Source organism: Oryza glaberrima, chromosome 10 (assembly GCF_000147395.1).
Source record: "Oryza glaberrima chromosome 10, OglaRS2, whole genome shotgun sequence".
Classification (NCBI taxonomy): domain Eukaryota; kingdom Viridiplantae; phylum Streptophyta; class Magnoliopsida; order Poales; family Poaceae; genus Oryza; species Oryza glaberrima.
Window position 1 is genome coordinate 15,647,671 of NC_068335.1, and position 71,549 is coordinate 15,719,219.

The window sequence follows — 71,549 nt, forward strand, 5'->3', positions numbered from 1 at the left end:
ATTAATGGTCAAAATATAACGTTGGAAACCACGTCAAACATGCTTTGTGGTTTGAACCAGGTGATAAATTCTGCTGGAATATTACGTCAAAAGTCTGGACGTCGCGCGGATTATTAAATCCGGCTCGCGTGTCGCGTAAACGCTGCGTCCGTCCTCACTCCTCGCCCCGCGCGCGCGGCGAAGCTAGCTCCGGTGGCCGGCCTCTCTCCGCTCGTCCTCGTCGATCCGCAGCAGCCGATCACTCTCTCGCGCACTGCGACTCAGAGTGAGGAATATTGAAGGGGATCAATCAATCAATCGGGGCGACTTGTTTCTTCTTTTTTTTTTTCTTCTTTTTTTTTTGTTCCTGTTTATGGTTGCCTTCGCTTTGGCTTGTGGTTTCCACTTGTGGAAACCTATGCAATGATTCGGTTGTTCTTGTGCTTTCTTGTTGATGGATGGATGTCGCCGTTGTTATCCATCGGGGTGTGTGTAAAGACTTTGTTCTCTTTTTTTTTCTTTCTTTTTTTCTGCATTTGCAGGGACCGGCCGGAGCTGTTAGCTCTTCACACCGCGGCGGCGGCGGCGGCATTGTTCTTGCCGGCGGCTATGGAGGAGCAGGCGGCTTCTGGGTGGAGGTGGGGTGTGGTGGGAGAGCCGGAGTGGGCGGCGGCGGCGGCGGACGGCGGCAGCAGCAGCAGCCAGGCAAGAGGCCATCGCTCTCTCCTTTGATGATTTTTTTTTTTGTGTCTGCATTTTTACTGCAGTAGTAGAACATGGAGATGGAGGTTACCTGAGACTTCAGCGAGATGCACTTTCGGTCTGAAATTCGTGGCAAGCGCAGAACAAAAATTTTAAGCAAGGGTGGTATTGAAACAAAACTAGTCGGAGTTGCTAGAAATATGGTGCCTCTTTTTCTGTAAAAAATAGTCGATTTTACACCCTTAGATATGTCTCGATACTCGTGCTAGTGCCCTCCAAGAGAAATGAAGGCGTGGTGGTGGGGAGTCGATCGTGTGATCGATGAGTTACGTCAACAGGCTTTTGACCAACTGAGCACAAAGATGGTACTCGATATTACCTCAAAGTAATTATAATTAATAAAAGTAACAATTTATACAATTACATGCCACTTACATACTAATTACATATGTAATTTTGGAACCTACATATGTAATTTTGAAACTTACATTGAAAATACACTAAAATTACATATGTAAATTTTAGGGACTTATAATATAAATACATGTTGATAAAAAAATATGGTGGCAAATATGTAGATAGTCCCATAAGAAAAGTTACGGTGAGAAATTAGTGTTTAATACTAAAACAACACTGCACTTACACCTCACTTACATTGTAATTATACTGTACTTACATCGTACTTACATTAAAATTATTACACTGCACTTACACTATAATTACAGTGTAACTTTTAAATTATTTGAGTGTAAATTTTGTGATCGTTAGTTTTCTATCTTTAATTTAATTTATATTGTGTATTATAATCAAGTTACTTTGTTTGCTATATTGTCACGACTCATTAATGGTCAACTTTGTGTTCGAAATGGCGGTAATCGGTGTGAAGTCCAATCCCGACTGTTTTAGACTAAATTTTGTGGCACCATATATATAGATGGACCCATCGGGCTATTTACATGCTGCCGGCCGGGTGCCCGATTCTGCTTAATTACCAACGTTGAACTTGGGACAGTGGCGGAGGTAGATAGATTTTTGAGCCTGAAAATACTTTAATATAACAAGTATTTGCTACATAAATTTCATATCAATTCATTTAAGAACATAAAAATTTAATGGAGTTTTCGCGAGTGGCCGGTGATGGCTCCACCCCTGAACTGGGTGGCTACGAAGTTTCCTAATAAGTGTGCTTCCTGATATTGTATTTGAAACAAGTTTTTGCTAATGGAAAAAAGGGAGAGGGTGTTGATTCTAGGTGTTGCTCTTATTTTGCCCGAGCGATTTAAATTAGCGTTATCTGACCATATTTCTCCTTACTATCAGTGGCTTATTATTAGGTTGCTGGGCTTTTCATGGGGCCATGAGTCCCTAGTCCCACAAATCACATCATGATGTGTCTTCAAAATTGATCAAGTAATAGATTGTACTAGTGGTACATGAACTTGTGAGAAATAGATGTAAACTTATGCAATCGTGCAATATGTTTGTTCTGCTACATGAACTTGTATATTATTGTGCGGAGTACCACGGCTAAATTGACACATGTTACTTATTGATGATCTCATAATTTGTTAGGACGTCATGTATACATGTGTGGTAAGTATTTTACTTAAAGAGAGAATCCATTATATGCCACTGACTTTGTCACACGTCGACGATTTGCCACTGACTTTGTCACGTTCTACAATATGCCATCGACTTTTGTTTAACTTCTACGATTTACCATCGCCGTCCGGTTAGTCTCTGTTAGTACTGTACAAATTTGTCGAAATGACCAAAATACCCCTGAGACAAAAACTTTCAAAATTTGGATACAAATTCTAAAATATCAGATTTTAAATTTTTGGCCAAATTTTGGATGTTTACAATATTATATTTATAATATGATATTTTGTTAATTATCCAATTTTTGGAAGTTTTTGTCCTAGGGGTATTTTGGTCATTTGGACAAAATTGTACAGTGCTAACGGAGGCTAACCGGACGGTGATGGTAAATCGCAAAAGTTAAGCAAAAGTCGATGGCATATTATAGAACATGACAAAGCCAGTGGTAAATCGTAGAGGTGTGACAAAGTCAGTGGCATATAATGGATTCTCTCTTAATTAAAACATCATGTTCGTGCTTTCTTAATGTTACGATTTTTATTGGAATACTTTATGCCATCTAAGATATGCAAAATACTATTTTCATTGGTAGTTTTTAAAGCACAGTTTGTCTGGGATCAACCAATTTTGTTTTTCTTTATTGCATCTATTGTGGACTATACTATTTTGATGCTTCCATTTGATTATATACTCTCGAACAAATAAATATACAATTTTATATTAATATTTTGTTTTCTTATTGTAGATGGATGATATGTTATATCTAGCCTGCGAAGGCGAAATTCAACAATTATTACAAGGGCCAAGAGATGAAACAGACATCTACAAATGTTTGGCAGGTACAAAATTTAGTAAGTGTTTTCTGTTTTCAATCTCTACATGACAATCAGCCATGCTCATGAAACTCTTCTGGTAGGTGAATCTTATTTGCTTACTACAAAGGAGACCGTGACAATCCAAACACCTCCAAATCCCATACTAGATCTTCTAGGTATGAATAATTAATGAGGTATTTGCTAATACAAATTAGTATATTTATTCACTAACTTATCTAGACATACTTATGCTTTAGATTTCATACCTAAGTATGGTAGTAGATGTGGCCGGCGATGTGGCGGCAAGAGAACCATTTTCGTTGGTAAGTAAGAAATTTCATTCCTATATTCTTTTAGTTACAAATTATCTAAATAGATTAAACTAATTATAATATTGTCAATGTTTCATATTTTGGCTTTCAAGTAAAGGCCGGACCTCTGGCCTTTCCTCTAAAAAAATATTTCATATGTAATAATCCTAATTTTTTCCTATTTTAGATAGGTACAAGTCGATATTACACCCTCAACTATCGTCTTTGTGTAAAAATATATACCTGAACTATCAAAATGAATATTCTACACCCCCTCAACCATCAAAACTAGCTAACTGTAATAAACTCAGTTTTAATAATGGTTTTCATTATATTCTTAATACAAATATACATATTCTTTTACGTACATTTATCTACCTTTTACATCAGCTACTAACTAAGTGTTGTACAAGTTTTTAAAATGTACTGTTTGGATTTTTTATATCATTATAACCAGGTTATATTACACGTGGATCAAGAGGGTACTTTATTCAGTTTTGATACAGTTAGGGCTTAGGAGCCAAGGGCTATTTCTTTACAAACCCAATAGTTGAGAGCAGTAATATGAACTTCTCTTTTAGATATAACATTTTATTTAGCTCACAACGAGCTCTATTTGCATAGTCTTATATTTTCCATTATGCTATCTTTCAGTTCAATATTTTTTTAGATAATGGATTTTCATTAATCCGGCCTCTATATCCACGAAGAATATACACAGCCAAAAGGATATAAGAGTACTTAGACTCATATCTCAACAAGGAGAAGAACACAACCAAAAAAGAAAAGAAAACCAAACGACTTCAGCACATCCTACTTCTCTGCCTCCCGCCATAATCTAAACAGCTAGATTTGACGAGTGGAAGTCTACTAGTCGCTGCCGCCCCTAGTGCGCCGTTGATGCAAACCTCCATTTCAGTTTAGTATTTAGATTTTCAATCCGTTATATCTTTATATATTAATGGAGATTCTTGTAACAATTTTTGTTATCTTCACAGAAACCACTTCGGTTAGAAACCACTACAATTAGAAGACATCATCTTAGAAAAAACAATGAACATTGGACACTCAAAGAAATAACTGAATTAGTAAAAGGTGTTTCTAAGCATGGGGTTGGATCGTGGACTAAGTTGAAGAGAGACTTCTTCTCAACGTCTATTCGAACTGCTGTTCATCTGAAGGTATAATGCCTTGCTTATTTATGATATATTCCACCAAAAATACATGCATTGTTACTTGTTAGATGGTATTGTAACACATTAGTCTCATGAAGTTCCGTTATCTAGGATAAATGGAGAAATTTATTGAAAGCTTGTGGAATCAAGTTCACCTCCAAAAGAAAGGTAGCTGTGCATGCACTACATTTGTAGAACCTATTCTTGAGGACTACATACTTCATTCTCACACATTTCTTTAACTTGTACCAGGTAAAAGTACAAAAAACAATGATGCTGTCCCTTGATATGGAATTGGTTGAACAGATCAAACATTTGGCAAGTAAACATCCTTACCCAAGACGAAAGAACTACTAATGAACTTATCAATGCAGGAGGGGCATACATAGAGTGTGATGAGTAGTAGAATCTAGTAGTTGACCATCAGGAGGGCAGTATATATAGTTCCTCTCCTCCCCCTTTACCCTTTGTTTTTTGGTCATTTTGGCTATCAGTTTCCTCTCTCCATCTTTGTAATTTTGTAATGATAGTCAAATTATTGGGCTCAAACAACATTAATTATCTTCATGTGTTCTCTTGACTCCTAGGTAAACCATGGCAGTCCTGCTGGAGTCATTGGTTCTCTAATATTGACAGTATGTTGACTAGCTGGCCGCAGTATTTTTTGTAATTAAGGTGCTGCAAAATTTATCCAAACGTAACCATTCCCTTTCAGAAGTAGGCATATGGCAATGGCAAATATATGTTCAGATCTATTCTTAATGAAAATGATTGATCTTGAATTATATCCAACCATAAGCTTAATTAAGGGCATTATCTCACAAGCATGCATGCATGCATATGTATAGTAGGGAGGAACTTCTCTCTCTCGAAACTTCGAGAAGTATTAGTTTCCTAAAATGGAAACAAAAAGAAGTTGGAAACAAGTCTAGTCCGATTAGTTCGAGATTTGGAAAACTTAAAATGGTTAAGTCTGCTTTTTTGTGATTAAAAAGGTAAACCAGTTGGGTAAAAAACAAGCCACACCACACGTCTAAAATAGAAGAGTAGAGCAACAAAAGGAAAGCACAACATCGCAACCACTCTCTATTCCATCCATGCCTTTGGGTTGGAGCAGGGACGGATTTAGCGTACAAGCAATGGGGGGCACAAGACCCCACTCAAAAATTAGACTCCTTAAGTATATCCCTAATAAAAAATCATGGGCCCCTAGTCCAATTGGAAAGAAGGACCCCACTCCCCCTAAGTGTCTCGCATGTGTGTCGTCGAACATCCATTCCCCTTCTTCTTGCCCCATCCTTTCACCTTCTCGATCACCCATCATCATCAGCGGCGCACTCCGTCCCGTAAAGCAGTCATGGCAGGTCAGGCACTGCTCTCTCCCTCCCTCCGTATGCATACTATGCAGTCATATCTTTCTCTCCTCCCTCTTGTGCAGTAAATAGTGGATGAATCCTGGAACTCCCTCCTATATGCTTTATCTAATCAGCCTTATCTTGATCTAGTAGGGGATAAAATGAACAATTTTTTATTAGAAATCCAGCTGCTATGAATACCATTAGAGAGAGTTCTAGTGCAAATGCATCTAGACCAATATTGGGAGAAAATTCTGCGGTGCCTCAACCAATTGATTTGGACAAGCTTCCTCGTGATCCAGGTTAAAGGAAGAGAGTAGCGGATTATCATCCCAATCAGCATGAAGACATAAGGAGAAAGTATTTAGTATGAGGACCATATCAATGGTATTTTCAGTATCCTTGTGGATTGATTGAGAATAAGAAGAGGTGGTTCAATCTATAAGGTTTCATAAGAATGCTAATTAACTAGAGTATAGTGAAAAGGCTGACAAAGCCTACTGTTTATGTTGCTATTTGTTTAGCGACAGCATGAAAGATAATCATCATGAGCATTTCCTATTGCCACTACAACTGTGGAGAAGTGTTTCTCGGCTAGAAGGATTGTGAAGAATGCTCTACGCAACATGATGGGAGACAAGTATCTAAGCCATAGCCTCATTTGCTTTGTAGAAAATGATATGTTGGACACAATTACTAATGATGTGATCATTGATCGTTTCCATAAGATGATGTATTGCTGTGAAAAGGATGTTAGGTATGTTTTAAACCTTATTTCCTATCTATATTTATATGACTTGTGCTAAGTTATGTCGTCTTTACAGGCAATAGTATTATTTGGAAGGTATATCTATATTTACTATTTAAGATAATGTGATATCTCAAAGTTCGTGTAAGCTGCAATGATGTAAGTTTCGTGGCTTTCAAACTTGTTGTATGAGTTTAGATGCATGCCCCCAGTCGTTTTTTATCTTGCGTCCGCCCCTGGGTTGGAGAGGAAGAGGGCGAGAAAGAGATGGATCCGTTTTCCCTCAGACACACCCGCCAACGTGGTCATCTTGTGAAAGTCATAAGCACCACCGCAAAGAGGACGATCATCTGGAGAAATATTAAAAGGAAATGGACCTTCAAACGACGCCTCCAGGAAGATCACAACGAGGACGCCGCTGCCGTCTATCCCAAGTAAACGGGACATGGTTTTCACCTGAAGGATCCACCAACGAGGGAAGAAAGCCACGATAGCGTCCCCAAGGAGGTTACGGCGCCCAAAAGCATTGCTATTGTGGTACCCTTTTGGCTAGGGTTTTGCCGAAAACTTCCTGCCCTTGCAATGTCATTGCTTCCTCGTCATTGCCTTCAGCCTCCATCGTCCGAACCACCTTCAGTATGCAGTAACCGTACTAGAGCCACAACACAGTCGGCCATCGGGGAGGAGAACCAGTCCTCCATATGCTGCCAAGTTCCAATGAAATGTGGCACGACGCCATCTCCCCACATGCAGCATAAGCAATGAGCACGTGAGCCTCGCCGTTATCTAGCACCACTGCCCTCCATCATCCCGCCGTCGCGGTCATCTTAAAAGAGAGACGCCGCATCGCATCGCCACAGCGCGTCGTATGTGCTATCACTATTGCACTATGTGTCGAAATTTTTAATTACACATCTGGCAAAGTTCTTATGTATTGTCAAACTCGAACAATCTGGAAAATCTTTTACCAATAGAGCGTCCCAGTATGACATAGGAGTAAAACTTTTACTCACCATGTATTTATATACTAGGTATATCTGCGGGTAAAATACTTACTCAGCGTGCGTGATATGTTATACCAACCAAGTGTGTTCTCTCCCCAATTTCTTCTAATGATCCAACTTTCTAAGACTATCCTAAAACATGTTCTAGCTAGTTATGTCATACATTGCACTTATTAGCAATAAAGATGGACGAACGTACGATGAGATAGATATGGACTCGCGAATCATGCGACAACGGACGACTTGAGCCGGCTAGGTGGGGGCTTCACAGTAGGCTCAGATGGGGCGATATCCCCTCACTCGCGGTCATGGAGGGGAGCGATGCTGACTTCGTGCAGGAACAAGACCAACACGAATACGTGATGATGAAAATAAAATGCAATCGGATGACGGACGCTAGACAGAGCGGGACGACGGACATAAACAGTTCGAGGGTGTTTAGATTAATGGGTGTAAAGTTTTGGCGTGTCACATCGGGTATATTATATAGGGTGTCGCGTGGAATGTTCGGACACTAATAAAAAGAACAATTGTAGAATCCGTCAGTAAACCGCGAGATGAATTTATTAAGCCTAATTAATCCGTCATTAGCAAATATTTACTGTAGTACCACATTATCAAATCATGGAGCAATTAGGTTTAAAAGATCTGTCTCGTAAATTAGTCGCAATATGTGCAATTAGTTATTTTTTAGCATATATTTATTACTTCATGCAGGTGTTCAAACGTTCGATGTGATAGGGTGTAAAATTTTAGGGTGGGATCTAAACACCCCCTTCGTATTTTTTATAAGTAGTAGAGATGAAAATGATTGATGTTGACTATATGATTTAATGACCATTATGCGGGACTTATATCCCACCATAAGCTTAATTAATGTCATTATCTCACAAGCAAGCATGCATATATAGTCACTCGTTACTGCAACATAAATGTAAATATATACTTGAAAACTGTCTAAAGAGAGAATGAATATACTTTATTTGGTTATAAATAGTTTATGTTTATGGTAGCATTAAATTGAACCTTTAAAACTTTGATCATTAATAATATCTCTCAAATGCTTAGTATTATAAAACACGTACAATCATTGACTAGGATAAGGGCATTCCCAACCCAATGACTAGGATGTTGTCCATAACATTAAATAAGCTGCCACTTAAGATGAAAAATGATGTGGCACGTGAATAGATGAGGAAAGAGAAGAAAAACATGTCTTGCATGAGACATGATTTCTACACAACATCCAAGATATTATGTGAGATAAATAGCATTAAATTTAAATATGGAATAGTAGTGTTTGCATTGGAAGAGTAGTGTCTAGTAATAGTTTCTTGATGATGTGGAGTTTATGGAAACTATGTCTAGTGTCTTGGATTGGGAATGCCCTAAGGGTTGATTCTAGGCTTGACTCGTGATCTAAACACACAAATAATAATGCAATAAGTGCCACTAAGAATAAGAATAAAGAGTGTGGTACATCACATCTAAGTTAATGACGGGTGAAGAGAATTGAGTAAATAAAAGATAATACAATAGTTGAGAGAAGATTTCAACATGGTATGATGATGTACAGTATTTATTCTTGATGTGATATACCACACTTTATCTCACAATAATTTTGATTTGACGCGCTACTTTTTTTCATACTATCTTCTCTTATTAACTTTGATGTGACAACACATTGTGTCATATCAAACTTAATAAGAGAACATAGAGAAAAAAAGATAAGAAGGAAAATGATGCCTCACATCATAATTAATACTAATTGATACCTTGCTTTTGTTGTGGAATATGTGGATGAATGTCTGTTATATATTGTAAAATGGTAGAGATATATGTTTAAATAATGTGAAAATGATGTGAAAATAATGATTTGATATTGCTTTAATAGAGTTATAAAATACAATAAAATTATAAATGATAAGTCATATTTTTATAATATTTAAAATACTCTAGATAATTGCTAGTGGGTGATGATGTAGCCGGCACACTTGCATATTGAGCATTAGCAGTTAGCGTGCATCAATCTTATAGTAAGATAAGATGATATACTATGCCCTCTATCTTAAAATATAGAATTTTCTTAGTTCTTTTAGTAGAGAAATTTAGGATGAACAGAGAGATAATATGAGGTTTCTTTTAATAACAAACATTAAACACTATAAATTAAATGAGGGATGAATAGTGGGAAAAATAGCACTTAAAAAAGCTATATTTTTATTAATTTTAAATGTTAAAAATATCTATAATTTTAGATAGAGGGAGTAGTACACCACTCTTTCGAAACAGCATGGAATCATGCATGCATTTGTATTTTGTACGGAGGGAGTATTTATCAAATTGTTTGTATGGAGGGAGTATTTATCAAATTATGTCATTTATTTCTACGATAAAGAAAGAAAATTACCTCGTTTTACGTATGTATGTTTTTAAAACTGTTAAACGTTGTAATTTTCTTAAGTTTTTTATAAGAATATTGCTTTAAAATATTATATTGATTTATTTTTTAAATTTAAAAATAATTAACACTTAATTAATCATACACTAATAACTCATATATATTCTAAATCTTATACTACTTTCCTTTCTCTCACGAGGAATTTTACAGTTTTTGAGAAAGTATCTTGAGATACTTAAACTTAACACTAAAATTTTCGGTACTTTAAGATACTTATATATCTAGAGATATCAAATTTTATAATATGGTACTTACCTCTATAAGGATGATAAAATTATCCTTCTCTTAAACATATCCTCGGGAGAGAAGAAGTTCTAGCGTCTCGTAAACCCGGCCGGGGATGTTTAATACTCAGCTATCACACATGAAACATAGAGCTAGCTAGTAGGCATATGCTTGTCAAGCCACACAAGAATACAAGATCATGTCTGAGAGCTTCCTGAGAACTTCTGCCCCCGTTCCAGTCAATTTCCTGCCGGTTGCATACTTTTGCATCATGCAGCCCAGCTGGGCTTTCCCAAAATGGCCAAAGCAAGAAATCGATGAAAGATTGGAAAAACTTTGGCAGATCGATGGAGATTGGAAAAAACTTGGCAGCTACAAAAACCGCCGGACAGAGGCCTATGACGTCTCCAATGGACAGGTACAAAGCTTTGGGGTGGACGGTGGACGACCCCGATGACTTTCAACAAATTAAACGTATGACTAAACTTATATTACAGGTACATATAATCGATATTTATTGGTACGTGTATCAATTTACTATGTTCTGGGTACTAAAAGATCCGTCAATGCGTTCGAGTCTTCAAACAGTTTATTTGATTTCTAAGGAATGTACACTGCCGTAGAAAATCTTATCCTGCCCAGTGCCCACCCATCATTCTCGGCTTGAATGTGAACCGATGACGTACAGTATCACTGTCGGTTTATTTTGATTTGATTCCTGATCTAAACCTAGTATCAGTGCCATTTGAAGCCATGAAACGGACAGTATAGTTTGTGGTTCTCAATTAAATCAAGGCGTCTCGTACCACCACCACCACCGCAGCATCGTCAAATGAGGAGGCCAAGACTATTGGGTCTGACTACGCGGCCTCGAATAATTAGGAGGGGTGAGGTTTTGAATTTAGGTTAACTAGCCCATCATTTTTATGGAGCTAGCCGGAAGATCTTGGACATTTCTCAGTCTCCACCAACGGATCTAGCTGGTCAATCAGAGTGCTTCAGTTTGAAAAAGAAGCAAAATGGCTTCAAAACAGGGGTAAGAAAATTATTATGCCCCATGTTTCATATTATAAATCGTTTTGATTTTTTATCTTAGTCAAATATTTTTAAGTTTGATCAGATTTATAGAAAAAAAACTAGCAACATTTATAACACCAAATCATTTTTATTAAGCATAACATTGAATATATTTTGATAATACATTTATTTGTTTGAAAATATTACTATATTTTTTTAAACTTGATCAAATTTGAAAATGTTTAACTAGGGAAAAAGTCTAAATGACTTATAATATAAAATGGAGGGAGTACCTAAAGAAATCGTCATTGTTCAACGGAATACAACAAGGGCACAATGGTAATATCTACTAACTAAAATGTTATTTTATTTTTCAAGGAAACCACCCTAAGTTTATATAAGCAGGGTTTTAAATATGTCCTTGTGATGTAGTAAATACATCTATACGAAGTAGTAAATGTAATGCATCTATTTACATCCCATGATGATGCTATCTAGAGTGAATTACAGTTTGTGCTATATATTACTGCCAACGAGGCATTTTTGAGTAGGTGCAAAACAATGTTTTCGCTTTGGATAGTATTCGGACATCGACTGTGTTTCAGTTTGAAGCGGTGGAGGCATTGAATCAAAGAAATAGCAGGCAAGAGGTCCAGGGCCATCTTAGGGGACTAGGCCAGTTGTACGACCGCTTAATATCCAAGCCAGTACGGGGCCATCACCACCAACCCAACCAGCAAGATATCGTTGCCCATCCTCACCTGTGCTCTCACGCGATCACATCTTATTTTAGCGTGACTAGGATTAGAGTGAGGTCTTGTAGTCTACTTATCTTCTCATTTGCATATATTTAGTTTAAAAATTAGGTTAGGATTTTGTTTTGTTCTCGTTGATTAATTTAAATTGTAATTTTAGGTATTTATAATGTTTATTTGCATTATTTTCGATGATATACAATTTATAAAATTACATATTACAAGTAAAAGTATATTTAGTCTTTAGGGCCTATATTACAAAGTTCACCGAGAACCCTCTAAATATAGAGCTAGCGCTGAAGAGGTCGAGCTTAAGCATGGGCCGACGCAAGAGGATACCATGCTTAGCAGCAGGTCATGTCTTCCAATGTGGCATTGTTAGGCCGTTCATAGTGCAGGGACGTGGCGCGTTCCTTCGCTGCGCCACCTCGGAAAAGACACCCACGTGTCGGTGCTCGGCGCGTCCCACCAGAGCGACTTGTCCTTACGCAGGGAAGCTCAAAACCTCGTCTCGGTGAGTCCACGCGCGGCACCGAAACTGCATCGCGCCTCTGCTGTGGGCACCGTTTGCTTCGCCGCCCCATGCCCTCGCGCCGAATCCGCCTGGAGAAAACCCCAAATCGCCCTCCACTTTCTCCGCAGCCACCCCAGCGGCATCCCCTCCCCTCCCCTCCGCTCGAGCTTTTCCCCTCCTCCTCCGCTGCCACATGAGACGCAACATGAAAAAGGAGGCGTGGCGAGGCGAGGTACGCGTGAGATGGAGGTGGAGGTGGAGGTGGAGAAGCCGTCCGCTACCGCCACCCCCACCGCTGCCGCCTGTCAGCATCGCGCCATCCGCTCCCACCACCGGCCGCCCGTCGGTGTCGTGCCGTCCACTCCCGCCTTCCTCGCCACTCTCGAGTCTACCGTCGTCAAGTCTGCACGGGGGCCAGGCTCCTCCTGCATCGACCACCACATCTGCCGCCACCACCAAGTCCAATGGGTGGATGGGAGAGTCCGCCACCACCAAGTCCAATGGGTGGATGGGAGAGTCGAGCGGATCGTATGAGCGGCGGCCAGAGCGGAGCGCCGCAGCGGACGGGAAGGAGGAGTGGTGGGTGCGGCGGAGCGGGAAGAGGCGAAGGGGTGATGGAATGGAGGGCGAGACGAAGCACTGGAAGGATAAGGTGAGGAATTTTTTTCCCTTCCGCTCTCCTGTGCCCTATTTGCTTGGGTCACCTGCGTTGTGGGCTTTGTATCCTTCACAGTACCTCCATCCAATTAGGCCACACAAATTGGTTACTCACACTGTGGGAATGGATGTCTTTGATTCAATCTTTTGGGCTAGGACCCCTATACCGGAGCTTGCACTGTGAGTGCCCTTATAATGCAGGTGATGACGTGGCACAATGATGTGGCTTCTTGTTCCTCCCCAGGCAAGAATAATCTGTATGACATGTGGAGCCAGTTTATGGATCGAACTCAACTGTAACTTTATAATAATCGAATGATGCTATTGTAGCAATTTAAAATTTTTCCTAATATTACAACAAATTGATAGTTTGGTCAACAAAATTATAGTTATTTAAATTTTACTCTATGTTTAAACAAACGACAGTAACATACCAGCAATCCTCAAGGTTGTATTCGATAGTTGCAGTTAGAGTTTAGTTTTTTTGACACGTAAAATGAGACAAATCATTAGTGCATAATTAATCTAGTATTAATTATTATATACTTAAAGAATAGAGATTGTTTTAATTTATAAAAGAACTAATGTGATAAAATTCTTTTGAAAAATTACCGTTTAGCAATTTAGGAAATGTGTTAACGAAAAATCAAAAGGTTGTACTCCTAATTTGAAGGGAGAATAAGAGAATAATAAACGATGAAGTTTACAATGATTTGACGTTTGGCTACATGTACCACCATTATTTGGCCTTGTTTAGTTTGCGAAAAGAAAATTTTTAGGTGTCACATCGAATGTTTGACCGGATGTCGGAAGGGTTTTCGGACACGAATAAAAAAACTAATTTCATAACTCGCCTGGAAACCGCAAGACGAATTTATTAAGACTAATTAACCTGTCTTTAGTACATGTGGGTTATTGTAACACTTATGGCTAATCATGGACTAATTAGACTCAAAAGATTTGTTTTGCGATTTCCATGCAAACTGTGCAATTAGTTTTTTATTTTATGTATATTTAATACTCCATGCATGTGTTCAAAGATTCGATGTGATGTTTTTGGCAAAAAAAAATTGAGAACTAGACAAGGCCTAAACAATGCGAGATTGCTAAGGGGCGATCGATCGCCCCTAGCAATAATATTCAGATCCCCCTCCCTCCACCTGGTTTACTTTTTTGGCACCACGTTACTTTTCTATTTTAGTAAAATTATGCACATAAAGTTTATACACATCAAGTTTACACATCAAAAGTTTAGAGACCCAAAGTTTATAAATCAAAATTTTATATATCCGATTCAAATTTGAATTTGAATTCAAATATTTTTTATATATAGTATTTCTATACACCTAAAATTTATAGTCCCAAAGTTTATAAGTCAAAAGTTTATATACCCGATTCAAATTTGAATTTGAATTATATCCGATTCAAATTTGAATTTGAATTCAAATTTTTTTTATATATAGTATTTCTATACATCTAAAGTTTATACACCTAAAGTTAAGTTTATAGACCCAAAGTTTATAAGTCAAAAGTTTACATACCCGATTCAAATTTGAATTTGAATTATATCCGATTCAAATTTGAATTTGAATTCAAATATTTTTTATATATAGTATTTCTATACATCTAAAGTTTATACACCTAAAGTTTATAGACCCAAAGTTTATAAGTCAAAAGTTTACATACCCGATTCAAATTTGAATTTGAATTCAAATATTAGTTTATGAGTAAAGTGCACGGGCAGTCCTTAAACTTGTAGCGATTTGTCATCTAGGTCCTTAAACTCTCAAAATACATATCAAAGTCCCAGAATTTGTCATAGTGTGTTATTTAGGTCCCAAATCGCCACAGCCCCTTCAGGATCCTACGTGGCGTTGATGTGGCATGTCACATGGACATGATGTGGCATAAATTTGACTGACAAATAGGACCCATTTAAAAATTTTCTTTTTCCTTTTTTTCTTCTCTTGTATTTTTCTTTCTTCTCCTTTCTCTGTGACCCGCGAGCTGAAGAGGGGAAAAAAGAAGAATGAGAAGAAAACAGAAAAAGAAAAAGAAAAGAAGAAAAGAAAGAACACGTCACGTCTATGTGGCAGGTCACATCAGCGCCACATAGGATTCAAGAGGGGATGTGTCGATTTAGGACCTAAATGATACACTTTAAAAAGTTATAGGACCTAAATAAGCATTTTGAGAGTTTGGGGACTTAGATGACACCGCTACAAGTTTAAGGACCGCACGTGCACTTTACTCTTAGTTTATAGACCCAAAGTTTATAAGTCAAAAGTTTGCATACCCGTTTCAAATTTGAATTTGAATTCAAATATTTATTTATATATAGTATTTCTATACATGAATTTTTTCAACTTTGTTTTTTATTTTTTTAAAATTTATGGTGTAGTAAGAAAAGAAGAACGAGAGGAGCAAGAGGGGAGAAGAGTGTACAGGGTGGATGGGGATCGATCGCTCGAGCAACTCCAGTAGCCTCTCCAAAGGACTCTTCAAGTTAAATTTTGTCAATTCTTGCAAAAAAAAAAGCTCCAACAACCTCTCTATTTAACTTGCCAAGCCCAACTGCCAAGCCATTGGGCTGGCCAAATCCTTCCCCTCACTGGCCAAATTTGGCCAGCCAAACTCACTAGCCATATGTGGGCCCCACCTATTCCCCATTCTCTTTCTTTGCATCCGCTTGCTCTCTCTCCCTCTTTGCCACCGAAATCCTTGCCACCGCCGCTTGCCAAAAATCGACGGCGAGCAGCGGCAGCGGTAGGGAGCCACCGTCGAGGTCGTCGTGAGCCGCCGCCGTCGCCGTCGCCGCCGAGTTCCGCCCCGAGCATCGTCGAGGTCGTCGTCGCCCCGGGTCGTCGTTGAGGTCGTCGTCGCGAGCGGTCGCCGCCGAGCTCCGCCGCCGCCCCCTTATAGATCTGGCAGCTCGAGGGGAGGTCGACGGCGTCTCGCCTCCCGCCTCCCCGCATCATCAAGTCACCGTGCGCTGCCGCCGTCGGCATCAGGGAAGGGAATAGGAAGGAAAGAAAGGGGAAAAGAAGGAAGAAGGGGGAGAGAGAGAAGAAGAAGAGGAGTAGAGGCTGACACGTGGGTCCGTTATTTTGGAGAGGATTAATAGAGAGACTGTTGGAGAGAGCATCTAGTTTGACTAGCTAAATCAAACGGAGAGTTGCTATATGGGTATTTGGAGAGGCTGTTGGAGATGCAGTTAGCCAGCCCCTAAACAATGCCTTGTTCCAGTTGATGATGGAGAAGATCCGGGGGTGTTGTGGACTGTGGTGTCCGGATGTCCGAACCTCTTTCCTTCCTTCCTCCCTCCCTCAAAACTATAAAACGTCATTTGCTCGCGTAAACACGCTCTCTCTCTCTCTCGTCTTCTTCGCCTCCCTCCCTCCGCCGCGCCTCCCTCTCCCCTCCGCCTCGCCTCCCTCTCTCCGCTCTTCCGGTCTCCTGCCCAATCGCTCAGGCGGGGCGCGCGTGGTGAAGGATCGCTCCAGTGAGGTGAGGTGATTGTTGTGTTTCTTTCTTCCTGCTTTCTTTCGTTTATGGTTTCTATTCTACCTGGTTTTGCTCATCTCGTTTCTACTCGTGGAGAGAGGTGGAGAAGATTTGGGTTTTTCTGCTTCGGAATGATGAATGTGGGCTGTTCTTGTTATCCCGGTGAAAAAAAAAAGCTGCGTTTTTATTCAGTTCAGCTTTCTTTTTCTTTTCTTTCTGCAGTGCAGGGGAGCTCTGCATCAGCTGGGCCATGGAGAAGGCGGCAGCGGCGGCTTGTGGATGGAGGAAGGGTTTGGAGGAGGGAGAGCCGGAGTGGGAGGCGATGGAGCTGGAGGCGGCGGCGCCGGCGATCTTTCCGGCGGACGGTGGCGGCGGCGGCGGCAGGAGGAGTCCGGCGGCGTCGACGATCTTCTTGCCAGATCTTCTAGACGGGAGCTTTCTTTCTGACGATATTCTTCCTGATCTAAGCCAGGCAAGAGCCCCCTTTTTCTGCTTCGCTTGATCTTTGTTTTGTTTTCTTGGCAGTAAAACGCTATGGTGGATGTTGCAAAAAGTTTATGTCTTGATATCTCTGCAGTACAAATGTTTGTGTGTTTCTTTAGTGAAAGAAGCAATTGGAACATATATATCTATGTTCTGCTCAGATGTTGAAGCAATTTGTTGGTTTGTTGAAATGGGTAGTCTTTCATGAATGAACTGGAAATATTTCGTGTGTATATATGATGATGATGATGTAGTTACAGTATTGCACTGATTACTTAGTACAGTACATGTGTCACCCTTTGTGATTTTGAAGGCTGAGGTGGTGTTTGGATCTAGGGACTTAACTTTAGTCTCTGTATTTAGACACTAATTTAGAGTATTAAATATAGACTATTTACAAAACTAATTACATAAATGAAAGCTAATTTGCGAGATAAATTTTCTAAGCCTAATTAATCCATAATTAGAGAATGTTTACTGGAGCATCACATAGGCTAATCATGGATTAATTAGGCTCAATAGATTCGTCTCGCGAATTAGTCCAAGATTATGAGTGGGTTTTATTAATAGTCTACGTTTAATATTTATAATTACTGTCCAAACATCCGTTGCGATAGGGACTTAAAAGTTTTAGTCCCATCTAAATAGGGTCTGAATCCTTCACTGTGCTACTCCATAAGAGCATCTTCCTATGGAGTATTCTTGTCATCTGTTTTGTACTTCTTTTGTACTTCTTGTCCCCTTTGTGATTTTGAAGGCTATGTACATCCGCTTGAATATAGATGCCGGAATTTTTTTAATTCATTATCTAAAAGAAGTAGGAGCCTCTTCAGTACTTCTTGTCATTTGTTTTGTACTTATTATCCCCCTTTGTGATTTTAAAGGCTATCTACATCCGCTTGGATGTAGATGCTGGAATTTTTTTAATTCATTATTTAAAAAAAAGTAGGAGCCTCTTCCAAAAATGCATTTTTCATGGATGTACTTGTTACGGCCTTATGTGTTCTATATGCTCTACAGATAGGGGAGATGCTTAAACTAGACTAGGGCCTTGTTCGGTTAATTCCTCCCAGAAGAGGATTGAGAAGGATTTGGATGTGTGGTGTGGAATTCATCCCCTCAATTCCTTCCTTCTTTGGGATTAACCGAACAAGGTTAAAGGGGTTCACAGTCACAACCCCACCTCTAAAATTGAAATTACACAATCTATGTCTTATTAGGGTGATCAAGAAGTAAGTTATCAGGTATTTGGTGGTATTTGAAGCACACTTTGCCTGAGCCCTGGGATGAACCATTTTTTTCTTTGCTTTATTGCATTTTTTATGCACCATTATTTGACACATCCATTTGATTTTGTGTACACATCTCAGATATACATATAAAAAATAAGTATCAGTACCTTGTTTAATTTCTTCATTGCAGATGGAGGATATATTTCAACCAGCACATGAGGATGACATCCACCATTTGTTACAAGGGCCCCAAGATGAAGCAGACCTGGACAAATGGTTAGCAGGTAAAATGTTTAGGAACTATTGTCTATTTTCAGTCTTTTAACATGCTCATCACATCTGTAGAACTCTATTAGCAGGTCAATCTTGTTCACCCGCAGCGGAAGGCTCCATAACAGTCCAAACACCTACATATCCCATACTAAATCTTATAGGTATGAATAATGAGGACTCTCCACTAATATAAATCAGTATACAATTAGTCATGAACTCATTGAAACATATTGATTGCTTTAGATTTCATACCAAAGGACGGTTGTAAACGTGGCCCACGAGGTGCTCGCAAGAGACAGACATTTCCATCACGAGGTGCTCGCACGAGACGGGCTTTTCCATTGGTAAGAAAGTGGATACATTCCTTTAGAGAGGAAAGTCAGTGCTTCCTGTGCTATAATTCTATGAAAAAGTTATATTTTTTAGGCATAGACATGTACTTTGTTCACAGAGTTCCATTGCTGAAGTTCAATGCTTTATATTGTACCCTCTTTAAGTTCAGATTTTCGATATGCTATTATCCATCAATGGACAATATCTTCTATAATTATTTTTTTCCCTTCACAGCAACAACTATGCTTTGGAACCACTAGAGACAAAAGATGTCGTCTAAGAAAAAATAATGATCACTGGACAATCAAAGAAGTAACAAATTTAGTACAAGGTGTTTCCAAGCATGGGGTTGGACGATGGACAGAATTGAAGAGAGATTTTTTCTCCACATCCATTCGAACTTCTGTCCATCTGAAGGTCTAATGCTTTGTTGATTTGTGATATATTGCCCGTAAAATAACTTCATTGTTAGATGGTGTTAGTCAAAATTATTCTCATGATGTCTCCTGATCCAGGATAAATGGAGGAACCTGTTGAAAGCCTGTGGGATTGATTTCACCTCCACAGCAAAGGTAATTCTATGCTACATTTCTTGAATGTATCCGTTATGGAGGCACTGCGAATTCCATTCTCTCACATTTCTCAAACTTGCCCTAGGGAAACGCACAGAAGACAATGCTATGGCCCCTTGATAAGCGATTGATTGAACAGATTACACAGTTAGCATATAAACACCCTTACCCAAGACAAAAGTACTAGAATAGTTACTGGTTGTTCTAGCAGAGAAAGCAACTGGTAGAAGAGTCAGAAGGTATCAGAGCATATAGTAGAGTTGATTTTAGTCAGGACCATAAGTAGATTTATCTCCTCCCTAACTAGCAACTACTGAAATTTATTTTTTTTTGTCGTTTTGGTTACAATTTCCTCTCCATATTTGGGATTTTGTAATTGGATTGTAAATACTCTCTTATTGACAAATTGGAGGGGGTTCAGTCTCCAGGATCTTACTTGGTTTTACTGAAATTCAGTTGTCAAGTTTGTGTTCTCAATCACACAATTTCTCTTTTTGTTAATTCTCAACGATTTGCCTGCAATCAAGAACGCTCAATCGACATTCTTATGTTGCTCCCAGGTGAATCGCCTAGTCTTGTTAAAATTTTAGGCCGTGTTCTGAATTGCATTCTTGAAAAAGTGACTAAGTTTATTCAGGATGTTCAAATTTTTAGATAATGGAAGCTTTATTAAGACTCAGTTAAATACACCAAGATGATACATTCCAACTGAGTCCACCCCCGGCCATTCAGGATGTTCAAATGTAACTTTGCCAAGCTTTTCTTTAACTCTGAATACAGGAGAATGGAAAATTCAGAGTGAGAAATGCGTCATTGTTGCTCCCCTGCATATAGAATATATCAGCTAAGTTGGTTCAAACCCCTTACATTTGATTATAGATAAGGCAGTACAGTGCACCCAGGAATCCAAAATCTGGGAGCTATCCTGAGTTGTGACAGAAATATGCAAGCAAACCGAGAGAAACCTGAAGTCCTGAACCTGAACTATCATGAAAATCATTGAACAACCTCGCAAGCGTATGCAACAATATCATTGTATCCGCATCCTTATTACACACCAATGCTGATTCCATATCTTTGCCTCAATGACAAAATCTTGAACAATCCACATGCATTTATCTTGTGATACATACTGTAGTGTGTAACAATCAAATACTCATTGATAAATTTTTGGGTCAGAGTGGCGCAGCCTTTAACAATTCTGATTCACAAATATAAGCACATTGGGTTTTTCTAGTGATTAAGGCCCTGTTTAGTTCCCACACAAAAATTTTACACCATGTCACATCGTATGTTTGAACACCTACATAAAGTATTAAATATAGGCTAAAAAATAACTAATTGCACAGATTGTGACTAATTTGCAAGACGAATCTTTTAAGCCTAATTGCTCCATTATTTGACAATATGGTGCTACAGTAAATATTTTCTAGTGACGGATTAATTAGGCTTAATAAATTCGTCTCGTTGTTTATTGACGGACTCTGTAGTTAGTTCTTTTATTAGTGTCCGAACACCCCATACAACACCCTATATAATACCCGATGTGACACGTCAAAACTTTATACCTCTGGATCTGAACACCCCTAAGAAGAAAATACTAAAAAAGCTATGATGTCCTTATTAAATGAGTGGTTGTTGAGAATGGAAGGGTGGTTGAATGTAAAATCAATTGAAAGGACGGATGGATGACAAAAGCCACTTTGGTTCAGCCTTTATAGAAAACTGACAAGATGTATAAATGTATAACGTGCATCCATAATATGGTAGAAGTGAGTCTTAATCTTTTTATAATCTACTTATACATTGTGAAAGTGGTCTTTAAAATATTTCTTAGGATGAGCTACCTATATGCTACTCCCTCCGGGCTGATAATACTTATCGCTTTAGACAAGGACAAGGGTGAGGTCAAACTTTAAAATATTTGATTATGAATCATTTTTAAAATATTTGTCTTTCAAATATGATGACTATATGTATAGATTAGTCTTAAAAAGTACTTTAGTATGATCATATATTTGTTAAGACTTTTATACATATTATAATAAAAAATAATGGTCAAAGATTTTTTTTAGACCGTGCCCTTGTCTAAAACGACAAGTATTATCAACCCGGAGAGAGTATATGCATATGGATCACCTATATGGAATAAAATAATATATCTATCTCTACTCCTCTCTCTGTCCCTCTAATATTACATGGCATATGTACATTGTGAAGATTGTAATAGTTAAAATCCATGTGAGTGAACCTTACCTACGTGAAGTTATGGACTACTTTTGTCATATACTCCCTTCTTTTTAAAATATATGGTGCCGTTAATTTTTTTATGACGTTTGACCATCCATTTTATTCAAAAAATTAATATAAATATGTAAAAGTATAAGTTAAAATTATATTTTATTTGATGATAAAAACAATTCACAACAAAATAAATAATATTTATATAATTTTTTGAATAAGATAAATTATCAAAAGTTATTAAAAAGTCAACGACATTATATATTTTGAAATGGAGGTAGTACAATATTGATGTCGCATACTATCTCCGTTCCAGAAAAACTGTAGTTTTACATTGCTTATGTCCAACGTTTGATCATCCGTCTTATTTGAAAAATTTTATAATTAGTTTTTTTTTATTATTAGATGATAAAATATGAATAGTACTTTATGTGTGAATAATTTTTCTAAAAAAAAATATAATCTTTTAAAATAAGACGGGTGGTCAAACATGGACACGAAAACCCACAACTGTATTTAAAGTAAGATGGAGGTATGAGTAGTACTTGAGTGGGTTACCAGCTATCAATACACCTATGGAAACGATGGTTGAATGACGGATAAAATTTATTACTCCCTTGAGGATTCTGGTTATTAGATTTGTCCAAAATTATAGAGGATTTTGCTTCTCCCAAAAGGATGAGTACAACAACCATTAGTAATCCTATTGTCATCCTTTCACATATGAAAGACAAATAAAGAAAATCACATGTACTATTAGTACTAAACTACTAATCCCCAGTCCCCACCATCTCTAATCCCCGTATGTCCTTAGATGTACTTTTTTTTCCTCTTCCTTAGTTAGTGCTAAATAGGGAATAATCTCTCATAATCATAGACGGAGTGAGTACCAGCTATCAATAGGACTGTGAAGAAGATAGGATTAAATGAACTGGAATGACACATACAGATTTTGTTTGCCTAGGTAGCTTAGGCAGCTAGCTTTTTCTTGTTCTGAGCAGCAACATCAACATGAAAAAGGAAAAACTCTCCAAATGGTTACTATTAAATCTATTCCAAAATATAATTATTTCTTACTATATATCCAAACATACTTTTATCCATATGTCAAAAGTTGTTACATTTCAGGATGGATGTAGCATAATTTTTTTAAATTTGTTGATGGAGTAACTCAGAAAATATGTATTGCAAATCACATATGTAATGAAAACCTGAAAACTACTATTGAATTAAAAAACAGACTTATGATATTTATCCGCGTTAACAAAAACAAAAATTTTACTCCCAATAATAGTAAAAATTTTACTCTCAATGATATGGTCAAATCTTAAGCGTCCATTTCCAATCTAAAGACAGTTTTCATACTTCCACAACATATGTGATTTTCACTACATATTTTCTCATTGAACAATGAACTCTACACAGGGAAGATATATACAATTAATTAATACTCCTATGTCGTAGTATACTGAGAGTACTGAGGCTACTGCAGGTAGCAGCAGATACAAGAATTCCGAGTACCGAAAGCCAAATTGGTAGAAAGCCAGCGTACGTAGCGCGCGAGAGGAGGACGCCTCACCTCTGGCCGCCATTGCCGGTGGTCTGCTTCGCGCCTCACTGCTCGAGCTCGTTTGGCTCGCCGATCGACCATACGAAAACCCCGCCTCCAATGGGTTATATGGTCACCGTACCCGCCCGCCTACGGCCGCATCCGTGAAGCCGTTAGCCGTGGCCGTCGCTCTGTCGCCGAGATCGGCCGCCGCACGCCGTCGTTTCGCTGAGCTCGGTTACGGTTAATTAAGCTCAATTTAGCTGCATGCATGCGTGTGCTGTGTGCTTGCTCATTGGAGCTTTGGCTCTCTTGGTTCACAACGCATTGCAGGCTCAACACTCAGCCACATCAACAACATGATTACAAGACAATTAACGCTTATTAAGCATCATTGATATATATCAAGCTATATTAAACAAAGTCGGTATCTCAATGACATGTAGGACCCACATGAGTCAATGATATGTGGGTCAGGATATCATATCTCAAATTTTACAAAATTATAATGGCATGGTTCCAATTTTCCCTAAAACTATTAATTATGCACGTGCGTTGCACCACGTAAATCAAACATATGGAGTACTTCACAAATAGAATTGGGCCGCACAGAGGCCGCCTGCACGCGCGGGGGCAAGGCCTCGCAAAAAGGGTTCGCCCGTGCGGAGGAGGGGCTCCACGGCCGAGCGGTAGGTGTGCTACAATCAGAGAAAAAATATATAGTGAAAATTTACAAACTATCGTTAGATTAAAAATTAGATATTTAATATTTATCCATCTCACCTAGAATAAAAATTTTACTCCAGATTCAACTGTCGCTCAAAAGAGAGATCAAAGAGAAAAACCTATCGATAAAAGAAACTGCCGCTCGATATGGAGGCCTTGAGTGCAGGGTCACCATCGTGACATTGTTGCAGCCTGAGGGTGAGAGCTCTCGACCCCTCCCCACCTCTGGCCGTCGGCCGAAGCCGCTGCCGCGTACTCATTTCTTCGTTTCCGAGCCCACCGATGATGGATGCGCACTCTCAAGGCTAGCCAACGGCGGAGCCGCCCTCCTGCGAGGCCCGCTGGTTGCGGTCATGGTTGGTGGCGGTGGCAGCAGGCGAGAGCGAAGGAGGAGAGGCCAAGCTCGGTGGTGGTACACTCCCAGGTCAATGGTCACAGTCACCAGATCCACTTGTACCGAGCTTGCTGGTGGCAGAAGTCACGGTCACCGTTGCGGGTCATTGTCGTCGTGGTCGTGTTGCTGTGAGGAATGAGCGAGAGGTGGGAGGAGAAAAAGGAAGGGAGGAAAACTGAGGGAGGTGAGAAGATTGACAGGAGTATAAAGGAGGAGGGGATATTATAATAAGTGATGTACGAACCATGCAGTTCTTTGCATGCACACCTCAGTCTCTTACCATTCTGTCTGTAAAAATTAGACACTTGTATTTTGCTGGTAAAAATAGTACTTTTTTTTACATGCAGCCTACTTAAGCGTATGTTTGTGAAAATTGATTTCCATGAGCGGTCTGTAACTAGGGACCGTTCAGACAACTTTCAAACGATTATAGGTAGTTATTTTTGCGCCCGCCTAAGAAATAAAAGGGGGTGTTGTAAATAATGATTTTTGATAGTGTGGGCAGGCCCGCATTCCCCGTGTGTCCGTGGAAATGAAGATTTTCACGGGCGGACCATCTAGCCTCGTGGGTAAAATGATTATTCTACACGGATCTACGATACTATGCTTTTGCAGGTAACGAGTTAAACAGTCAATATAGGAAGATGGTTTTCCTATGCAGCCGTGGTGAAATAGACCCGTTTGGAAAGAAGGCACCTAAGATAAAGATTTATCGCCTATTTTTAAAATCGAAGTTTTAAAATGTTTTGAAATTTTCTACTTCCTCCGTTCATATTATAATACTTTTTAGCATTGTCCACATTCATATATATGTTAATGAATCTAGACATTTATGTGTGACTAGATTTATTAATATTTATATAAATGTAGACAATACTAGAAAGTTTTATAACCTGAAACGGAGGTAGTAACTTTTGATTGGCACTGTTCTACGGTAGCTGGGTAACGTGTGTACTTGTTAACATAGAAATGTTTGCGTGATATACATTGATTGTGTGCAATCAGAGACGTATAAACATATATTTCTGAATTCAATTACAAGTGGTCGTTCTAAGATCGCATAAAAAAGTTTCATACGATGTCCTAGAAAAAATCTAATTCTAAAAGTGTATCTGAACAATGTGTATATCCAGATACATTATTAGAATTGGACTTTTTTTAGACGGAGGGAGTACTCCAGAACAAGTAATAGCTGGTCCGTTTCAGAATTTGTGAAACGCCTGAGTCCTGAAGATCCGTTGGTTTCTTCGTTTTCAAGGACGGAGAGGAGGCGGCGACTGCATCTGGCTTGGACGGCCGTTAGCCGTGCATCTTTGTGCTTGAAAACGGGCCAAAGGGAGGAAAGCAGTGCCGAGCGATGGGCCACAAAGTCTACGGAGGCAGGCAATGATGCCATGGTATTCATCAGCGTCATTGCCGGCCCGACAAGACACCGAGCTAGGCTTTTACCTACAACACTCTCACCCCTCCCTGCCATCGCCACCCCCATGTTCCATCACCCAAACAGCCTCCGCTAGCATGTGGGCTCGCCGCGTTGGTGCCCCACCGCCAGTCAGCCATGGCCCCACCTCCCGTGGTGCGCTAAGGGAGGTCAGCATGCACGATCGTCGCATCCTCGCCATCCCCGCGGGCTACTCCTCCTCAACACATCGCTGTCGTGACTTCGCCCTCTAGATTCGGCCACATCTGCTGTCGCGACTCACGCCGCCGTCAAATCCACTCCTGGCGAGCATCCACGCCCTCTCCGGCACATCGCGGTGCTCCCCTAGCCGCACCTTGCCGCCTCCTTGCCCCCATGGGTCACCGGTCTTCACCTTGTCGAAACATCCTCTGCCACCTAGCCTCGCCACCATTGGGTCGTCGCCTGATCTGATTGTGGGGTTGCCAGATCTGGTCACAAAGCTCCAGTTCCTGTAGGCATTGCCGCCGCTTGCTACCCCAACGCGAACCTCCTCTTGCGCCGGTCACACAGCACGCTAGCTCAGCCATCGTCCGCTTCGCCTGCCGCCCGCCAGCCTTGCACCGGATTCAGTTGAGAGCTCGGATCTAATCGGCTTGGTGACATTTTTGTCGTCCCGGGCACTAGTGTCTCCACCGTTGTCCCGCCAGGAAGGAGAGAGAACCTCGCTGTCACCGTCCTTGCAGTTTAGCCAACTTTCCGACATCAGCTCAGACAGCAACGAGGCGAAGGGAATGAGGTTCAGGGTGGCGGCGGTGGACGGTTGAGGGGTTTGTGTCGGCGTGTCGCCCCATCACTTATTAAATGAGTAAGAGTGGGAGAAGTAAAACGAAGAGATTTGAAGGGGAGGTGATTGGTAGAAAAGTAGTACTCTAACCCGCACTAAGGGAGACGATGACCAGCAACATATTGTTATCCTCATTAAAATTTTAATGAAAACATACTTTTGTATATGTAATATTTATATGCACCAGTAAATTAAATAGTAGAGTGAGGTGATATTTTCGCATGACAGAAACTAAAAGATACACGGGTAAAAAAAAAAGAGTCGAGGAATGAAATGCATGCAATGCACCTTTGCATGTTTTGTTTGATCGTTCTAACCTTATCCAAAACGTACAAAACCATCATCAATCAGTGCATGAACAACATCAATGATCATGCACCACTGTTCCTGTCCTGGCTTTGCACAACATCCATCCGAACTCGACGATGAGATGATCACATCTCAACATTTCATTCTCTGCTCAAAGATTCGATCCAAACGAATTGTGGACAGATCCTACGGTTGCCCAGGCCCATGCTGCTCCGGACTCGTCTTCCTTGTCGTCGCCTCGCGCCCTAGTAGCCTACTCCCTTCAATCTCAAGATAATATAAGCTCTAACATGATATATCTTAATACAACAAATCTTTGATATGTGATATTCACATTCGTTGTATTAGGATGTATCATTTTGCGATAAAATGAGTACTCCCTCTGTTCCATTTTAAATGCAATCATAAGTTTTCATATTCAGACCATGTTTAGTTGCAAATTTTTTCTTCAAACTTCCAATTTTTTCATCACATCAAAACTTTCCTACACACGTAAACTTCCAACTTTTTCGTTACATCATTCTAATTTCAACCAAACTTACAATTTTGGTGTGAACTAAACACACCCTCAATTTTGATCGTCCGTCTTATTTAATTTTTTTTTATAATTAGTATTTTTATTGTTATGAGATGATAAAACATGATAATATTTTAGGTTGACTTATGTTTTTAATTTTTTTTAAAAAAATTATAAATAAGACAAACGATGAAAATTGAGCACGCAAAAATATCACTGCACTTAAAATTGGACGGAGGTAGGTAGCAGAAGTCTTTCCACTAGGTATCTTCTCCTATAGAGGTGGACCCACCCAGTCATTGACCAGAGCCACATCCCAAGCTGGCCCTCCACGTCGGCCACGTGTGGAGGTGAGCGCCACGTAAGCGGTAGGCGACTCCAGCGCACGCACTCCCCCGATCGCATCCGATCCAAGCTACGCCCACGCGAGCCGCGCACCCACGCGTGGGTACGGTCTGACAACGTGGGCCCAGATTAATGTGGGACCCACCTGTCAGTGACGAGATAGGGGTGCCTAGTTGAGAGATTACGGTGTTTATCTCTCTCCTCCGCCTCGCTTCTCGCGTCCATCTCGACTTAACGGCCGCTTGACCTCTCCCGGCGCGCCGCCGCCGCCACCGCCGCCGCCGTCTAATCTCCGCCGCCATGCAGCACCGCTCGCCGGCGGCGGCCACGGCGTCGTCGGGGCCGGTCGCCGCCGCGGCCTCCGCCGCCATGGCGGCGCCGGGCGTGGGCGGCGTCGAGCCGGCCGTGACGCTCGACCAGGTGCCCCGATGGAGCGACCCCGACCAGCGCCTGTACGCGCCTTCGTCCTCCTCCGCCGCGGCCGCCGGAGGTGTGGAGGCGGGCGAGGGTGGCGGATCCGAGCCCGCCGCGTCCGCGTTCCTCTCGTTCTCCGACCCCCTCACCGGCGACGACGGCGGCGGGGTCTCCGCCGGCGGCCGCGGCGGGGCCTCGCGGTTCCCCGTCGACCACGAGATCAACTCCAGGATCTACCTCTGGAGGGGCCACCCCTGGAACCTGGAGGTCGACGCTGTCGTCAACTCCACTAACGAGGTTGCGATTCTAGTTTTTATCTTGTTGTGAATTGTGGAGAGTTAGAATTGTGCTGCTCAGCTTGGTTGTTTTGGGGGATTCTGCAGAGCTTGGACGAGTCGCACAGCAGTCCTGGTCTGCACGCCGCGGCAGGATCGGGGCTCGCAGAGGAATGCTCCACCTTGGTACGGCTTGGAAATTGTGGGGATTTGGTTCAGTTTTGCGGTGATTGGGGAAGTGTCATTTCTCATTTGTTGTTCTGTTCAATTTCTTTCAGGGAGGATGCAGAACTGGGATGGCGAAGATGACCAATGCTTATGATCTGCCTGCAAGGTTGGTGATTCCAGCATGCTGTTTCATTTTTAACCTGTGATTTGTACTTTGTATTTTCACTTGTTGGATCGTGTTGGAAATGATTAAAACAGGATGACCAGTAGAGTTTTGTTACTAGTATATTATTATGCTCTTTCACAATATTAAACATGGTAAATGGTTGTCATTACAGATTTAAAAAGAACTCAGTTTTGTTAATTCCTCCGTATTGAATCTATCGAATACTAATTATGTGTATAGGAAGTTCATATGCCCACACACACTTATCAACTTTAGTTGTCAGTACGATTTATATGGACCCACTGCTGTTCAAATCACATAACCTGAATAGTGGAACTATATATGGGGTTTGGACTTAACTTTGGGAATTTTTTGTTAATAAAAATCTGACATAATGAAAAGGTTGTTGATTACTGATTTACTGTTTCACAGTGGTGTGATTTCTTTGTTACACTAAATCTTTTATGTCATTTATTATCAGGAAGGTCATTCATACAGTCGGCCCCAAATATGCTGTCAAGTATCACACAGCTGCAGAGAATGCACTTAGTCACTGCTACCGTTCTTGTTTGGAACTCCTCATTGAAAATGGCCTTGAAAGGTACTTGTATAATCGTGTGGATCAAATTCTTTAATCTGTAGTTAACATCATTCCTAGTTTAACATGTATGCACTGCTGGTTTTGAATCAACGCATCCTGTTAGTAACTTGTTTTGATTGGTCTTTTATTTCATTAGCATTGCAATGGGCTGCATTTACACGGAAGCTAAAAACTACCCTCGTGAGCCTGCTGCCCATGTGGCGATAAGTGAGTTCTTTTTATTCAATGTTTCATTTATCAATTTTCCACTCAAGCTATTGATTTTATGTTATGTAAGAAGAAACGAAATATTCTATTCATAATTAGGTGAAAGTATGATATGGACACATTTCAAACATACACGTACTCCAAACTCTGTCCACTTCATGCATTTCTCACCTTTCCCTCCCTATTGGAGAGGTGAACTGATGACTGCCTGAATGTGGAACTAAATTCTTGTGAACTGCAAAAAATTATAAAAAAAAAAGTGTACCATAGTTACTCCATAAATATAGTATAGGATGCTTTTAGGTTTTCTTCTGCATGACTTTGCTCTACTCTGCAGGAACTGTTAGACGCTTTCTGGAGAAACAAAAAAGCAAAATTGCTGGTGTTGTTTTTTGTACTGTATCATCATCTGATACAGAGATATACAAGAGGTGATTAAGCTTAAACCAAAAATTTGTATTGGTTTTTCATGCATTTACTAATTACTAATAATAACCATTCTCCAGATTGCTCCCACTATATTTCCCTCGGGACAGGCAAGAGGAAGAGATTGCGGTATCAAAACTTCCAGCCGATGTTGGGGATGAGAATGGTGAAACTGTAATTGATGAAAGGAAAATAAGAATAAGACCTTTGCCTGCTGGTGCAACAGACAGAGCTGCAACTACTGCTCCTATAGATCTTCCTTTTGATTCTGGATTGGCATCGAAGAGGTCAGTTTGAAATGTTCTATTACATTGTGTGCAGTAGATAGATTCACAATTCACCTCTAGAGACACAGATTGCCATGATATGTGCTTATTGCTGATCATAGCTTATGCATTATGTAGCCTTGTTGGTCTGAGATGACTGCTCAGATCTATTTGGTTTTCTTACGTGCAAATCAATTTCTCAGCCATTTTCATATTCTTAATCAGCCTTTTTTTCATCTGAAAAAAGCACTCTTTTCTTGATTAGAGGCAACTGATAATTTTCTAGTACTAGTTATAATCACCAGTAAATTAATCAATGGTTCTTTACTTCTTTATCATACTGTATACTTTACAAGATTTTTATTTTTACTTCATATTATGATTGACCCTCAAATAGTATAGTACTTCCTCCGTTTCACGATGTAAGTCATTCTAGCATTTCCCACATTCACATTAATATTAATGAATCTAGATAGATATATATATCTAGATTCATTAACATCAGTATGAATGTGGGAAATGCTAGAATGACTTACATTGTGAAACGGAGGGAGTATTAATCATCCATGATCTTCTTTAACTTATTCATCTATTCAACAGGAGTTCTTTCAAGTTGGATTCATATCTGGATCCTTCATTTATGTCATTAATTAAAGATCCAGATCTGAGGCGCAAGGAGCAGTGGGAAAAATCTGCTCAAGCTCAAAAGGGATTTAATTATGCTAAGTTGCTTGGATATGGAGATCTAGCTTGCCCTTCATTATCCGCCGCAGAGGAATATTCACTTCATTCAAGATACCTTGCTAAAGCAAATTCTCTTAATCTTTCAGAGATTGCTGAAATGAAAATAATGTATGTGATTTTTTTTCATTTTAATTTAAGTTTTGTTTTTCTTTTGACTAATGATACTTTTTTTTTCTGCCAGTGTGGTATTGCACCTTGCCTTAGTCTAATGCCCTTTATTGGTTATTGCAGTTATCGAGGTGGAGTTGACAGTGAAGGACGCCCGGTTATGGTTGTTGTTGGTGCACACTTTCTTCTTCGCTGCTTGGATCTTGAACGGTTTGTTCTACATGTAGTAAAGGTAATTGTCCTGCCCTGAAGTTATGCAGCAATATGTTATATTATGTATATAACTATATATCTTAAAACATTTCTTGAAGTTTCAGATGGCAGTAGCACACAAATACTTGAATTACATGTTTGAGATAGGTAGTTAGATTAGCTTAACCAAAATCTGCTTCTGCCATACCCTGTTTTGGCTGTTGGCAATTTAATGCTGAAAACATCACGTTATTTACTCTTTGCAGGAGTTTGAACCTTTGATTCAGAAGCCATATAGCATTGTCTATTTCCATTCTGCTGCATCATTACAACCGTAAGTGCGCATTAAATGTCAGTAAGGACATTCCTTATTGTTTGCTTGTTAAATCCGTGCATTGTATGTAAAAGGAGCTGTTCATTCTATTTCCAGGCAACCAGATTTAGGATTCATGAAGCGCCTACAACAAATATTGGGTCGTAAACATCAGCGCAACCTTCATGTCAGTATCTTGTTTGTGTGTAGTAGGTAAACCAAATATTTATCTGCTAGTAAGTTCACTCTTCTAACAGAATTCACTGTTACAGGCCATATATGTCCTCCACCCAACGTTGGGTTTGAGAACAGCTATTCTGGCAATGCAGATGTTTGTTGATGGAGAGGTATTACCTAGCTCAACCCATACTGATATCATCTTTTATGTTTCATCAGTATCTGTATTGAGATTATAGCATTATCTTTTTTTAATTAAAAAACTAGGTTTGGAAGAAAGTTGTCTACGTGGATAGGCTTGTGCATCTGTTCAGATATGTACCACGAGAACAACTAACTATTCCTGATTTTGTCTTTCAGTAAGTACCCTTTACACAATGCCAGATTTTGGCACATTGCCACAATTGCTAGAAAATCATGTAATATTTATGTACTTGTCCTTACAGGCATGATTTGGAGGTGAACGGTGGGAGAGGCCTAATTGTTGACCCAAGAACAAAACACATTTATCAGAGACCGTCTGGCTGATGTAAATGTTTCTGCGGTCCAAAGCTCTCATTAGTCCTTACCTCACTGTGCCTTCTGATCTTCCCTGTACCAGTATTCCTTGTTAATGTTTCCTTTGCATTTGCATCTAGTTAATGCGTTTTATTCCATTCTTTTGTTCCTCGACCTTTTTGGGAAGGAAAGTTCTGTCTGTATATGTTCATTTTGTACAACCAAATAAAGGTGGTGTCTCAGTGTTATTGTAGAACAGTTCAAGTTTCACCAAGCAGGTTAATTGTGAATGTCATCCTGTATTATCATCAGAATTGGGTACTAGGAACTTGTTATATCTTCTACACATAAAACGACTAAACAGTTTGACTTCGTTGTACACTTTCAGTTAGTTTCGTTTGTGCAGAGAAACACCTAGCACTAGAAAGATTCAGTTAATTAGTCGATATGCAAACCTGGAAGGATTGAAATGAAACAAACATCAATAAGTAGACGATTGTTTCTTCGTTTCTTTCAATTAAAACACCTCCATCAAATGAAATGACACTAGTTATTGCTGTCGTAATGGTTATAAGACGTTTTAACTTTGGTCAAAATCAAACTGTTTTAAATTTAATTAAGTTTATAGATAAAAATAGCAATATTTATAATACTAAATTAGTTTTATCAAATCAATAATTGAATATATTTTCATAATATATTTGTCTTGGGTTGAAAAAACTACTACTTTTTTCTACAAACTTGGTCAAACTTAAAGCAGTTTGACTTTGGCTGAAGTCAAAACGTCTTATAACCTAAAACAAAGGGAGTAACATTTTAAGTCACATGAGCCATCATAAAACATATCCAAATTACGAATTTGTAACCAAACAAACATTTTTCCTGAAAATTTTGTCTAGAAAATTACCGTATATGGATGGCACAAGGTTGTCAGCAGTCCAAAGAGTTGCATCCTCTCGTTCCACGATAACCTCCTGTAGCTGAATAGCGATTGTGCCTCACTTCCCAAATGCTTATGATGATCACAAGTAAAATAAGGGGATAACTTCTGTGGAGTACTGCAAGGAATAAAACGGGCATTGCTCGATTGATTCTCTTGGTGAGCTCCAGGTAAGATCAATATAACCTGATGAAAAGACCATATCATGCGTAAATACAAAAATCAACCAGATTTATCTTTATACGTCATATAGACATGCATAGTAATGTGATATGTTGTCCAGATTGGGCTGTGCAACTAAATTCCTATTTTTCAAGATGCAAGTTAATCTGCAGGAGTGTAACGAAAAAATACCTGAAATAAATTTGTAGCCAACTAGAAACTGCACCACCAAGTGCATCTCTACTTTCCTCGTAGAAGCCCATAAGCCACAATAGTGAGTCAATTCAAGAGCATCCTTTATGGTCTCTCATGAATGATCTTATAAACTGAAGAATGATGTTTTCCTCGGTCAAGAAAATCAACCCGAGTGGAGGCATGCCTCAAAATTGTTTATAATGCATAAACAGTTTTGTTGGCTATAACTGCACTTAACGATGATCGACAAGCACAATGGCCCATTTGTGAAGTCACAAACACTTGAGATTAGCAAAATCACCAGTAATCTCCACATGAACAGGAGCCACTGCTGAAATGATGGAATCTGTTTGTATCCCTGACAACAATCTCCCGCTCGAAAACTTTGGAGATGTATCTGAATGCAGAATGGCAATCCCCACATATCCTAATATTCTTCATGATCCGAATGGTCGCCCCTAAAGGCATGTTGATCAGTGCAAATGCGAGCGCGATCTTCTCGCTGTGATACTGTAACTTTGCCTGCCTCTCTTGTTCATCTACATGCAGAAGCACATAATCCGTGTTAGGAACATACCCTGCTTTCCTAATCTGTATGCTTATCTCCTCCCACTTCTTATATATCTCCTCTGATCTTGGATGGGTGTCATCATTTGCGACAAACATGTGCACTGTGTTCTCTATCTCCACCCAACTGCATGCAGGTTCCTTCTTCACACGAGTTGCCTTCATCATCTTCCTCACTCTAGCTGCAGCATCCCATTGGCCTGTGGAAGCATAAATGTTGTAAAGCAACACAGGTGGACCAGTATCATCTGGGTCAAGTTCAAATACATGATCGGCTGCAAATTGCCCAATTTTGGCATTCTTATGCATTCTGCAAGATCCAAGCAAGGCTCCCCAAACAGCAGCAGTTGGCTTCATGGGCATTTTAAATATAAATACAAGAGCATCATTCAGTAAACCAGCTCGACCAAGGAGATCAACAACCGTAACGTAGTGATCAATCTCTTGTTCCAGGTTGTGCTCCTTCATCATGTCAAAGTATTGCTTGCCTTCTTTCACCAGTCCCCCATGGCTACAAGCAGTCAAAATGGAAAGGAAGGTGATCTGATTCAGGTGAACGCCACATTTCCTCATCTCTTCAAAATGGGTGACTGCTTCCCTGCCAAGTCCATACTGTGCAAATGCAGTGAGCATTGAGTTCCAAGTAACTAAATCCTTCTTGTCCACACGGTCAAACACCTTTCTCGCATCGATCATGCTCCCTGACTTTGCATACATGTCAAGTATTGTGTTTCCAACAAATGCACTCAGTCTCTCCCCAGATTTAATCATGTGTGCATGCACCCACTTCCCCTGCTCAAGAGCACCTATGCCAGCAATGGCACTGAACACACTTGAGTATGTAAAATGTGTTGCCTCAAACCCATTCCTCTGCATCTCTGCAAACATTAACAGTGTGGTCTCTCCATCACCCTTTCTTGCAAACCCAGCAATCAACGCGTTCCAAGAAACCCCATTCTTCGATTCAAGCTGGTCAAAAACCGCAATGGCCATGTCCATTCTTCCACACCTCGCATACATGTCAAGGAGTGCACTCCCAACATAGACATCATCATGCCAGTCATACTTCACCGTGAGCGCGTGGATCTGTTCCCCGATGCCACTGCTCGCGCTAGCACCAGCCGCCTTGAGGAGACTCGCAAACGTGAACCCATTCGGCTTGAATCGCCCTCTCAGCATCCCAGGGAGCAGCCCAAGGGCCTCATCCGGCATGTCGTTCTGTGCATACCCGGCAATGAGCGAGGTCCAAGAGCACATGTCTCGCGTCGACATTTCGTCGAACATCCGTCGCGCGTCGGCCACACCGCCGCACTTGCAGTACAAGTGGATGAGCGAGTTGTGCAGGAAGACGCTGCCGGCGAACTGGGAGCCGGCCAGGTGTGCGTGGATCGCCCTGGCATCGTCCAGGCTCTTGCGCTGCGCGCAGGCCGTGATGAGCGAGTGGTAGAGGCGCGGGGTGGCGGCGAGCTCGCGGGCGTCCACGCGGTCGAGTGTATCGCGGATGATGCCGGTGGAGGCGGCGGCGGGGACGGGGATGTCTGCGACGGAGGCGGTGAGGCTGGCGGCTGCGGCGTAGTGCCGGTCGGCGTCTCGGCGACGGCGAAGGCGGTGGAGGAGGAGGAAACTCGGGAACGGCTTTCTCATGGAGATCAGGAGAAGACGGTCGGCGCAGGTGCTCGACGCGTTGCCTCGGAGAGAAGGCGAGGATGGAACGACCCCACCGTCGACGGCGACACGCGATGCCTAGCCGCAGGGTCGTGGCATGGGACCGCCCAATAGTGGATGGGGCGGCGGGTTGGTGGTGCTGCCGGCGAGGAGCCGTGGGGGGCGTGGAGGGGCAAGCAGCCGGAGGCGGCGGAGGAAGCCGGGCGACGGGGAGGGGAGGGGAGGGCGTTCGAGGAGCGGCGGCGGCGCGGCGCCGACGACGGCGGGAGAGCGTGGCGGCGGCGGTGGTCGGTGAGCGCGATGGGCGGCTGGGTCGGCCGTTGGATTGGAGTCTTGGAGATCGAATGGTTGTGGTTGCTCGGCTGCTCGCTTGGGCAGAGTGTTCGATGACGTTTGCATTGTGTTCCTTTTTCCCGTTTCTCAATTTTTACTTTCTCATTTTTTATGGGCTAGTTTTACGAATTGATAAACGGTATGTTATTTTCTAATAAAAAATATATGTACAAGAAAATTGTTTTAATTATATTAATCTATTTCTCAGATTTTTATTTAAGCTAATACTATCTCCCGTTTTTTAATATATGATGTCGTCGACTTTTTAATAAACTTTTGGTTATTCGTCTTATCCAATCAAACGTAATTCAATAAGTTAATAGTGTCATATATTAAAAAACCAGATGTAGTAATTAATTAATAATGCGCTAATCTATTACTCTATTTTGTGTGTAAAGAGTGAAGGGTTTCTAACTCCTTCAGAAGGATGGAGGGATTCTAACATCAAAGTTTCTAAGTAGATAAATAATGTGAAGGGTTGTGGCTACACAAGGATGAAGCAAAGACGTATACAAATTGAAGCTTGGTCTTCTAGTTTTCTTTGATAGTCTTCTTTCTTTCTTGTTTTATTGTGTTCCTCAGCTATAATTCTATATGTACTTCTTTTCCTGTAACGTTTAGCTGTGTATATTCATTTGTGGATATAGAGATTGGATTTTTATCCATTATCTTAAAAAAGAGCTACCATACTGTGAAAAAAATGGCTGAAATCACACAAATTGCTTAAGTACATCAGGACCTAGTACGTGCTATCCAAAGCCAGACCGTTTTGCTGCATTCCATGGACCATGCATGATTAACCTCTGGCTCTATGTCAAGTTCTGGGCACAAAAGAGTCAAAACTTCCAATGTATATTTTACAAACACCAAACAAGACAGATACAAATTATCCCCATATTTTATTACAGGGTCCAGTAGGATGACATGGAGTACAAATTAGTTGGTCGCTTACCACACGGGTAATTAAAGCAGGTAGGTGAAAATGAAATCATGAAACAATCGATACTTAGCTTATTTAACGTCATGCGATGCATGCTGATGCTGAATACTCCAATGTTCAAGCTTGCCCTCTATCAGTCTCCAAATCATGTAGGTTCAATTGTAACGGTCCTTAATTAATTCATCAGTCATCACTGCCCAAATTCATAAATATTTTGATAAAAAAAACTCCCAAATTTACACCAGGGCAATATTTAATTTTGGAGATCCAAGCTGTCATATTAGCATAAGAAAGATACCTAGGAATCTGACTTGGCAATGTGCAGACACGGGTGACTTGGAAGACCAGGCAAAGCATCTCTGCTTCTTGGCATCAAATGATGCTCCATCGTGGTCAATTACTCTATCCATTAATGAAGGAGAGAGATGGGATGAAAATATGAAATAGGCTAAAATAGTTTAGTTAAGCGGTTGTACCATCAAATATATATGTGTCCAACTTGCAACAACTCATTAATGTTAGTACATTGAGACAGACGCCGTGTTTAGTTCCAAAATAATTCTTTAAACTTTTAACTTTTTCATCAAATTAAAACTTTCCTACACACAAACTTTCAACTTTTCCGTCACATCGTTTCAATTTTAATCAAACTTCTAATTTTAGTGTAAACTAAACACATCCAGAGAGATGTTTACATTCAGTTCAGATTGCTCTGAACTTGGGAGTATGCTTCAGACCAAGATTAGCATGGATTATCACCACACGATGTCACACCAAATAGGAACTGAAGTTAGATTCAGCAGATACAAAATTAACTACTACTCCTGGAGTTAAATTTAGAAGTTGGAACTCTACCAAACGTACCCAAAGCATATTGCAGAATTTTTTTTTTTTTGACAATCCTTAATTAGTTAAGAGTTCTTCAGAGATAAAGGTACCTTGTAGCGTTAATCAGTAGTGCTTGCTAATAACTCCGAAGAACCTAAGACAAAACTATATTTTTGGAGGGAAAGAAACTAATTTCGCAATAGCTTTAGCTAGTGTGTCATCCACACTCCTAAGAATTATATCCTACATATGCTACTTGGAGATACTAAGCAGAGCCGCTGCAAGCTTCAAGCTTCAAGACCAGAAGATCAAGCTTGGATGTCTTGGATCACATTCACTATGACTTGGAATGCAAAACACTTATAAGAAATGAAAAAGAAAGATGCTCCTTTTCACAAAATTGATAAAACTTTATTTTCTTGTGAGTGTGCAAGTAGTGCTGGGAACTAACTTGTTAAGGTACATGTAACACGGCATTGGGAATAGTTGACTAGGATTAAACAACATCCAAATGGAGGAGACTTCTCGAGATCAGGTATATTCCTAGGATCAAACCATAGTACAAATAACCAAATACTACAATTTTAGATTATTTGGGTAGTTAGGAATAATAATTTTCAGTGTCCTTTGCAAAACCTTAGCTCCAAGCTCATTAACATAATCGTCTAACCATATAAATGTTTTTAATTTGAAGAAATTCAATATTATCATTTACAATTTAGATCATTTGGACAGTTAATTCCTAACATGAAAGGGGTTAAAAAATATATTTTATTCCAAAAAACACAACACAAATGTAGACACTCATAACGCGTATACTCAACGCACACATGGATATACCTCTGAAAGGATGGACCGGCAAATCATGAAATTGACGTGTCACCATGGGCGTCACGCTGTCAATAGGTATATAGTCTACCATTGAAAAATTTAATAGCCGTAAATACGATTACATATATCAAGTCTATAACTTGAACCTAGATGGGTTAGTTCCACCATATATAACGAATCTAACTAATTGAGCTACTCTATCATTTGGAAGTTTTTAATTTGAAGAAATTTAAAATGTTCTTTCGGAAATAGAATTTTAAATCGAGCCTATCTCTCGTTGACTCAGATCACTCCAATCATCATGTCCCTAAGCCGGGAAGCAGCATTAACCAATAAAATCTTAAGCAAGTGCATCTAGCTCACACGTACTAGTACATTAATTCTCTAGGGTTATATATATTTGCACTGCAGCTAGTTGCCTTGCTAGCTCGGCGAGGAGCAAGACGAACAACGAGGCTACGTACGCCGGCGACAATGGCGGACGGGCAGCTCAAGGTGCTGACGACGCTGGACCATGCGAGGACGCAGTGGTACCATTTCATGGCGATCGTGATCGCCGGAATGGGCTTCTTCACCGACGCGTACGACCTCTTCTGCATCTCCCTCGTCTCCAAGCTGCTCGGCCGCATCTACTACACCGACATCGCCAGCGACACCCCCGGCAGCCTGCCGCCCAACGTGTCGGCGGCGGTGAACGGCGTCGCGCTGTGCGGCACGCTCGCGGGGCAGCTCTTCTTCGGGTGGCTCGGCGACAAGCTCGGGCGGAAGAGCGTGTACGGCTTCACGCTCGTGCTCATGGTGGTGTGCTCCGTCGCGTCGGGCCTCTCGTTCGGGCGCACGGCGAAGGGCGTCGTCGCCACGCTCTGCTTCTTCCGCTTCTGGCTCGGCTTCGGCATCGGCGGCGACTACCCGCTGTCGGCGACGATCATGTCGGAGTACGCCAACAAGAGGACGCGCGGGGCGTTCATCGCCGCCGTGTTCGCCATGCAGGGGTTCGGCATCCTGTTCGGCGCCATCGTGGCGCTCATCGTGTCGGCCGGGTTCCGGAACGCGTACCCGGCTCCGTCGTACGCCGACGGCCGCGCGGCGTCGCTGGTGCCCGAGGCCGACTACGTGTGGCGGATCATCCTCATGTTCGGCACCGTCCCGGCGGCGCTCACCTACTACTGGCGCATGAAGATGCCGGAGACGGCGAGGTACACCGCGCTCATCGCGCGCAACGCCAAGCAGGCCGCCGCCGACATGTCCAAGGTGCTCGACACGGAGATCCAGGAGGACGCGGACCGCGCCGAGGCGGTCGCCGCCGCCGGCGCTGGCAACGAGTGGGGGCTCTTCTCGCGGCACTTCGTGCGGCGGCACGGGGTGCACCTGGTGGCGACGACGAGCACGTGGTTCCTGCTCGACATCGCGTTCTACAGCCAGAACCTGTTCCAGAAGGACATCTTCTCCAAGGTCGGGTGGATCCCACCGGCGAGGACGATGAACGCCGTCGAGGAGGTGTTCCGCATCGCGCGCGCGCAGGCGCTCATCGCGCTGTGCGGCACCATCCCGGGCTACTGGTTCACCGTCGCGTTCATCGACGTCGCCGGCCGCTTCGCCATCCAGCTGATGGGGTTCGCCATGATGACCGTCTTCATGCTCGGCCTCGCCGCGCCGTACCACCACTGGACGACGCCGGGGAACCACACCGGCTTCGTCGTCATGTACGGCTTCACCTTCTTCTTCGCCAACTTTGGCCCCAACGCCACCACCTTCATCGTGCCGGCGGAGATCTACCCGGCGAGGCTGCGTTCCACGTGCCACGGCATCTCGGCGGCTGCGGGGAAGGCCGGGGCCATCGTCGGCGCGTTCGGGTTCCTGTACGCGGCGCAGGACCCGCACAAGCCGGAGGCCGGGTACAAGCCAGGCATTGGCATCCGGAACGCGCTGTTCGTGCTCGCCGGCACGAACTTCCTCGGCATGCTCATGACGCTGCTGGTGCCGGAGTCGAAGGGCATGTCGCTGGAGGAGGTGTCCAAGGAGAACGTCGCCGACGACGAGGAGGCGACGGCGTAGCCAAGAAGAAGAAGAAGAAGACGGTGGTTCAACAGAGCTCATTGGTTGATTGATTAATCTTTCGTAAATTTTGTGTATGATGATGATAGTACTACTGCGACTGCTGTATTCAGTACGTTAGTACATTTGTATGTGTTAGTGTGATGTGAATGGCAGTGTCCAAATGTAAATTTAATTTGATGATTGAAGCGTTAACTCTGTTCATATTTGATGGCATTTGTGTGTATGTATTTTTTTGTGAGGATTTGATTGTTTTTGTTTGTTATATTGAAATAAAAGTGTGATGGTATTTTGTTAGTTTGGTTTGCAAATATTGTATTCAGTTGTATTAGTTTTTTTTAAGGGTAAACCTCAAGAAAGACACCTTTTTTTTTAAAAAAAAAGAAAGAGATTTGGCCCAGTTTTTTAGGAAAAACCAGGCCAAAAAAACCTCACAGAAGTATGGTTTATTGGGGAAAACCGATCAAAAACCCACACGAAGAACAAACTATATACTTACAGCGGCACAACTAAAGGTCAAAACACAAGCCATCGTGGCCGAGCTCAAAAGAGCAGCTCCGATTTCGTATAAATAAACCACAAACAAGACAGCCAAAATGACCAAGCAACGTGGTCTTCTGGACGAAGCCTCCAAGGACAAAGATAGCATCGTAGATGCAAACAACTCACCTGAAGAAAAGAAGAGAGCAAAGCAACGCCTTCCAAGAAGGAAACGGTGCCCACATGAGTTGACATCGTTGGGTCTAGCGGTCTAGCCTAAGATCGAGCGGGACTTTCGCCTAAGCTCTTTCTCCATACCAACTACGAAAACCCAGGTTGCCACAGCATTGTCAAGACAAAAGCAAAAGAGGGTTATTGTTGCCAAGTTTGCCACCCATGACAAGCAACTCCGACTCCGCCCCTAACACACCAATGCATAGCCACATCGGGAAGCCACTTGCACAGCAGCTCCTACGACACTACCAAGAAGAAAGAGCAAGAGGGTCATCGTTGCTGAGCTTGCCATACTTGGCTAAGTAGTTCCGACTCCACCCAAACACCAACCGATGGTTGCGTCGTAGGGGTGTGCACCTCCTCTACACCAAACTAAGAACCTGAATGCCACAAGAACTTTCAAAGCACATACAGTATTGGCGACTAGCCGAACTCCATCAAGCAGAGACTTCCAACCAAACTGGTGCCTCACACCTTGTCCTGGAACTCCCCATGACCAGACTCTGGATGCAGACTAGTCAACAGAAGGGAAGGAGCTCTAGGGAATGGGAGAAACCCTAACCGGTTGTGAGGGATCCTTTGATGTTGACCAGGGCGTCGCCCACACAGTTGTTCACCGTGTCGAGTGGCTTTCCAAACAAACAAACTACATTAGTGACCAACCCAACAACGGCCTCACCAAGCGGTAACACCACCGACCATCTCCTAGCACCAAATGCACTCCGTTGGCCAACTGCTTCTCCGGCCACCTTGCCAGCCACCTCCACCCGAAAGTGCAAGGCACTTACACCTCGTTGGCCTCCTGGCTCCTGCACATGGCTGTCAGCTACCTGCACTTCTACTCCGACTTGCCGACCACCTTCACCAGCTCCAACTCACTGGCCAACTCCACCATCGGCTGCATGCACCTCCAACTCCCCACCTGTTCAACTCTGACTCATTGTCCATCGCCCCTACCACGTCCACCGGCCATCTGCATTTCTAGCTCCAACTTGCCAGCCACCTCCAATTCTATCGAGCTACCCCTTTCCGGATCTAGGATGGGGGGTGGCTAGATCTGGCCTAGAAGGCCGAATTGGCTACCCCTGCACTAGGGTTTACTAAACCGTTTTGGGTGGGGTTACCGCCACCCATGGTTTGGCGGTTATCGTGGTAACGACGTGGTTACCACGAAAATTGTGCGGTAACCACGAGGTATACCGTGGTTTCAAAAACTGAGAAGGTTTCTGCAGATGATAATCGCGCGGTTTTGTAAACTTTGCCCTTCACCTCCGGGCGTCGACGCCCTCCTGCCGCCTCCGCCTTGCTGCTGTTGCTTCTCGCCGCCATCAACTAATGCACCTCGCCGCTGGGTCATCGTGGTCGCTACTGAGCATCATCCCCTTCTCCCTCACACAGTATTGGGCCCGCCGCCTCACAGCTTTCTACCCCACTGCCACCATCCTTTCTCACCGAGCTGTAGCCCGGCTGCTTGCTCTGGCGGTGGCAAGGCAAGGGAGGGGGGGTAGGGCAGTGGCGGCTAGGGTTATCCCCTCCGCCCAGTCGCTCGTGTTGGGAGCGATGCGGGTGGCCTCGTCTCTCCCTGTATTAAATAAGAAAGTTCTTTAGCTGTATTAGTAGGAGGGGCAAAATTTGCTACAGGACACTGAAAGATTGCGGCCTTTGATGTGAGACACTCGAAGATCGTGTATTTACTCGTGGGCACTGTAAAAAAGTGGTAATTAGCTGCTAGACACTCATCCCATTATTTTGTTACTTTCGGTCAAAATGGAGAGAGAAACTTTGGTTAAAGACAAGTTTGCCCATGGGCCCACTTGTCAATCTCTCTTTCTCTATTCTTCTTCTTCCTTTCTTTCTCTGTTCATCTCTTTCTCATTGCGCCGCCGCCAAGCTCCACCATGGCCAAGCCGTCATGCGTCGTCGCCGTCAGCGGTGAACCCCGGCTCTAGTGTCGATCAAACCGAGAGAGGAAGCCCTCAATCTCTTCATCGCCCTCAAATCCCTCACCGGCCATGAAGAAGACAACGCCCACTGTCACCGTAGAGCTATCTCCATCTCTGCCTCACCACCGTTCCATACTCACCTTAACGTGCCGAATAATTTCCGTTTGATTCCATCCTCTCTCGTGCAGCGGATCGACGGGAACGCTGTCGTGCCATCGCCGGCCTTGGAGCGCGCTCTACGCGTCGCCGCCTTGACGTCGTCACCGTTCCGGGTGCAGTGGACCGCTACAAGCCGAGCCACCACGCCATCGGCTTCACCTCGACCTCCTCTCCATTTACCCCCAAGTACCCTACCCAATGATTAGCGATCTTGGAGATCGGCATCATCTTCTCCAACTCCGGCCGCCGAGCTCCATCTTTGATTTCTCCCTCTCCGGTGAGTCCCAATCCGATTCCTTGCCATGGTAGCCTCGCATGGACCTCTCTAACATGAAAGACATGCATGCATGGCAGTCCTTTGAAGAAATCGAGCCATCGCCGTTCGTCCAAGATGAAGCGTCGCCGCCGAGATATTCCGCGAGCCATCGTCGATGACCAAGCTTTGCCGACCTCATCTGTGCACTGGGATGCCGCCATGCATCATCGCCGTCGGTGGTGAACCCCGGCGATGCGCCGCCGCGGCCACCTCGCCGTGGCCGAGCCATCCCGGCTCGGACCGGTCACCGTCGCAAGGAAGAATAGGGAAAAGAAAAGAAGAGAGAGAGAGGAAGAACACATGTCCAAGGGCATTTTGGTAGTTGCACAGCTCTTTCTCTCTCTATTTTGACCGAAACTAATAAAATAATGGGATGAGTGTCCAGCAGCTAATTACCATTTTTTGCAGTATCCACGAGCAAATACACGATCTTTGGGTGTATCGCAGCAAATGCCGCAATCTTTTGGTATCCTGTAGCAAATTTTGCCAATATAATATGACGATTAGAGAGTGAGAATAATTTTATTTTGCCTTTTGGGCTTTACTATAATCCCGTTGCAATGCAAGGGTATTTAGCTGGTACTAATAAGATAGATATATATAGTAAACTATTTTTTGGATAGTTAAATTTCTGAATAGCGGAATGGTTTTATAATAACTATTCAAGGGTACAACAAATGAACTAATTGGTCGAGAAATAGATTTAAAATGGTTCTATAAGAAATTCACATATATAAAGTTTTTTTTGGAAATCACACCGTTTAGGATCCCTGGAAGTGTGCTCTGAATGGAATGGTTGCGTTCCTTAAAAAAGAACACACCATTCTTGCTGGGTTGACTGATGGGCAGCAGTCTTAGCTTCTCAGTTTTTTCGAAAGAAAACAAAGGTGAGCAGGTGACCTATGCTTGGACCTGCAGGTTTTGGTTAGAACTTATTTCGTCAGAAACGCAGAGAATTGTATTGTATGGATGGATATATTTGGGCCTGTTTAATTGGTGAAATAAAATTTTTGGGTGCCACATTGGACGTTTGACCAGATGTCGAAAGGGGTTTTCAGACACAAATAAAAAAATAATTTCATAACTCGCCTGGAAACCGCGAGACGAATCTTTTGAAACTAATTAATCCGTCGTTAGTATATGTGGGTTACTGTAGCACTTATGGCTAATCATGGCCTAATTAGGCTAAAAAAATTCGTCTCACGATTTACATGCAAACTGTGCGGTTAGTTTTTTTTTCTTTATATTTAATGCTTTATATATGCGTCAAAGATTCGATGTGATGTTTTTGAAAAGTTTTTGGGACTAAACAGGCCCATTAATTTGTGTGTGTGCGCACACAATGCATGACATGGTCTTCTAAAGAATTTTCTGCTGAATAATCCTTTAGCTGTTTCATTCAGTACTATCACCTTCCTGCACCACAGAAAAAGAGTAAAAAGACCCAATTTTAAGATGTTTGTTTTGCTCAAGAAACTACACATGGTTTTCAGTGCATTCATTTCTCTATTCAGTTTGACTCACCCTGACAGGAAGGCTGGAATTGAAGTCTGTCGGGGTATCAGGGAACTATTAGGCAAATTCAGACTTGGAATTCTGCAGTCTATGGAGCAATTACGCCTGAACTCTCAACACTGCATTTATGCAGTCAGCTACTCAGCTTAATTAGGGTCCTCTCCAGTCATTTTATCAGATAATACCTCTCCAATCTACACTCCAAAATTTTCAATTGACTTCAAGCCTAATTTAGACCTGTTTTCTCTCTATTGTTCTCTTGCTGCTATCCTAACGCGCTCTCTTGAGCGTCCTCCAAAATTATTACACAATTCTCCACGCTATTGTTCGTCGTTGTCCCTGGTCAAGGTGAGAGTCTTGCTGGATTAGGTTACTTATTAGTGAGTAGTTGCACTCATACCCATGCTCTAGTAGTAATCAACGGTTGCAGGTGAACCGAAGATGCTTATCTGTAACATCAGATTCATGTGCTTGCTCCTGACCAACGGTAGTGACGTATTGACTTGTATATTGTCGATTCTGCCGCTGCTTTTGCTGGAATTTGAAGCTATTTGTGTTCATGGATTGTCTAGGTGTCTGGTTTTTAGTGGTTTTAGTCAATGTTGGTTGTGAAAGCAAGTCATTGGTCTAAGGTCTAAATAACTGATGAAGAATTTTGGTTTTGTCTGGTTTGTTTGATGGTAAAACAACAGGTTGTTGCCTTGCTCTGATCTCCAGATTCTTAGTTGGTGGTGGACACTGCAAAGAACATTACATAGATACAATGTGGCATACCTTAAGCTGTCACAAAGACTGTAAAAAATGTCCATTTGATCATATACTCAAATACTTCCTCCCAAATTATTTTACATCCTCTTCCAAGGAATCCTAGAATGTTATCAGAAATTTAAATTCAGGCTTTTCTGAAAGAAATCCAACAGTATTCAGTTTAAGACAGGGTTCACCTTTCCAATTGAGATCCCGACTCCTGGCGGTATGACAGTTTTCACCAAATTTTGATCAAATTTCAGTCAAAAACCATTTGAAGTTTCACTCAGAATCTAATGTCGTCCCACGTCAAAACCTCATTTACGGTTTTCAACAATTTTCCGTACAAAACGTTAACGCCGGTCTGAAATGACAAAGATTCATCAAACTCGGCCTTCCAGGTGGGTCCCAACCTGAAATTGATTACCAGAAACGGTGAGAGCCGCGGAGGTTCACCGCCAGTTGCTCTCGTCAGAAATTGATTTCGGGTCGATATCAAAAAGTTGAACGACCAGTAGCCATCAGCAAAGACTAAAATAAATGTGTTCATACTCACTTACTGTCCAAACAGACTCCTCTTCCCCAAATTAACAGCCAAACACTAAAAAAAAAGGTTACAAACTTGATTGAGGCCGAGTTTACTTTCAAACTTTTTCTTCGAACCTCCAACTTTTTTCATCACATCAAAACTTTTCTACACACACAAACTTTGAACTTTTCTATCGCATCATTCCAATTTCAACCAAACTTCTAATTTTAACGTGAATTAAACACACCCTGAACAGATTGGGGTTTGCCGCGTCAAGAAGATTGACTGAACAGATTTGCAAAATTCAGTGAACACGCTTCTTACCTGCTGCCTCTTAGATTTTGGCCATTTATTCTGAACTTCAGACTTGCCGGATAATTGTCAGAAAAGTACGCTGTCCAACAATTCAACTGCTGCTTTATTGAGCCATCGGCATCAATGCAGGCCTCCTTTGGTCAGAAATTTCGTCGAAATTTGTTGTATTTCGTTTTTGTCACCTAGGTACAGTGGGCCCCCAAACGTGGCCTAAGTATGGAGTTCATAGTCAAATATACTCAAATGTCGACTCCGTACTCAGATCATAGTGCAAGTCAATTTTTCATATCTAGTTCACATATATTCTCCAGTTAGTCCATTTCCAACTTTAAAGCTACTTTTTGTGAAGAAAAACTGAACTTTCACAAAAATTTGAACCAATAACTTTAGACTTCATAATTGAAAATTTGGACATCCCATTGTCCTCTCTAAGGCAAATTAGTACGGCCCTGTTTAGTTCCAAAGTTTTTTTTCCAAACTTTTAATTTTCTATCACATCAAACCTTTCATACACACACAACTTTTCAGTTACATCGTTTCAATTTCAACTAAACTTCCAAACTTCAGTGTGAACTAAACACAGCCGTAGTGTACTACTCTGGTAGAGTGGTAGTTCAATTATAAAATGTATTCGTGCCAAATTGCTGGTCTGCAAGAATTATTCCTCAAGTGGCCAAATACTTAAAAACAGAGTTTACATAATTGAAGTATTTAACACACATTTCTTTTCCCTTCTTAACCTAACAAAACATGATCATGGGTTCATGATTCCCAATTTCACATATACAAACACAAGTAGGAGTATAATAATAATAACAGTAAGTAAATTAAGTAAAACCTACACTATATTCATGTGCAGTCATACACTACGCCGTCTGCGGCCGCACGGCGGCGCCGCCGCCGGCGGCCACCTCGTCGTCGTCGTCCTCCGCCTCGCCGGACATCTCCTCCAGCGACTTCCCCTTCGACTCCGGCACGAGGAACGTGCAGATGAACCCGAGCAGGTTGCATCCGGCGAGCACGAACAGCGAGTTCCTCACCCCGATCCCGGGCTTGTACCCGGCGTCGGGCTTGTGCGGGTCCTGCGCCGCGTACAGGAACCCGAACGATCCGATGATGGCGCCGGCCTTCCCCGCCGCCGCCGAGATGCCGTGGCAGGTGGAACGCAGCCTCGCCGGGAAGATCTCCGCCGGCACGATGAAGGTGGTGGAGTTGGGGCCGAAGTTGGCGAAGAAGAAGGTGAAGGCGTACATGACGACGAAGCCGATGTGGTTCCCTTTCGTTGTCCAGTGGTGGTACGGCACGGCGAGGCCGAGCATGAAGACGGTCATCATGAAAAACCCTAGCAGCTGGATGGCGAAGCGGCCGACGATGTCGATGAGGAAGACGGTGAACCAGTAGCCCGGGACGGTGCCGCACAGCGCGATGAGCGTCTGGGCGCGCGCGATGCGGAACACCTCCTCCAGCGCCGACATGGTCTTGGCCTTGGGGATCCAGTTGATGCTGGTGAAGATGTCCTTCTGGAACAGGTTCTGGCTGTAGAAGGCGATGTCGAGGAGGAACCATGTCGTGGCGGTGCCGACGAGGTGGAGGCCGTGGCGGCGCGCGAACTGGCGGGAGAAGAGGCCGAAGCTGCTGCTGTTCCGGGTCACCATCTGCTCCAGCTTGTCCTGCTCCTCCTGGATCTCGACCTGGAGCACCTTGGACATGTCGGCGGCGGCCTGCTTGGCGTTCTTGGCGACGAGGGCGGTGTAGCGCGCCGTCTCCGGCATCTTCATCCGCCAGTAGTAGGTGAGCAGCGCCGGCATGGCGCCGAGCATGAGGATGATCCGCCACACGTAGTCGGCCTGGCGGACGGTGGATCCCGCGCGGTCGTCCTGGTACGCCGGCGCCGGGAACCCGGCGCGGAACGCGGAGGAGATGATGAGGGTGACGATGCCGCCGGCGAGGATGCCGAACCCCTGCATCGCGAACACGGCGGCGATGAACGCGCCGCGGGTCTTCTTGTTGGCGTACTCCGACATGATCGTCGCCGACAGCGGGTAGTCGCCGCCGATGCCGAAGCCGAGCCAGAACCGGAAGAAGCAGAGCGTCGCCATGACGCTGGTGGGCGTGTGCGAGAACGAGAGCCCCGACGCGATGGAGCAGATGACCATCATCAGCAGCGTCATCCCGTACACGCTCTTCCGGCCGAGCTTGTCGCCGAGCCACCCGAAGAAGAGCTGGCCCGCGAGCGTGCCACAGAACGCGACGCCGTTCACCGCCGCGGCGACGTTGGGCGGCAGGCTGCCGGGGTTCTCCTTGGCGAGGTCGGTGTAGTAGATGCGGCCGAGCAGCTTGGTGACGAGGGAGATGCAGAAGAGGTCGTAGGCGTCGGTGAAGAAGCCCATGCCGGCGACGACGATCGCCGTGAAGTGGTACCACTGCGTCTTCGCCGCGTCCAGCGCGCTCAGCACCTGCAGGTGCTGCTGCTGCTCCTGCCGCGCCATGGCTGAACGACTCTGCTCGCAAAGCTCGGGGAAGAAGACGAGTCCCCCTGTATTTGTGTCGAGCTCTCTGGGCACAGCAATGGCGCGGGAGATGCCGCGGTATATGTAGGCGCAGGAATGGTAGCCGACTTGGCCGTGTCCAGTGGATTTGGCACGCCTGCTTGGTTGTCACTGTAATATGGAGAGGGAAGAAAAACGGCACGAATCTCACGCGGGGTCATGCGCTTGTGTACAAGGGTTTGATAGGTGCCTGAACGCACGCGCTCGGGTCACCGATCGATTCATCCCAAAAGCTCTTCGGACGCTGACTTATTAATGTGCGATATACAATGTATTTATTATATGTATGATTTTTTTCAATCAGTTTACCCTAAAATCTTTTGGTATACCGAAAAAGATGGATTTTAATCTCCCGAGTGAACGTTCACTCGTTTCTTACATGTCAACTAAATAGTTATAAAAAAATGATAAAATTGATTAATATGAAATATATCACTTCACAAACATACAAGTTCAAATTTAACTTTTATAAGTTATTAAAAAACAAATTAAACTATAGTATATAGTTTAATTTGTTATTTTTTTTATAACTTGTAGAAGTTGTATTTCAACTTGCATTTTTTAGAGTGATATATTACATATCAATCTATCTTGTCAATTTTTTTTAAAAAATTCATAATTATTTAGTTGATAATGTGAGAAATGGGTGGACTTCTACCTTCGTGCTTAAAAGAGTTTTCAGTATTTCCCTCAAAAAAAAAGAGTTTTCGGTATGGAACTTTCTGACGTGAGATCTGGACCGTTCGCTAAGCTCCGAAGCTTAGATCTGCGGCGTATTGTTGCTCGAATTCTCGTCAACTAGTTCACCCAAAAGGTACGTTGGACTTTTCTGGCTTGTGATTGGACCGTTCGAGGTTAGCCCACTAAATTGATTTGAAGCAGTGTCCAGCGTCCACTGTTCTCAACCGAGCAAAATCCTGTATCAACTGATTAACTTTCACTGTGTCTGTCGCTGAAGTCTTACATTTTTGCAGCCATTTCTGAGAAATTTGGTTGCTGACGATGACCAGCATCACTGAAATTTGGTTCCCACAGTATCTCTCTCTACGGGAAAAAAAAAGAGGTCCCCAGAATAAGATATGATACTCTTATGTGAACGCAGATACAATACTTTACAGCGTCCTTTGATGACTGAATATCTCAGAATTAACAAGCAAATTCAGTTGAACCTGCAACAAAATATAATCATCCTGATTGGCATCATCCTCTCCTGAAACTTCGCCTGCCTGGGAGATCGTTCACACTAACGTAAACTGATCATGAGGTGTTGGTTAGGAGATGGTACTATCTAATTATCAACTATCAAGCTAAACTATTGCGTTGAGCTTACTTAATTGGAGGCCATACAGCTATGGATAATTGTAAAATGGGCCATTTGACTGCTAGCTAGTCATTGTCACTCAAGCTGTGAACACATTATTGTATTTTTTAAGCACTGTAGTCTGGTGACGTGTTGGGACCAAAAGGCTAGGACATCATGCGTAAATAATTGCAAAGATCCAATTTATTTTAATCAGAACGAGGATATGCATCTCCATTGACCGATACATGGATTAATTACGGTTAATCTTCTGGAAAGGCATCAAATCAAATGTTATTTTTTGAATGTCACATGCATGAACGTAGTACTGCAGGCCTGTCGGCCATGGACGCGCCGGGGAGAAGAGAAGACTTGCAATTTTCAGAATTCAGTATATGCTGCTGCAGAGCGGCTGAAAAATTGGATTTTTGTTGATTTGATCCACAAGTTGGTTAATCGGGTGGTTGACTTTGCATTGTTATTAACCAAAAAATTCAGGTTTGAATTCAATGAAGTATAGTTCATCCGCTGACGTGCAGCCATGGATATCTGAAACATTAATGGAGAATGGAAAGGACAAGTTTGTTTTCCTGTTCATTCATTATTGTATTAGACTTGCTTGGAGTATTGAAAAATCAGGATCAGAAACTTGCATCAATGCTGAGTTATCTCAGGTTATTACTATTGATCATAAACTAGAGTTGCTCCATGAAAACGTTGAATTGTTGTGTCAAAACGTGCTAAACTCTTTTCAGGGGGCATCCTAAGACTGAGTTTGAACGTGGTGGTGGGATGGAATTTTCTACTGCAAGCGAAATAAGATGAACCATTAACATATGATTAACTAAGTATTTGCTATTATAAATTTTGAAAATAATGTATTTATTTGATTTTTTATATAAAATTTTTGTACGAAACGTTACGTTTGGCAGTTTGTTTAGCTAAGCTTAGCCCTCAACCGTCGTATCAATCAAGTACAAACGTTCGAGATCAATCGCTATAGTAACTTCCACTAGGATTCGTAGTATATATAGCAAGCTTCCATTGCGACAGTACAATTCCACGGTGCTACAGTATTTGCTACAATAACAAGCTGATGTTTTCTCTGCATTTGCAAGCGCATTGTACCATGCCCCTGTACGGTATTACTATGCATTGGGTTATTAGCATATGTGTACGTGCCTGAAGCCGGCCTAACTTAAATGGTAAGCCGTACTCAGGTCACCAACCAAACAGACCCCTTTGATGCGTGGAAATCTCGCAACACGCGTTCATCACGTAAACATCGAAACGAAGACACGGGAGAGCACGACATTGACAACCAATACATGTACCGTGTAAGTAATTTCTCGTGGCATTATGCAACAAGAAGCAGGCCAGAGTCGAGACAAGAAGCAAAGAGCGTTTTTTTTTGGATATGAAAGCAACGAGAACAAAAACTGCGCCAACCCAACCGAGGGAATGTTCCAAGGGTATATGCCGCTAAAAACCGTTGACGATGACTTGGAGTATTATTGGCCGACTGGCTGTGCTCTAGCTCGGTGTATTTGGGATACTCCTCCGTCAACGTTTTTTTTCGTACCACTAAACGGTACGTCTTTTTAAAAAATCCTTTTTTAAAAGAATTATGATAATTAATGTTATATTAAACATAGGGACTAATTATATTTAGGGTTAATTGGATCTATGCCACTGCAATTTTTCCATATTAGAAAAATGTCACTACTATTTACGAAATCTGCTAAGTGCCACTGGAACTTTGTGAAATTGGACCCATGCCACTGCCGTCGCATTTTCCATCCATCGCCGTCACTCTAATGTGGGACCCACACGTCAGCTCCATCCTCTTCCTCCATCCCCTCTCTTCTCCCTTCCCCATCTCTCTCCGGCTAACAACAGCAGTAGGTTACCGGCGGTGGCGGCGGCAGCAGCAGCCGGCCAACGACGGCAGCGAGGGCCACGAACGCCGCCGCGGAATTCCCAGACCGGCGATGGCGGCGAGGCCATCGCCACCGCCGTCGCATCGTAGCTTGTGTCGGCTTCCGCCGCTGTGATGTCGTTCCAGAGCTGGTCCATGGTGTAGTCCATCTGCAGCTAGCTTGCCGGCGCGCAGCAGCTGCTGCTTTCTTGCAGCGCCGCCCTCATCATCATCGTGGTCGTCGTCGGCGTGGTGGCTGTTGTCGTCGTGGGCCAACTTGAACAGAAGGGCCAACGATCGTACGATCAGCAAAGAACATCCACGTGATTGCAAATCATCAAAGCAAATAAGAGATTGGACCTGGATTTCTTGGCGGCGGTGAGATTTAATATTTGGTGTTGGGCAAAGAGCTACGGAGCACGAGTCTTTGGTGCAGACAACTGTGAAGGGCGTCGGAGCTCGATCGGTGCTGCTGCCGGCCACTTGCTGCTACTGTTCGTCGACCACATGCTGCTGCTGTTTGCCGGAGAGAGATGGGGAAGGGAGAAGAGAGAGGATGGAGGAAGAGGATGGAGCTGACGTGTGGGTCCCACATAGGAGTGACGGCGATGGATGGAAAATGCGACGGTGGTGGCATGGATCCAATTTTACAAAGTACTAGTGGCACTCAACAGATTTCGTGAATAGTAGTGGTATTTTTCTAATATGGCAAAATTGCAGTGACATGGATCCAATCAACCCTTATATTTATATCACCATGTTTTTCATGAAAAGTATTGCCTCTGTTTCAGTTCATAAGATGTTTTGACTTTGGTCAAAGTCAAACTGTTTTAAATTTGACTAAGTTTATAGATAAATATAGTAATATTTATATTATCAAATTAGTTTTATTAAATTAATAATTAACTATATTTTTATAATAAATTTATCTTGGGTAAAAAATATTACTATTTTTTTCTATAAACTTAATCAAACTTAAAGTAGTTTGACTTTGACCATCTTATAACCTGAAACGGATGTAGTAGTCAGCATATATTTATATTAAAGTCTCTAAATTACGTACATATGTAATTTTAGTATACTAACAACGTAAGTTATAAAATTATGTATGTAAGTTTCAAAATTATATGTATGTAAGTTAAAGATAATAGTGCAAATTCAATGGAAAACTAATACTAATGTATAACTAGCCGTTAGATTTTGTCAGTCACAGAATGTGACGACAACTTTGTAGCAAACCAGAAGAAAAGACGGAAGAGTGAAGCGGGATACAGACGAATGTCATGACACATATGCGGATGTACATTGCGTGCATGCAAGCCCATCAGTAGACAGCAACGCGCATATGCAAGCTCATCAAACAATTCTAATCTAACTGAAATTAGTCACAAATTATAGCAACGGATCTTAGCAATATCGTTAATCATATGTTAATTACTTATCTCGTTACCTATGCGGCCAATAAACACAGCCCAAGAGAGGCGAGTAGCTGTTTGGTGGTGTACAGATAAGTATATTAATTATATTCAAGGCGACGACTGGGATTCAATGATCATAAGAGCAAGGTCAACAGCACAGCCCACTACTAGCTCCAAATCATCTATAGCCAATATAATAGCCAATTTATACAATAGTTGTTTATTATACTATTAATACTTGGTCCCACCTGTCATACACACATTACATCTTGGATCCCGTACTGCAGCTGGCTACAGATCTGTAGCCCGCTGCTCTTCTCTCTCTTCCTTTATCTCTTTAAAATATGTTTATAGTTGGCTTATAGCCTGCTATTGTACCTGCTCTAAGGCCCCCAGCTATCCTGAGCTGTGGTTTTGTTATATTTGAGAAATTAACTTATACTCTAGTTTGATTGGAGGCTAATAAAATAATTGCTAGTGATTGGTATCAACGAGGAGTCACACTGGGAATATTTGTGATCGACTGCTTTGTCGGCTAACCGTTGTATTGCTTCTCGAATCAAATCGAGTTTTGATTGATTACAGGGTTATGATGAACTGACGGACAAAATTGGTACAAGTATCTTTCATATCACTGTAGTTCAAATACGTTTGCGCATATTAAGAACTTTCTGCAATTGCAAATATCTCTGTTGTCTTGTTGCGATTCCCACATCCCACCGGTCTTCCCATCTTCTTCGGCAGTTTCCTCCGCTATCGGACAGTATATAACCCTGCCTCCCAACCAGATTCACACGCCCCCGCTGCCAATGGTGTCTGCCGCCATTCAGCATAGCCAACAACTAGCTCCAATTTATTTATAACCAATCTAATAACTCATTTATACAATAATTATCCATAAGTATATACTACAGCATTAATATATGGTTTCACCTCTCACATGCACATAATATATTGGAGTCCGTGCTGCAACTGGCTACAAATCTGTAGCCCGCTTTCCTTCTCTCTCTTCTCTTCTCTTCTCCACATATGCTTACAGCTGACTTGTTGTCTGCTATTGTACTCACTCTAACCCGACACCACCACCACATCGATGCTCGCCTGAGTCAGCTACCTATCACCGCTTCGCCGTTGTTCGTTGCGATACAACCCTACAGAACACCCCCCCCCCCAAAATAAAACCGTGTTCATAAATAAAAGTATTTTGAGTTTTGTCGACAAATATAAAAATTCCTAGAGTATTATTTATCACATCAATCACTTCCCATTCAAACACACTTCTTATTTTACCTCCATCTACCCTCCCACCCTAACTATTTCTTATATTACGAGGGACATCAAAGTATTTTCTCCACAATTTTGCGCTTAGTTTTTTTTTTTTGCTACTAGTTAGTACAAAAGTTTTCTATATATGAGTTTATTTAAAAAATTAAATAAATTATTTTTAAGTTTATGATAATTAATACTTAGAGAAATACTACACAATGGTATACTGTACCTACGAGGTATCATGTCTGGTACCGGAGGTAGCAGATCAAATATCTGCGATACCATGCTGATGTCAGTATGATACATCGGTATCAGATCTGGTACATGGTATCATCTCTAATATTGGAGGTACTACAGATGATATGTAAGTACCAGATTTGATACCTACGGTGTATCATGTCCGGGGTTCAAAATTCAGAAATTTCAGAAATTCCGGTCATATCGGACCCTCATATGATATTATTTAAGCCATTTTTTTTCTTTTTTCTAAATTTGGTAATATTTTGATCAAATTTGACCAAAATTTCTTCAAATTTTTAGAAATTTCAGACCAAAATTTTAGTATATCGGCACCCTCCGGTAAAAACATCCAAACCGAAAAATTAAACCCTAATCATATCTACTACCAAAGGTACCAGATCCGATACTTACGGTACTATACTAACATCATCATGGTACCAACGGGGCATCATGTTTGGTACCGAAGATACCAGATCTGGTATCTACAATATTGTGCCTATCCGTTACCTACAATATCATGCTGACGTCAGCACACATTAGCTATTCTGTTCCAACAGTATACCATTCTATAGTCTCTCTAATACTTAAGTAATTATATGCTAATTACTCGTCTCGTTTCGCAAGACACGGTAAGCTAAGCCTCATCTTTTCATTCCAACGCAGTCTTTATCTTGGCTAAATAACGTGGAAATACTTATTTACGGATGGAGGGAGTATTATATAAGTTGTTGTAGCAAGTGTGACAAATTGGCATTGTCCTCCTTTGACCGTGTTCGTGAATGTTTATGTTGGTTTCTAGCGTGGTTGCGGTGAAATCTACCATGTTGTTGGTTGGTCTCAAGATGACCTAAGCGAGCTGATCTAGGAGAAGCTCGTAATCGATTCCGTTTTTGACTTGACTTTGAGGCGTGCACGATATGCCGTACCTGACATTTGCGCGTGGCAACGTGGTGCATTGACTCTGCTTCTGATACGATGAACACACAATTATAATATGGCTCTGTCCATATGGCCATGCTTTTTAATTGGTTTTGACTTGGAAGATAGCTTATATACAATTGTTTGAATTAATTGCAGGAGAACTTGAATACAAGAGAAAAAAGAAGAACAGTCTCTCTTTACCACTTCACTCTTCTCTGTTTCAAATCCTCCCGGGTGGTTTGGATTGCTGTAAACTTTGTGCAAAGTTTTTAAGGGCTCGTTTACATATGTTGATGTTTGATCGATGTTGGTTGGAATTAAGTCTATAATAATTATTCAAGGGCATAAACGAATGGATTAAGAGTCACATTTCGGTGCTCTCTACTTGGAGTGGAAATCAATCTAAACCGTGTTGATTCTTTTTTATCCAAGAGACTTGATCTATTTATACTACCACCTTATATGCGGTAGTATAAACATAGGAGGACAAAATTGTACATTGAAAAGTGGACATTGAGGGATAAATTTGTAAATTCGTATATTAGTCGAGACGGTCGCAGCGCAACAAAAGCGAGGGGGAGAAAATAGACATTTGGCTACGTTCAAAACACGTTTGCACTAAAATGCTATCCCGAAAATAAGTTTCATTAAAATGCCAATATGGAGCGCGCGCTCACTGCCACTTTGCCATTTTAGTCGTTTTGTGTATTTTCGAAATCATTTTCGCTCCTTCACTGGATGATGAGACAAAATTGCCCTTCCACCCTTCTGCGGCGGCGGGTCGGAGCTCGAGGAAGGTGGGGGCGGTTGGATGGCCGGTAGCGCGGCCAGATCAGCATACGGCGGCGGTAGAACGAGTCCATGGCGCGGAGGCCTGCGCTCCAGCTCGCCATCAACTACTGCTGCCTCTCCAGCTCCGCGAACCCGACTCTCACTGCGTCCCCCTCCCGCCTCCGCCGCCGGCGAGGCCATGGGGCCCGCCTCAAAACCCTAGCCACCGCCGCTCGACCCCACGGGCAGCGTTGTGTCCCTGCTCACCGCGCTCGAGACACACCGGATGGGAAATTTCGTCTCATCACTCGGCGGAGGAGCGAACATGATTTCGAAAATACACAAAACGGATAAAATGGCGAAGTGGCGGTGAGCGCACGCTTCATTTTGATATTTTAACGGAATGTATTTTCAGGATGTCATTCTAACGAAGCCGTGTTTTGAACGTGGCCAAATGTCCATTTTCTCAGTGAGGGGGACGGAGGCGGCTATCGTGGCCGCCGGCGGCAGCGGCGGCTGACACCCATCGCCAACACCTGCCGCCTCCCACCTCGTGCCTCCTCCATTTGCTCCTCCGCGTCTTCGTCGTCCTCGTTTTCGTCGTTCGGTGGTTCATCGGAGCTCGAGGAGACATGCTCCTCAGCCGGTACATTCCGTCTGCCCGCTATCGGAAGGCAGCGGTGGCGCGGTCCCTCTCGCGGTTGCTGGCGGCTGATCCATGATCGGGGGGCGAGGAGCCTGCCCGAGGAGGCTGAGGTCCCGGGCAATGGTGACAACACATTGGTGAATGGTGACTGAAGGCGTGGAAGCGGCGCAGCCATGGCTGTTGTGGTTGCAGCGGTTCTGTCTGTGAGGCAGCGTATTCTCAGACAAGATAACCTCCTGTCCATCCATTTCCTCCCCCATGCAGATCAAGTACTGATATTTGATTGCTCTAACTGAAAATCAGAGCAAGAATATACATCATGTACTTTTCTGTTCGAATTTGAGACGGCAAGCATGCTGTTCTGTCACTTTAAACACATGTAAGCTGTAAATCAGGTTATGGCTAAAACACCAAACCAAAATACATTTTTTTTCACAGACCACGAACATTCTTAGGGACAGGCTTTACTACCATTGATCACATTATTCTACTCCAATTTTCTGGTTCAAAATTACATGGGGTGAAAAAAAAGAACGAGCTAACTAGAGTATCGACACACCCAAACAGATTATAAATCAAAACAATTGAAGGCTTTATTATACTACTAGTACAAACTATGGAAGGTAAAGGCATAGTTTCAACCCGAAGGAGCCGGAGGAGAAGAGCGACACCACCAAAAGGATTTATGAAATGCCACAAAGAGTTGGCTGCCCGCGGGCTCCGAGGTGGAAGTGGAAAGGGTCCGTTCTGTCGGAATGGGAGATCCAGCGGATTAGGATGGCACCATACACAGGTGGCAGCCAAGCAAGCACGGGGCGCTTCTCACGAGGTCGTCGCCGGAGGACTATGACGGCGTCGGAGAAGGGAGAGTTGATGGCTAGGACGAACGGCGGCGGTTCGCACGTAGCTCTCATGCAGTGCCGATGGAATACGACGGCATATAAAGATGGGGAAGCGAAGTTGACGACAAAGTGGAGGATCTGGAAAGAAATAGTAGTGGGGCTGAGCAAACTAGATAAAGTTACAGTCCGCCTTTCCATCTACATTGGTAAACAAATTTAGTGGGATCTTCGTGGGTCTCTGATAGTCTTCACGCCAGTAGCGAGGGCTCGAGACCCCACCGCCCCCATGCTGGATCCGTCCCTAACGACGAGGGCATGAAAGACTAGGGTGGCAACACAGGAGAAATGTCGGCTACGATGGCGGGATGTACGGAGGCAACGATAGTGGGGATTGGCCGGGGACGAAGTGAGCGGCAGCGGGGGGCGAACTCCGGTAAAGGTCAGCCGCTGAACTTGCCGCCGCCGCTAGAGTCGGGTACATGGAGTTACAGCATGAAGAAACGTTAGAAGTGGCACCACCAACGATAAATTCAACGATTAAAAAAAATAAATATCAAAATTACCCGTAACCATACAGGTAGCAAAGTACTAATTTACCTTTACAAATCAACGGCTTAGATTATTCTACTAGCAATAGAATACTACCAGTAGATAGCACTAGCATGACTCATGAATTAACTGTTAAAAAAGTTGTTCTAAAAAGTTTTATAAGAAATGGTGATGAAAAAAGTTTTTATAAATATCGCATCATTTAGAAGATTGGAAGTGTGCCCATGACACTCCATAATCTATAATCAGAAAAAAAAAAAGTAGTCCTAGCTAGCATGGCCCTCTTTCTTATCCGTCTTACCCCTAGCTAGCTGCTTCCACCATCACGACCTCCCTCAATACCACTATGCGTGTCATATCTGAGGTTGGGCTAGTGCCAAACTAGTGATGAAGCTGCAAGATAGACTACAGTTGGCCTCCTGGCCTCGTTGTTGTTGACATCATCTTTCCCTTTTCATCAATTAACAAGTCACTCATGCGTTTCTTCAGTCATTCATCTCCAACTAGGCCATTGGGTGATTTGGGCCTAGCCTTTGACTTTCTCTAAGTTTGACACCGGCTAAATAACTCTTCTATCCTTCCTCCCTAGTGCTGCCCATCAAACAAAATCAATGATCTAAATTAGCTCCATTTTATTGTTTCTAGAGTTCAAGATTGCATACATGGCACCGCTCACGGTATTCTAAGTCATCTCCCTCCATGTCAAATGAAGGTTGAAGATCGAAGACATTGGACTATGAACCTACTCCCTATGATTCAAATGACTTTGTTGCCCTTCATTTATATGAATTTATTTAAGAAATAAAACGATTTTAATGGAAAATCGAAAAAATCACTACTATACAAAGGGTCTTTCCATGTTGTTGGGAAGCATCTTTCCATGCGGTTGCCCCAACCGCATGGACAAAATCGTCTGTGAAAACCACCATTTTTGCATGCGGCCGGCGCATCCGCATGCGAAGGTGGGATTTTCGCATGAGGTCGCTTATATCGGCCGCATGCGAAAATAAATTCAGCAAAAAAAAAAATAAAATCCAAAAAACCCCCCAAAAAAATAAAAAACCAAAAAATCCCAAACCCTGGCCCGCCATCGGAGCGCCGCATCCACGCCGTCGCCCCCGCGCCCCCCCACCCCCCCGCCCCCTGTCGTCGTTGCCCCCGCCGAATCCGTCGTTGGCTGCACCCGATCCGTTGCCCTAGCCGCCCGGCGTCGTCGGCGGCGGCGGATCCGTCTCCCCCGCTGCCCGCCGTCGTCGCCCCGCCGGATCTGTCGGCGGCGGCACTGGATCCGTCGCCCCAGCCGCCCATCGTCATCGCTGGCGGCGGATCCGTCTCCCCCACTGGATCCGCGCGGTGCGGCGGCGCCGCCCGAGGCGGCCAAGCCGCCCCTGCCGCGCGGCGTTGAGGAGGGGGGAGGGATGCCTCATCATCGTTGTTGTTGGCGGCGGTGAGGAGGGGATGGCGGGCCGCCGAGCTGAGGTTGCCGAGCCGCCGCCCGCTGCTGCCGTAGCCGCGCCGCCCGCCGCCGCTGTAGCCGCTCCCTATGGCCGCGGATCCGGCCCTCCCGAGGACGGTGCCGCCGGATCTGCCACCCGCCGACGCCATTGCCATCCACTGCCCGGCCGCTCTAAGAGAGGGAGAGGGAGAGAGGGAGAGAGGGAGAGAAAGAGGAGAGAAAGAGAGAGAGAGGGGGAGAGTAATAAATTATTAGGGGGAGAGAGGAGATGAGGTAGAAAAAAATTGAAGTGGTGGGAGGGAAATGAGAGTGGAGTGAGATGAAAAAATTGGGGTGGTATTTTTGCATGTGGACTACTTAAGGATCGCATGTGAAAATAGATTTTTGCATGCGGCTCCTCAAGTGGACCGCATGCGAAAATAGTTATTAAAAAATTAATTTAAAAATATGAGAACTTCGAATCAAATTTTATTATATTAGATGAACTCATATGAAAAAGTTATCAAAAACAAAGTTGTAGAACTCGTTGAGATCTACCAATTTTGTTTTTGTCATGTCTCCATCCGAATTTGATTGAACTATATAAAATTTGAACTTTATAATATAAGAAATTCAAATATTTTTTCACATAGTAAATGATTTTAAATAGAAAAGTTGTCAACAACAAAGTAGTATAACTTATCAAGATCTACAACTTTTGTATTGGTCATTTTTCTATATGTCTTTGTTTGACAGTCTGAATTTGAATTTCAAAATATGACAACTTCAAATAACATTTTCAAATACAAAATGATTTCATCTGAAAAAATCATCAATAACAAAGTTGTATAACTCATCAAGATCTATAACTTCTATTTTGGTCATTTCTTCATCCGACCAAGTGAATTGTAGGATTGTTCACAAAATGTACATCTCTTATATAGTTTAAACTATATAATTAAACTATATAAGAGATGTACATTTTGTGAACCATTCTACAATTCACTTTGTCGGATGAAGAAATGACCAAAATAGAAGCTATAGATCTTGATAAGTAATACAACTTTATTATTGATGACTTTTTCAGATGAAATCATTTACTGCTTCAAAATATTATTTGAAGTTTTGAAATTCAAATTTTTAATTGCTAAAACAAAGTCATAAGAAAAAAATAGCCAAAATAATAGCAGTAAGAACACAATAACATGATAATAGATCATGATTTTAGAAACATTTAGGGAAAAAATCATCTAATTTGGAGTTCATATGAGTGAGATACACTAGTTTCAAATTTTATTTTCACATACGGCTTCTTAAGTGGCCCGTATGGAAAAATCGATTTTTCCATGAGGGCGCTTAAGTGAACCGCATGCAAAAATGAGCTTATTTGGGAAAATCGATTTTTTCCATACGGGCCACTTAAGCAGCCGTATGGGAAAATGACCCTCGATTTTTGTAGACGCCACTAGTTATGGTCCGTATGGAAAAATGAAGGGGCCTTGTACAGAAAAATAACTTTTGTAGTAGTGAATATAGTTTGGTTAGGCGAAATCGCAAGTTTAGCACCCTTTCGAACAACCGTGGTTCGATAGGGGAACCTGTCGTACCTGCCTATCACTGCTGCAGTTCGATAGGGTAGTTTGGTCTAAAAAATATATATATAAAAAAAAGTACATAAACACTGTCGCTACAGTGATTTGTAGGGCATATCGAGCTGGCAATGTTCGATATGTGAGGATGAACAGCGCGCTCAAGTGTCTCTACAGTGATTATTCTATTTTTTAAAAAAAATTATCACTTGTCGAACTGCGGTTGTTTAAATACCCTATCGAACCTTGGTTGTTCGACAGGGTGCTAAACTTATGATTTCGTCTAACTGACCTATAATTTTACGATTTTTCATTAAAATCATATTATTTCTAAAAAAAATCCATTTATATTACGTTGGGAAAGTTGATTGACTTATTTATATGTGAGAGTGATATCATCTATTCACAAAGGACAAACAAGAAAGAACAGTTAAAAGAATCACCTAGAAATTCTAAAATGACTTATACTTGGTAAAGAGCAGGGTTAGCAACCCAACGGAAGCTGGACAGTTTTTGCGGTTTTTGATGTTTCAACTTGGCTCGAAATCAATTTTCGGTTGGATTTCAAATGGTTTTTGACAAATTTAAATGTCAAACAACAAATTTGACCAAAATTTAGTCGGAATGATACCGACGAGGCTCAAAATCGGTGGTCGGTAATGCAAGCCCTTGTAAAGAGTAGAGAAAACTAGCGCGGCTTTAGGATCGGAGAGAGTATAAAACGATTATAAAGCTGGAATGGAAAAAAAGAATCTCGTAGGGCGGTGAGGATGCTGCGACATTTTCAGAATAAGTTCATCCGATGTCCCTTATCTTGTCAAATTTTCGTCCTTCAACCGAAAAAACAAATACAATAGGTCGTTTAACTATCAAAACCGTGCAATATAGATCCCATAGCGGTTTGGACGGTGGTTTTAGCTGACGTGGAGCCTACGTTGCATTGACGTGGCATACATAGTAAAATTTAACAGTTTAAAAATTAAACCGTGTTGATTCTTTTTTATCCAAGAGACTAGATCTATTTATACTAGCACCTTATATGCGGTAGTATAAACATAGGAGGACAAAATTATACATTGAAAAGTGGACATTGAGGGATAAATTTGTAAATCTGAGTTCCCTTGTCAAATTTTCGTCCTTCAACCGAAAAAACAAATACAATAGGTCATTTAACTATCAAAACCATGCAATATAGATCCCATAGCGGTTTGAACGGTGGTTTTAGCTGACGTGAAGCCTACGTTGCATTGACGTGGCATACAAAGTAAAATTTAAGAGTTTAAAAATTAAAACAAAACATGTGGGCCCACCTGTCAGTATAATAATCAGATTAAAAATAGTACAATCCACGTGTCATTAAGCCCCCCACCTCGTCCAGCTCATCCTCTCTCTTCTCTATCTGCTCCAATCCTCCTCCTTCTCCCCTCTTCCCCTTGTTCCGCAGATGCGGCTGTCACGGGCGCTGGCAGGCCAGCGAGCGAGAGCGGAAGCACGACGGAGGTGGAATCGGCAGAGGCCGGGGAGTGGAGGCGGGGCGGGGAGGGAGGAGGCAGGGAGGCTGGCGACTTGGGGGGTTGCTAGTTGGCGCGCGCACAAGCTGCTCCTGGCCCAAAAAGCCCATCAATCCATTTTTCCTTTTTTTCGCTGTTTCTTTTGCGATTTTTCTCGCTTTTTTTCGTTTTTTTTTCTGATTACTTTTTTTAATCTTTAGCACACTTATTTTTTTCAAAATGTTTTGAGTTGAAAGTTTTTACATCTTAACTTGTAAATTTTTCATTTTGATTTGAAAGTATTCAAATCTCGAGTTGAAAGTTTTCGAATCTGAGTTGAAAGTTTTCGAACCTCGAGTTGAAAGTTTTTAAATCTGAGTCGAAAGTTTTCATATTTTTTCAAATCTTAACTTAAAACTTTTCAAATCTGTACTTGAAAGTTTTCAAATCTCGAGTTGAAAGTTTTCGAATCTCGAGTTGAAAGTTTTCAAATCTTGGTTGAAAGTTTTCAAAATTTGTCTTACACATTTAAAATTCTAGTTAAAAATTTTCAAATTAAGTTGAAAAGTTTTAAAATTTGACTTCAAAAGTTTTTAAGTCTAACTTGAAAGTTTTCAATCTGTTAGTAGAAAAAATCTTCCAAAAAAAGAAATCTTATCTTAATTAATTACCGTTGTTATCTACTATAATAACTTAGTTAGTTAGACTAACCTTTCCGGAAAAGCTCGCCGCCAACGCGTACGCGCGCGTTAGCTTTTCCGGGCGACTTGCTGTCAGTGGCGTAGCTAGGAATTTTTTCTCGGGTAGTCCTACTTCACACATTCATGTCACGTTGTAACATACCATGTAAAACCCAGCATCCTTTGCAACACTATATTCAAGCCAACTATACATATGAAATCAAACAAAGCTGAATTGGCGTTGCTTACCATATATATTTTTGGCTGGGAATTGATGTGAGTACTTTTGCCAAGGGCCCTTGAGAATATATGCTCTCCGAACAGAATCTTGGTCATTGGCCGGATAGCTCGAAATTGGAAGTCTTAGGCCTGGATCACTTTCAAGACGATTAACATCATAAATAGGATAATGAGGTGCATTGACTTCGGGCACAGGAGCTTCATCATCAATTGTTGGAGCTTGTGGTGGTTCTTCACAGGTACAGGAGCTTCATCACCAATGAAGCCATTCGAAGAGATAGAAGAGTTGCAATCTTCTTAGCTTCATGTTTCCGAAATAACGACACAATATCATTAACTTCACTTGGACCACCACTCCTCTTCATATTTTACCAATCCTACAAACAATAGCAATTATCATTTAGCACACATTCACTAATCTAACAATTTATAAATTGCATTCTCACTTTCTCAGTTATTCACACTTCACAGACTCACTAATTCTCTAATCACAATTCACAAATCTAGCCATTTAGGTTGCTATTTCTTACCTGGGCTAAGCAAGGGAGGGGAGGGGACGGCGGCACGGCGCAGCGTCGGCAACTTGGCGCGGACGGCGGGGAGGCCTGAGGGGAGGACGCACGGCGCTGGCGCGGAGGAGGGGAGGGGACGGTGCGGACGGCAGTGGCGGCGCCGGCGCCGGCGCAGAGACGCGGAGTGCTGGAGTTGCGGCCTCGCGGCGCGGGGAGGGGAGGGGACGGTGGTGGCGGCACTGGCCGCAGGCGCGGACAGCGGTCAGTGGGGAGCCGGCCAGCCGGGACGGCGCTGGGCGCCGGCGCGGCGGCGCGGAGTAGAGGTCTCGACAGTTGGCGGCTGGCGGCGTGGAGTCGAGGGCTCGGGCGAGTGGGCGGCGGGCGCTGAGACGCTGACTCGCTGAGGGAGGGCTGGCCGGCTGGGAATCCCTCCAACCCTAAAAATTTCTGGGCTATTTGGCCTAAGCCACCTATTTGGGCCTAAATATTTTTGGGGGGAGGGGGGTCTCTGGGCCAGATATTAGGGTAGTCCCGAGCCCACCGGGACTACCCCCTAGCTACGCCCCTGCTTGCTATACTCCTCCTCTTTACCGTCGCTCTCTCTTCTATCTCCACCGGCAAGCGCGACAAGGCGGGCATGGAGGGAGGCCGGGGGGAGGACTGTTGAAATTATAAGCACATAATGATTTAATTTATTCCATAAATAAATCATGACATTGCAGATGTAAACTAGCATGAACGCATCATTAGATTTACACATGTAAACTAAGCAGTAAAACATGAACAGATCAAATATGCACAACATGTCGAACACATACCGAGGTGGCGGAAAGACCGGTTACTCGGCAGGAACTACTCGCGGTTGCGGGCGTCGACGAAAGCGCGCAGCACGCGAAAGGAGAGGAAGACGAGCCGTCACGAACGAACAGGGAGCAGTCGCGCGAAGCGCTTCCCAAAAACATTATTGCCGCCTTCTCCCGATGCAGGACGTCGAAGGCAGAGGTTCCGGAGACCTGCTCTCCCGATCGCCGGTGCACGCCAGCGAGCGGGATGGAGTAGTCTACGAGCGACGGCGCAGTACAGAGTAGGAGGCAAACCCTAGATTGATTTCGCGTGTGTTGCGTGAAGACGGCGGCTCGGTTTATATAGAGATAGGTCACTTGATCAGGGCGCTTGCACGATCTCCACTCCGTGTAACCGAACCGGATATCGCGCATAACTTATCCAGACTCCATGCCGTTTTCACGCACCGGATTTTTCGGAATGTTTCCAAAACAAAACAAATCCGAATTTCCCGCAGCAAAACAAAACTGCAAAAAGACGCTTCATCTGCGCAAGGGTGAAGAGCCAATTTTGCGGACCATTCGACACGCACGTGTTAACGACCAAATTTGATCAAATCAACTGGCACGCTCATACATCCGAAGGCGAGTTTTGGACCTGCACTGGAGTTAAGCAGATCTACCAGGCCTCGTGTTTTCCATCAACAGTACGTCGTGCACGTGCGCCGCCTGCCAGGCCAGGCCAGGCCAGGCGAACGAGCGCGCGCGTGTGTTCCCCCTCTTCTCTCCACCACACATGCTTTAAGTGGCTAGGAGGGCATCCTCCCTTTTAAGGAGATCCCCCTCTCCTAGAATAAGCAAGGTGGTACTAAACTCCACATGCATGCCATTCCATGAGGTGGGCTTTTGTGATTTTCCAAAGAATTAATCTTCGAATGGGCCTTAGCCCATCTATTAATTCCAACAATCCCCCACCAAATTTTAAAATACCACCGAGATTTGCCTTTTCCAATGTACTGTTTATATACCAGCGGTTCGATGGAGACCGATTAAGGTTAAACATCATCTAGAACTCCAAGCTACACTTACTCACAACTTGAACAATGGACTACGCCTTAAATTGCAAGTCTTGTGCAAGCAAGTTTCACTCAGAGTCTTATCTGGTACTAGACCGTCTGTAGACTACCCCTCGGGTGGAGCGTATAAGTCATACTCCTAGGTCTTTAATAAGCTTCCCAGAAGATTCACCCAAAATCATCATAGACTGCGACCTACAATCAAGCTCACAAAGGTGAGTTCTTTCAAGAAAGCTCTGCAAGACAGCATCTTCGCTAATTACAGCCAACAGAACTCATTAAGGCATAGCCAACCTGCCTTGCAGCTCACGAGAGTACATGCATCTTCACTTAGAGAGGGTATAGATTGGTAATCTCCTCTAGTTTACTAATGGTTTGTTCTTCCCAGGTTCTAATTCACGGGATCTCCGATCACATAGATTTGGTTACCACAATAGTATAACTCACATGGGTCTCAAACCCATCTCCTTCGATGCATTGTCTATCACTGTTCGTGATAGTCCCTTCGTGAAGGGATCTGCTAGGTTTCTAGCTGTTTGGATGTAATCCAACGTTATAACTCTGGAGTTTTTCAATTTCCTGACAGACTTCAATCGTCTTTTCACATGTCTAGACGATTTCATATTATCCTTAGAACTATTCACTTTGACAATTACCGTTTGATTGTCATAGTTCATAAGGATAGCCGGCACCGGTTTTTCAACAATAGGCAGATCCATTAATAGATCACACAACCATTCTGCCTCAATAGTAGCAGTATCCAGTGCCGTCAGCTCTGCTTCCATTGTTGACCTCGTCAAAATGGTCTGTTTGCAAAACCTCCATGAAACAGCACCACCACCCAGTGTGAAGACATATCCACTAGTAGCTTTGATCTCATCCACATCAGAGATCCAGTTAGAATCACTATAACCCTCCAGTACCGCAGGATACCCAGTATAGTGAAGCCCCAATTCCATAGTACCTTTCAGATAGCGCATTACTCGCTCAAGCACACGCCAGTGATCATCTCCCAGATTAGAGGTAAACCGGCTTAACTTGCTCACAGCAAAGGAGATATTAGGCCTAGTTACACTAGCTAGGTACATCAGCGAGCCAATGATTTGGGAATATTCCAGTTGATTCCTAGCAATTCTCTTGTTCTTGCGAAGCAACGAGCTAGGATCGTAAGGTGTTGGAGAAGGCTTACTATCAATGTAGCCAAAGCGATTCAAGATCTTCTCCACATAATGGGATTGTAAGAGTGTAATCCCATTTTCACCTCTAATTAGCTTAATGTTTAAGATAACATCAGCTACTCCCAAATCCTTCATATCAAAATTTTGAGACAAGAATGATTTAACCTCATTTATCACCCCAAGATTTGTCCCAAATATCAGTATGTCATCAACATACAAGCACAGAATAACTCCCTCACCCCCACCATAGCGATAATACACACATTTATCTGCCTCATTGACTGCAAAGCCTGCAGATGTCAATGTTTTGTCAAATTTCTCATGCCATTGCTTAGGAGCCTGTTTCAGACCATACAAAGACTTCAACAATTTGCACACTTTGCCTTCTTGACCTTCAACTACAAACCCATCAGGTTGATCCATATAGATCTTCTCATCTAGCTGTCCATTAAGAAAAGCTGTCTTAAAGTCCATTTGATGAACGAGAAGACCATGTGAGGCTGCTAGGGAAAGTAGCACACGAATTGTGGCCAATCTAGCAACAGGTGAGTAAGTGTCAAAGAAATCTTCGCCTTCTTTCTGAGTATAGCCCTTAGCAACAAGCCGAGCCTTGTACTTTTCAATAGTACCGTCAGGCCTAAGCTTCTTCTTGAACACCCACTTGCACCCCATAGGTTTACACCCATAGGGTCGCTCTGTCACCTCCCAAGTCCCGTTAGTGATAATGGAATCCATTTCACTACGGACAGCCTTCTTCCAGTAGTTTGCATCAGGAGATGCATATGCTTCTGAAATTGACTTAAAAGTGTCATCCACGAGGTACACAGTGAAATCATCACCAAAGGACTTAGCCATCCTTTGTCTCTTACTCCTTCGAGGAGCTTCACTGACATCCTCCTCAGTGACATGTTCATGTGTATGTTCAGTTTGTTCTGGTGGTGTGATTAAACTGGGAATTATTTCAGAGGGTTGGCTCGAACTACTATGTGTATCCTTCATTGGGAAAAAACTCTCAAAGAAAGTAGCATCACGAGACTCCATTATTGTACCAACATGCATGTCAGGTACCTCAGATTTAACTATTAAAAGTATAAAGTCAATTCTGTGATGAGCATATCCCAGAAAGACACAGTCCATAGTCTTAAGTCCTAGTTTGCGCTTTTTCGTTATTGGTACATTGACTTTCGCCAAGCACCCCCATGTGCGCAAATAAGAAAGTGATGGTTTTCTCCCAATCCATATCTCATATGGTGTTTTGTCCTTATTTCTGTTAGGAACTCTGTTTAACACATGATTCGAGGTCAACAATGCCTCCCCTCACCATGCCTTAGGTAGTCCCGCGGTGTCCAACATGGCATTCACCAAGTCAGTCAGTGTGCGGTTCTTCCTTTCAGCAATCCCATTAGACTCCGGAGAATAGGGAGGCATCCTCTCATGTATGATGCTATGTTCCTCACAGAATAAGTCAAACTCGTTTGAGAAAAACTCTCCACCACGATCAGACCTGAGTCTTTTTATCTTTCTGTCAAGTTGATTTTCAACTTCTGCCTTATAAATTTTAAAATAGTCTAGAGCCTCGTCTTTCGTTTTCAACAAGTACACATAGCAAAATCTAGTAGCATCATCAATCAACGTCATGAAATATCGTTTTCTACCCTTCGTCAACACCCCATTCATTTCACAAAGATCTGAATGTAGGAGTTCTAGTGGTGCCAAGTTTCTCTCCTCGGCAGCCTTGTGAGGCTTGCGAGGTTGCTTCGATTACACACAACTATGGCACTTAGAACCTTTGACAATGGAAAACTTAGGAATTAAACACATGCTGGAAAGCCGAGACATCAAGCCAAAATTAATATGACATAAACGTGAGTGTCAAACATTAGCCTCATCATCCACACTGCCACAAATATGGTTCACAGACTTATTGCAGAAATCAGACAGGGAAAAGCGGAACAGGCTTCCGCACCCATAACCTTTACCAATAAAATATCCATGTTTAGACACAACTACTTTATTAGACTCAAAAACCAACTTAAATCCGTCTCTAGTCAGACAGGAGCCACTAACAAGATTCCTGTCGATAGAAGGGACATGCTGCACGTTCTTCAGCTGCACGATCTTTCCCGAAGTAAACTTCAGATCTACCGTGCCAACACCATGAGCAGAAGCATGTGACCCATTCCCCATTAGGACGGTGGAACCCCGTGCGACCTGCTAAGAAGAAAACAATGAGATGTCAGCACAAACATGTACATTGGCCCCAGTATCAACCCACCAATTAGTAGACTGATTAACTGAAAAAACAGTAGGTAAATTACCATGCCCGCTTCCATCTCCAGTGTTGCCAATGGTCACATTAGCAGACTTAGAAGTCTGCCCTGCTGGTGCCTTCATCCCCTTGCGCTGTGGACACTTCCTAGCCAGATGACCAGGTTGGCCATACACAAAGCAAGTCCTCTCATCCTGATTAGGATTGTTGTTGTTCTTCTTCTGCTTCTTGAAGTTGGTGGTCTGTTGAGCTTTGTATTTCCCCTTGCACTTGTTCTGGGCCTTGTGCACAACATTGGCACTGGACTGCCCACCATCGCCCTTAGACGCGGCGTCCTTTTCCCGAGCTTTCTCCTCAACATCAAGAGACGCTATCAACCCCTCAATGGAGTATTCATGTCTCTTGTGTTTGAGTGCAGTACCGAAACTTCCCCAAGATGGAGGTAGTTTCGCAATAATGCACCCAGCCACAAATTTGTCGGGTAAGACACACTTAAGGAGTTCGAGTTACTTAGCCATGATT

The 71,549-nt window shown here is 42.7% G+C and overlaps 5 protein-coding genes and 2 pseudogenes across 8 annotated transcripts; 5 read left to right on the plus strand and 2 right to left on the minus strand.

Annotated features, from left to right (window-relative positions):
* The first annotated feature begins 356 nt into the window (after positions 1-356).
* On the plus strand, positions 357-5,166 carry LOC127753395 (uncharacterized; annotated as a pseudogene).
* Positions 5,167-16,697: 11,531 nt separating this feature from the next.
* On the plus strand, positions 16,698-20,209 carry LOC127753030 (uncharacterized). Of its 3 annotated transcripts, none has more exons than XM_052278488.1 (8): positions 16,698-16,827; positions 17,047-17,296; positions 18,730-18,823; positions 18,896-18,973; positions 19,056-19,156; positions 19,380-19,562; positions 19,661-19,717; positions 19,815-20,209. In XM_052278488.1, the coding sequence occupies exons 2-8, from the start codon at positions 17,075-17,077 to the stop codon at positions 19,902-19,904; spliced, it is 825 nt and encodes a 274-aa protein (XP_052134448.1). In that variant the 5' UTR covers positions 16,698-16,827; positions 17,047-17,074; the 3' UTR covers positions 19,905-20,209. The 3 variants fall into 3 exon arrangements, with proteins under 3 accessions (XP_052134448.1, XP_052134445.1, XP_052134447.1); XM_052278485.1 differs by having other exon boundaries at positions 19,803-20,182; XM_052278487.1 differs by having other exon boundaries at positions 18,899-18,973; positions 19,803-20,182.
* A 6,759-nt stretch (positions 20,210-26,968) lies between these two features.
* LOC127753322 (pentatricopeptide repeat-containing protein At3g24000, mitochondrial) lies at positions 26,969-36,418 on the minus strand. 2 transcript variants are annotated; one of them, XM_052278804.1, is made up of 3 exons: positions 33,894-36,418; positions 33,507-33,725; positions 26,969-27,442 (listed from the first exon to the last, which is right to left on the minus strand). In XM_052278804.1, exon 1 carries the CDS (start codon positions 36,105-36,107, stop codon positions 34,194-34,196), a length of 1,914 nt encoding a protein of 637 aa, XP_052134764.1. In that variant the 5' UTR covers positions 36,108-36,418; the 3' UTR covers positions 26,969-27,442; positions 33,507-33,725; positions 33,894-34,193. The 2 variants fall into 2 exon arrangements, with proteins under 2 accessions (XP_052134764.1, XP_052134763.1); XM_052278803.1 differs by lacking the exon at positions 26,969-27,442 and having other exon boundaries at positions 33,018-33,725.
* On the plus strand, positions 28,259-32,909 carry LOC127753323 (uncharacterized). The gene is made up of 14 exons (XM_052278805.1): positions 28,259-28,755; positions 28,842-28,919; positions 29,012-29,067; positions 29,549-29,668; positions 29,805-29,875; positions 30,213-30,306; positions 30,382-30,588; positions 31,168-31,419; positions 31,543-31,651; positions 31,878-31,945; positions 32,042-32,111; positions 32,197-32,271; positions 32,369-32,460; positions 32,548-32,909. Exons 1-14 carry the CDS (start codon positions 28,345-28,347, stop codon positions 32,627-32,629), a joined length of 1,785 nt encoding a protein of 594 aa, XP_052134765.1. The 5' UTR covers positions 28,259-28,344; the 3' UTR covers positions 32,630-32,909.
* A 3,116-nt stretch (positions 36,419-39,534) lies between the features above and the next one.
* LOC127753326 (probable inorganic phosphate transporter 1-3) lies at positions 39,535-41,196 on the plus strand. The gene has a single exon (XM_052278807.1). The coding sequence runs from the start codon at positions 39,535-39,537 to the stop codon at positions 41,113-41,115; it is 1,581 nt and encodes a 526-aa protein (XP_052134767.1). The 3' UTR covers positions 41,116-41,196.
* Positions 41,197-43,841: 2,645 nt separating this feature from the next.
* Positions 43,842-44,747, plus strand: LOC127785900 (uncharacterized; annotated as a pseudogene).
* Positions 44,748-47,988: 3,241 nt separating this feature from the next.
* On the minus strand, positions 47,989-49,974 carry LOC127753324 (probable inorganic phosphate transporter 1-8). Its single transcript, XM_052278806.1, has one exon. The coding sequence runs from the start codon at positions 49,840-49,842 to the stop codon at positions 48,220-48,222; it is 1,623 nt and encodes a 540-aa protein (XP_052134766.1). The 5' UTR covers positions 49,843-49,974; the 3' UTR covers positions 47,989-48,219.
* Between the last annotated feature and the right edge of the window lie 21,575 nt (positions 49,975-71,549).

Coding starts and splice junctions, on each gene's coding strand:
- LOC127753030 (XM_052278485.1), top strand. CDS start 17,075: ATGGAGAAGGCGGCAGCGGCGGCTTGTGGATGGAGGAAGGGTTTGGAG. Junction 19,563..19,660: donor GAACTTCTGTCCATCTGAAG/GTCTAATGCTTT, acceptor CTCCTGATCCAG/GATAAATGGAGGAACCTGTT. Junction 19,718..19,802: donor ATTTCACCTCCACAGCAAAG/GTAATTCTATGC, acceptor AACTTGCCCTAG/GGAAACGCACAGAAGACAAT.
- LOC127753323 (XM_052278805.1), top strand. CDS start 28,345: ATGCAGCACCGCTCGCCGGCGGCGGCCACGGCGTCGTCGGGGCCGGTC. Junction 30,307..30,381: donor GATACAGAGATATACAAGAG/GTGATTAAGCTT, acceptor ACCATTCTCCAG/ATTGCTCCCACTATATTTCC. Junction 32,272..32,368: donor AGATGTTTGTTGATGGAGAG/GTATTACCTAGC, acceptor TTAAAAAACTAG/GTTTGGAAGAAAGTTGTCTA.
- LOC127753322 (XM_052278804.1), bottom strand. CDS start 36,107: ATGAGAAAGCCGTTCCCGAGTTTCCTCCTCCTCCACCGCCTTCGCCGT.
- LOC127753326 (XM_052278807.1), top strand. CDS start 39,535: ATGGCGGACGGGCAGCTCAAGGTGCTGACGACGCTGGACCATGCGAGG.
- LOC127753324 (XM_052278806.1), bottom strand. CDS start 49,842: ATGGCGCGGCAGGAGCAGCAGCAGCACCTGCAGGTGCTGAGCGCGCTG.